Consider the following 72,089-nt stretch of genomic DNA (forward strand, 5'->3'; position numbering starts at 1 on the left):
TTTGTCAGATTTGAATGTTTGAGTCAGCGGTGGACAGTTGACAACATGATGGGGACCACAAGTGGTGCAGGGACATCTAATATTTCCGGACAACCCAGTTTACCCTCGTTTTGAATGTAAAGGATCACGATGCCGTTCTTTGTTTCTATTTTGGTATCATTCTGTTCCAGTTGGGAATTTTCGAGCTCAATTTTGTCCTTGTGTTCTAATGCTGTGGTAATATATAATCAATATTTTTGTTTCTATTTGGAAATACCACGAATCTACTAATCAAGTGACCTCGATAGGTCAGAAATGCCTAGCAAATGTGAAACAACTACGCATGGACATGCTACACTATGACGATCTTAGTTCTGTGATAAGTGATCACTACCTTGCATGCTAATCTATCATATCAACAATAATATTTCATTGATTTTTTTTTAAATTCCTAAACCTAAAGAGAGCTAGAAAAGAATATCGATATGTACCAATATATACCATATGTAACTTATAATAATAAAAAATCGGCAAGGTACCAAATTAGGTTGGTCAGAATTTTACATTTTCATTGCCGGTAACATGATCTTAACAAATAATCATCGTGATTTTTTTTAAAGTTTTGAAATATTCCTATCAAACATGATATTACTAGAGCATAAGTATTTCTCTGCAAAATGGTCGACATTTACCATTACTGACTTTCCTGTAGTAGAGATTGTGAAACTGTTCAACATCATAATGTCGAGTACATCACATACACAGTTATCACAAAGGCACACATAAACAACCAAATATTTTGTTCGGATATTTAATGGCCTTTTTAAGGACCCACAAACAATCAACCAATCAAAGGAAGTACATGTATTTACACATAGCAATCAAGTAATAATTCAATTAAAGCTTATTTACCAGATTCCGATTTCTAGCTTATTAATAATTATTATGTTGGCAATATTTGATACGTCCACAAATAGTGAGATCAAACAATATCGTGTTTTGTCGAAGTCACTGCCGCTGAGCTGGATATCAATCTCTCGCTATCCAATCATTAATATCGCACTACGGTGTATCAACACTTTACTGCTGATAACGGTAAATCGTGCCCGTAACATATCTCAGGTATAGATTAGAAAAAAACCGATTTTATATCTATATAGTTCAGTTAGTAAATTTATCCTAAACCAGTTATTATCGCGCCAACTTCCACACAGAGATGGGAAAACATATCTTAGGATGGAGACTTTTCTACTTGATATGTCTAGGTATGTTGTTCTTCACGTAATGTAGAGTGTACTTAGCTACACTGTAGTGGTAACTATCTAATAAAACAGTTGTAAGAATATTCCTCTTAAATCAGCATTGATATGAATGTACTGGATACAACTTACATTATCAGGATCAATTTTAATGTAAAGACTAAGTTTGTTTTTAACACAACCTGGAATTGAACATTATCGAAAACATTCACGCAAAACCTGAAAAACAACTCATTAAGCCACAGTTTGCTGAAAAGTTAAAGTCAGCTGTTATGGTCGAGACAGCTGACTTTCCTAATTTTGTTTAAAACGCTCAGTCTTCACAATTCATACCAATCGGATGAATCTTATTTGGATATGTTTAAACATGGTTTGAGTCAATCATCGATACAGGAGGAAACATATTCCTAATTGCATTTATTAACTATACATGTGTTTTTAATGCATTTTAAAGTAAAAATATTGATTGAGTTATTTACATGTATTACATAGTTGTTCATTATATTCGGTAAATATTCACTTAAATACGATGTAAGCATAAGCACTTATTTAGAGATTTAGTTTCTTGATGTTAAGCCAAACAAATGTTACGTCAGCGGATCTAAGGTCAAACGTATGAAAATCTATGTCCAAAGTGTTCCGAAATATGTTTAGGAAAAACAGAAAACAGGAAAGGTGCCCATAACATTCTTATTACGTGACAAAGTTACAATGCTTAGCTACAACAGATACTTTATTCTGCAACTAGTATTTTATGTAAATCTTGCGGTACAATATGTTAGAATGACCATAATTTCTATATTATCTGTATTCTTATTATATCTACTGGATGTGTGTACCATCGGGTCTGCACTAGTCGAGTAGACATTTCACCTTTTATACCTGGTCCGTTTTAACACGCACAATTGCACTTTTGAAATGTATCACCATCTCCTTTCATGTAGAGCGCGCTAATTTAAAATCCGTTGAAAGACTTAAAGTAACAATAAAAATAATGATTTGATGAAAAAATAAAACGAAACGAAAACTTTGATGGTGCAAGTATCAAATTCATAGTAAAACATATTCTGTCACATTCTATTTGCTGGACACGTTAGTAGTGCTTGATAATTCTATCTAATCTTTAATTTGACATTGACATTCTCCACTGGCTTCTTTATCTTATTACATCATAGTGACTTAGCACAAAAGATAATGTATCAGTGAGGCAAAACAAGTTTGATAACAGCGCAAAACATCTATTCTGCATGCGTATCATGTAAATTAATACATGAATCAAGGTCGTCAAATATACCTTTTTTGGAAATATAAAGAATGTTATTGTAATCAAACACGTTCGTTAAGATTATCCTTCACCTAACAGCGGAAATATACTCATAAGCTATGTTTAAACAATATAACGTGCTATCACATATCAGGTACATGTAGTATCAACGAAACCTTTCAACAATAAAACATGTTAAAATGCTGGGCTGACCATTCTAAATGACGTGACATTGAGAACGTTTGGGGTGTTCCTTAGTGACGCGTTAGTCGACATCAAAACCAGCCGTCTAACTTGCAGGAGCTACATGTAGCCCAATCGATAACTTATCAATGGGACAATATTATCGTTCACGTTATTCATTGTTCGGCAAAGTAATGTGACGACGCTGCAAAGCTGTTTTCTGTGCAAATGGTGATCCTACACGGTACCAAATATTTGAATGAAGAAATTCGGCTTATCTTGCTTTAACGTCTAGTTAAATAATATCACCACGTATCTCAGTCAAGCTATGACTTTGTATTATGACGTCAAAACTCTTAACAGTGAAAACACTGTAACCTTGTTGATCGATTTGTAATTACATTGCCAAAGTATATTTTTGTTGTAAAATTTAAAAATACATGTATTTGTTATATGTGCGTACATATTACTAAGTCAAATAACAAGTATATATGTTACAAACAGATTCAATCAATCTTTTATTAACAAATTTCTTCTCTTCTACAGGATTCACAATTACAACATTCCATAGTACTGGTGCAAGATCAGTGGCCTCCACAAGACCGACTCATGTCCACGTTCTGTCTAACAGCAGTTGTTCCGATATCAATGTAACACCACTGAGCCAGAGCTGTGACTTCGACAGTGGATTCTGTAGCTTCAGTCATCCTACAGATAACCAAGACTTAGAGTGGAGGATAGCAACTTCGCCATTAACATTGTACTCAGGAGTACATTCTCTTCACGGTACAAGTTAGATTTACACCTATTGTCATTTGAAATATTTGTCAGCTATTTGCATGAAAAACGATTCTTACCAATGCTGTGTGGTAAATAGAAAGTCAATTTACATCCTTAACGAAATGCCGGTTATAAACAAAGAAGAAAAAAAGATCTCTGATATTAACAAAGAAATCATCCCTGAACCCTTACTACATATTGTATTTTGAAAAGAAGATTACGAACTAATTTGTCTCTAATTATAAATTTTTGATATTACAAAGTTCAAGCCTGTGTACTAATTGTTAGTTTTCAAAGTGGAGGGGCGGTCGGTGAGGAAGACGGTTCTGCCCTTGCTGACCTGTCAGTGTTCTAGAATAATAACTCTACCTGTAAGGACAAATATATATATATAATGTCCATATATCACTCATTCTCAACAAATTCAAGAATTAAATTGAACGCATCTTTGTTTATTATTTCTCTTTCGACGATGAACCACTATCCGGAAAAAGGTCGTTTTTATGAAATAAAATGGCGCTATTCGGCTTACCACGACAGGCAGAAAAAGTAACAAAACGCTGTTTAGAAATTTGTTGCGGCGACGACAAATTGCAGTTTGAGAACGTTAAAAAACCTTTTACGCTTTTTTGCAGCCAGAAAGTGAAAAAAGCAAATGGTGCCCTAAATAAATTCCATACGACCGTTATAACGAAGAGTGTAATTTACAAATTTCTTGAAAAAGTCTGTATATGACAATGATATAACCAAATGTTCTTTATATTAAAAGTGCATGTTTATTCATAAATGTTTCAAAGATTGCACAAGAACATACATTCAGATAAATCTTATTAGATATTACATTACCTTTGGACAATGTTTTGAACTATTTGTGGTGCTATTGTAGGAGGATCATATATTTACCCTTACACAATGTTTAAACCTAACGGCGCTAGTTCCTCTATCAACACCACAACAATCAATGGCGGGGCAGTTTGTATCCAGTTCTGGTACGCGATGACTGCATCTACCTCCAATCTGGAAATCCTTGTGGATACCAATGGTCAGGAAACGTCTGTATGGCAACAGACTGGTCGTCATGGAGATGATTGGAGGAAGGCGACAATGGCCGTTTCCAGTCAGGCTCCATTTAAGGTATATATTTATTGCAATATAATATAATATTTACATACAAGTTTGCAAAATCGAATTTTTTCTCTTGATATGCATGCGTTCTTCGCTGTATCTGAGTTACTTGAACGCATATCAAGACTTGTCTCAGCTAGCATGCATATTGCATGAAGTGCGTTAATGACATTATAATATATGCATGCTTTGTGACGTTGTTACATGTATGACATCACAGACCGTCTTTGCAACAATGTTATGTGGTACATCCTGTGTACGTGAATTAATTCATTGTAACTTAAGGATCCCGGTTCAACTCTAGGCAAAACATTGTAGTTAGTTTAACCTAAAAAAACTCCTCTAAGTTTGTTTCGGGTATAAATGTAGCGCAACTCGGTCAGGGTTCAACCGTTGATCGATAAGCTCAGTTGGTTACAACAACAGTTTGATAATCGTGGGGTCTAGGGTTCGAATCTTTGTCAGGCACCTTAGTATAATACATATAGAGCATTGCTGTTGATGATTTTTTATTCAATTTTAATTATTTTTCCTCTCAAAACAGGTACAGTTATCTTTTCAGAAAAGTTAATATCAGCTATTGGATTATTTTGATATACTTGTCGTGTATATTATCTGAGAACTGATATAAAATTCACATCTTTTATTTATTTTTAAATTTGTTAATTATATCATGGCGCTCTTTGTTTTTCTTTTTGTCGTTTTACTTTACTTTCTATTTCCTTTTTTTGCAGATTCGGTTCAAATGTGTAAGAAAAAATCATGACACAAAACTAGGTTTAGACGACATAAAAATATGGAAATTTCCATCGATTACAACGACTAAGCCAACCACTACTCCCACCACGACACCAACCACGGCATCTACCACTAAACCAACCACTACATCAGCAACTACACCTACAACTACACTCGCAACTACACCAACCAAGAAACCAACTACTACACCATCTACAACACCAATTACTACACCCACGACTACACCAACTACTACACCCACCACTACCCCAACCACTACACTAATCACGACACCAACAACTACACAAACAACTGCACTGACCAAGACACAAATCACTACACCAACCACGACACCGACCACTACGCAAACTTCAACACCGACCACTACGCCAACCATGACTGCAACAAGGATACCAACCACTTCACAAACCATTACCCCAAACTATACGTCAACTACTACAAGGACAACACATACGACTTCAACAAAGATAACCACATCAGTGATATCAACAACAGCACAAACAACAACACCTACAAAAGTTTCAAATAAGATATCAACAACAATAACATCATCACTTGCAGAAATAACACCCGATGAAACAACATCAGTGAACCACATCCATAAATTTGTCCAACACACAACAGCTAAGAAAACAAAGAAACCCTCAACGAAGCCAACGACCGAACAAGTGTCAGAAATCGTATCCAAAATAAAAAATAACATAGCATCTTCAACATCATCGGAACAATCGACAACGTCACATAAAACAACAGACCAATTGTTGGAAATATCAACAACATCGGAATTCAATACAACACAATTTATGAATACGGCGTCAATACAGAATTCGTCAATTTCTGTACCTACGTCTAGAATAAAATCATCTATTCCGACTGAAACATCGCCATATCGATCAACTACTTCCGGTCACAGAATACACCATATTACTCATGGTCCTGCGGTGACCATGACTATTCCTGTTGGCAATATTGAGAACAAAGTCGCTCAAAATGACGGGTCGTTCACCAGCAGTCACAAAACTGGGATAATCGTTGGATCCGTTATTGGGAGTTGTGCTGTGGTTCTGGCAGCCTTAATGGTCATAAAGAAAGCCCGGGCAGCGAAAATAAAATGTTATCAACTAGAGAAATCGTATACAAGTGATGAATACATTCCTGGATATCTTAAAATGAAAGGAATGAAAAAGTAACAAGTTTAAAAGTAGTATACAATAAAACTGTTCATGCGTGTACGAAATGAAGAACAAACAAACTGTTGCCTTGAAAAAACGATAACTCACAGATTTTGATGGGTATTTTCAGCATTTTACAGCAAGGATATTTAACGGAAACTAAAAAAGGTTAACAATGAAAATCAGATTAAGTTGTTTTTGTATGAGAATTTACAATGGTGTGTTATGAACATATGAGAATGTACAATGGTGTGTTATAAACATATGAGAATTTACAATGGTGTGTTATTAACACAATAGATATTCAGCAAAATGGACAATCAGAACATTAAAATATAAGCTGATTTTCTGTTGTTTTGAAATTCAATGAAACCTTTGACATGTCACTCTCGTATCAATAATATGTAAAAAGTGTTCGCAATTCCTATATACGGGAACCACTTCCTTGACAGTCATGTAGTTAGGTGATGATACGACATGGCTGTTATGTCAGTAGTTAATGATAAGTACGGTGTATTTGCGTACCGCGGGTGCCATATAGATGATGTGTGATGATAGTGCATCACTAGTATTGACCATGCTAAATTGCTATTTCCTTGACAGCCATGTAGCTATATACCTGATTATAAACCATGGTTGTTATCACAATAATTATTTATAAGTATTAACCAGTATAATTTACACTAAACTTATTCATTGGAAGCTATGTAGACGATTTCTTTGTGATATAGAGCGGATTTATGTTTCCATTGTAAGATAATTCAGCATTTCTATTGTACTGCTATTTGATGTTACATTTTACGGTAATTTAACGTTTCCATCGAAGGACACTTAACGTTTCCATTGTAGGCAAATGAAACGTTTCCATTTTACTCTAATTTAACGTTTCAATTTTACGATTATTTAACGTAAACCTTACCATTTAATGGCTTTTTAGCGTTTTCATTTTATGCAAATCAAACGTTTCCATGTTACTGTAATTAATGTTACCATTGTAAGCAGATGAAACGATTCCATTTTACTCTAATTTAACGTTTCAATTTTACGATTATTTAACTTTAACTTTTCCATTTAGTGGTTATTTAACGTTTTCATTTTATGCAAATCAAACGTTTCAATTTTACTGTAATTAACGTTTCTGCTTTACAACTATTTAACGTTTCATTTAAAGGTGGCTAAACTTATCCATTGTACTGTATTTTAACCTTTCCAATGTTAACTTGCTTTACGTTTGCATTAAGAGGCAATGACACGTTTCCGTTTACTGTAACACACCGTTTCAATTGTAGGGTAGTCATCATTGTAAAGTAAGTCAACATGTCCTTATAGAGTAATTAAAGTTTCCAATGTAGGTAATTTTTTTACGCAAAGTTGTTGCCAATGACACAAATCTAACTCAATGTATTCAATCTGTTGTTTATATCTTCATTGTTGTAGTAGGACTGGTAATGTGGGTGTAGTGTTATTTCTTTCGTATAAACATGACACAAAAGCATATACATGTTCAAAATAAGTACAATGTATGTACTTGTATCATGCTACATGTTACTGCTGTAATTAAGTGCTAAGTATTATTTAGAAAGCCGATATGAAACAATTTATACAATGTCCTAAGTATTCACAGCCTTGCAGAAAATAGAATGAATATTTTTAATGTTTATGCAATCTGAATTATACAACAGCTAACCCTGGCCCATTACTTTAAACGTCACGGTGCCGTTTGACAATTTTAATGATTCATTCTAAAATACAGGTACTTTCAATAATATAATAACAAATATCAGAGTTGAGAATAGTTCGAAATTTATTGAAGTCATATAGCACTAATTCGAAAAGTTATATTAAGATAAAATATCCAACGGTTTTTGTCCAGATTGCAAAACAATCAGGGAGTATATTTGCGATCGTTTGGGGAATACGTTATTTATGCGATGTATGTGAATGTAATTGAAATACACGCCTTCCCATGTGATATGGATGAAGTAAACATGTTTTTAATTTCACTAACCACTTTTGATATTGTTATAAATGTATGTGATGACCATACGACACTGACAACATTATGCTGAATGTTGTCGTTATAACTACATGAAGTTAGAAATATGGCAATCGTCTCCCTGATTCGTATTGCTAATCCTGCTAATCTTTACCGAAATTATGATAAGAGCTATCCTGCCTGCACACATGTAAAAACAAAACGTTAAATACATTTTTTTTTTTTGTATATTTCTTTACTCCGTCATAATCTACATTTTTTAATGTCATGTTCATGTAATCAAACTGTATTTAAACATTCAAACATAGTTCAATGTCGAAATTAACGTAAAACGTACATTGTAACAATAGCTAAACCAGATTGATTTGTTATATACTGAGTACATATTTAAACAATTTCAATAAAATGCATATAATGTTATACGGAAGTAGGCGTGATTTCAAATGCCCTGATAGGATTTAGTTGGCATGTATATTTACAGGTATCATATATACTATTTTGAGATTACGGTACATTGTAGATACTTATGTGTCGTGCAAATTGGATCTAGGCACGAGGACAAATGCACAAATAAAGTCAAATATTGAATTTAAATTTCTGCAAGGGGTAAAATGACAATGAAAATAATAATGGGGCCGTGTGCTGAAACAACTCACATATGTGTCCAAAGTATATTGTATGGAACTAAATGTTATATTCCTGCTTTTTACCAGTATCATTGTTTTAGACTACGAATGTTTGTAATATAGTACTGCGGTTAGGGGTGGCGATATCAGGAGGCAGCGTTAAACTGAACTAGACGTTAAGAGATGAGATTGCTAGACAATTTTAACCAGAGACCACCGTGATCAAATGTAGCCACTTTTCTAAGTAATAAAGATAATTTAACAATCAACAAGAAAATTTAGCTTGCTTTTTATTGTTTATGTCTATACTCGTCAATTTTTTTGTTACTAATTTTAATGATATGCACTGTACTATAATACTTGGGTGTTGGTTCATAAAGAGTAAACTGCTTAGCTTCAGATGCTTGTCTTCGTTTTTATGTCGTCTGCAACGCGGTGCGACATATAAGTATTACTATGTCGTCGTCGGTTACGTCGTCTGAAACAAGGTTTCCTTGAGTTCCCTTTGGTTGATTAAACTAAAACTTCATACAGTGTTTTCTTACTGAAAGAGCTTGCTTGGAATTACTTTTTAGGCCCAAAGGTAAAAAATCATTGTCGCCGTTACTATGAATAGAAAAACTGTTTCCGTGCGCTAACTTGACTTTCTTCAAGTCAATTGAACTCAAACTTCATACAGTGCTCCCTTACTAAAGTGCTATGCTTTGGATTGCTTTTCAGGTTCGAAGGTCAAAGGTCAAGGCCACCGTAACTAAAAATAGAAAATCTGTTTCCGTGCGATAACTTCAGTTTCTTTAGATCGAACGAGCTCAGACTTGATATAGTGCTTTCTTACTAAGGGTGCTTGCTTGGGATTGCATTTCAGGTTCGAAGGTCAAAGGTCAAGGCCACCGTAACTATAAATAGAAAATCTGTTCCCGTGCGATAACTTCAGTTTCTTTAGATCGATCGAGCTCAGACTTGATATAGTGCTTTCTTACTAAAAGTGCTTGCTTGGGATTACTTTCCAGGTCCGAAGGTCATAGGTCAAGGTCAACATTACTATAAATGGAAATACAAGGAATCATCTAGTCAAGTGATCACGAGAGGTCAGAAATAACCAGCCTATTTGAAACTACTGCGCATGTACACACGATATAAAGGTTTTTACGCTTAACCAAATGTTCTCAGTTCTTAGATAAGGACGGAGAAGTGATCACTACCCTGCATATATAATCTATCATATCAACAGTGAAGTCTTAGGGGGAAACATATCATAGAGTACTTTGAGGAAGAAAGAAATGGCATAATAGTAAAGTTGAATTTTGACTATTTGAAGGAACTGTTATCATGAAGCTGGCTTGGACTTTAGTTTTGCTACGTAAGTACAATTTATGATACGTTATTATCCATGTTCACTTTCAGTAATAATAATAACTATTATTTTTTTATTTAAAATCCTAAAGAGAGCTAGAAAAGAATATAAATATGTACCAATACATACCATGTGTAACTTTTAATTTTATGCTTGGTCAGTATCTTACAGTTAGTATTACCAGTAATATGACCTAAAACACATATTCTTAATTTGTTATTTTGTTATAAATGAGGAATGATCGACTATTGCAGACTTTCTTGTCGTAGAAATTAAATTTAAAAAGTGTAAAACATCATAATGTTGAATATTACACATACACTGTTATCACAAAAGCATAAACAACCAAGTATTTAGTTTGGATTTTTAATGTTTATATCTTTAAGGAAGTACAAACAGTCACCCAGGTAACAACAAAAATAACACACACCAATCAAACAATAGTTAAAATGGAAGCTTAGTTACCAGATTCATATTTCGTGGTTGTTGTTAATGATTACGCGCGTTAGCTGTCCCAAAAGGTTTTATGTCGTAAACAGTCAATAAACAACTCTCCATGTGAACCACTGTTTTAGTTTCCAAGTCAGCCAATACACCAGCTAATCAATTTTCAACTGTAATTCAATTCGTTAAGATTCTCACATATCATAGTTTGCAAATAACAAACTTTCAAAATCTTGAAACGCAAAATATGCCATTCTACGAATCAATTGATGTCTATAGATACTCTAACGTAACGCAATAAAATGTGTTACAAAACACCGACATATATTACATGTACTCGATCGATTAGTATTGGCCGATTCTTCTATTGCTTACTCAATGATGTCATGACCACGTGCAGTGGCTAGATTTCCTGAAATTCAAAACCGTAACCACAAACGTAGGTTTTGAAGCCGATTTCCTGTGTTTGCTTAATTACGTGGTGTTTAAAGGGAGCTAACCCGTCTTGACATAACGTTTTTTACTAGGACTGGTGGATAATTCTTTACACTGTTTTGCTCTAAAGAATCTTGAAATTTTGTATATTCTATATTTCCTATCTAATACATATTTTCATGTAAACGATTTATTTTGACAAAAAGAACAATCATCGTGATGTAACCACAGTTATAGAATATATATGTTATTTTAAGGATTGAGAAACATTATGATATTTAGCTTCATGAAATGGGAGCATAGGAAATACAAGAAAAACTTGGTTCAGTGTAAATGTACTAGGTATACATGTACATGTTTCAACTAATGAAATTTCATAAGAGATGTTGAACTTACAACATTGTTCAGTTAATATACACTTTATATATACTGTGATTAACACACTTATGAACGTGTTTGAACTTGAATAAGTCAGTTCTATTCGCTATGACAATCACAATTGTCAATCCTGATGCCTATGACATTTCTTTATCAAACCAGCGCCCTTAACAAAGTGAACATCTGTGTACACGTGGTATCGGGGTTTTAAGCGAGCAATCTTTATATCTTTCATATCGCAAGAAACGTATTAAAAACACTCTCAAGGCCTAAAACTCACCGAAATCAAATACCAGCAGATATGTGCATCCTCAGATAATCTCTCGACCTAATGGTATCTCTTGTAAAGTCGCGATCTGTGTTCACACTTCCTTCTCTGGGAGGCTCGAAAAACTTTATCAGTACGAATTTAGTTTCACGGGATACTATGGAATGTAAATTCACAAAAGGATATAGAAAAGCAATGAATTAAAATGTCTGGTTTACCCTCATTCATAAGTATAAAGTATAAACAAAATTGATATCTGCCACTTATTATTCGCTAGAAAAGATTTCAATTTAAACGCATTTGAATGTATATTTAATGTACAATGCATTTATAATACAATAAAACAAGTTGTTAAAAGTCTCTCTGTATACATGAAGTACTGCTGGGCGAGCCAATTCGAGCGACATCGTGAAAATGTTAAAATAATAAGTTAGAAGTGATATACTGTGATAACTAAGTGATACTTTGTGTGTTGACAATGGTGAATTGTCCATCGTGGTTTTGTGTGTTGACAATGTCTAGGGTGTAGTGTGTTAACATACTTATTTTTAGTTGCAAGTTGGTTGATAATTTCAAAAGGGTACTTTGACTCAATCCCAATTACGGAAGTGACAAACTCTGAGCAAATTTTCGCTTAAGGTCATCGGAGTGTATTGATAAACGGACTTAGGAAGTACATCCCTTGTTGAAAATCCAATGTAGGGAGACAGTATCACAATTTCCGCATATTCTAATGTTTAATATCAAACGGATGAATATTGTATGTTTATTATTGACAGAACAGTGTGTTCTCGCAATATTAAAGTATTTCAAAGCAATCCAGGCATTAATGCAGGTTTTTATTTATCAATGAGTCACATGTGTCCATTTTTCTGTACTTTAAGAAACCGGCTACCTATTTCACTACTGTGAAGTTTTTCAAGAACGATAACTCTAACATGCAATTACTATGTGTATGGGTTTATTATAAAATGTAAATTTTTAATCGTTTATAGATAAAAAAAAATTAATCAGTTTCAGAATTTATCAAATTGATATACATTAATGCAATACTAATCTATGGCAGTTTTTTTTTTTTGACATTATTTTGCAGACAATTGTGTCTTTAATTTTTTTTTCAAAATCCACTCCTTTTTACATAAATTTCCATTTAAAATCCTGAAAATTCCGACAACCTATATTTTTTTGTTGCAATTTTTTTCTTTACTTCAAAGCAATATAACTACAAAATTTGAAGAAATTCTACTGAGAAATGGTGACACAAACCTACATAAATGTCTTACCTTAAAAAGAAAGTTAAATAACATTAGTAAGGATCTTTAAGGAAAGAAATGTTATTGTATCTGCTAGGTCTGAATAAAAGTACATTAATTATACATAACACGACACTTGAATTTTAAAACTGGACAATAGAAACACGTTTTTTATTTCTCAAATGCAAATCATGTTTTTAATATTTCACAGTTTTTGTCCTTGAATGTTGATAATGTGAAATACAGTCAAACCTGCTTGAGCGGTCACCTGAAATGAGCAGCCACCTCCCTAATGTGGTCAGTCTGTGGTCCGTCCGATAGAAAAAAACTATATAATGAACCTGAAATAAGCAGCCACCTGTCTAATGCGGCCAGCGGCCACAAAACTCTGGCCCGAGACGTTATCTCCACCTTCAGCAGTCATTTTGTCCAGAAATTGACATCAAGAAAATCCCAATATATTAACAAGAACACATCCCAATAGAGCAAAGCTAATTACAATGTGTAATTAAAAACCATAGGTAAGGTTTGACACGTTGAATTGACAAGTTGTTTACACAGCGATTTTCAGCTTGCAAATTGGGACAGGTCCTACCGACCCATCAACATTGTTTTACAAACAAAACAATAAATCCCACTTTGTGTACTCAATCAGCTTGTGATTTTTTAAAACAAGTATGATCTTTTGTGGTATCTGTACATACTGTATCCAAAGCTACTCAGGCCTAATATATTATGTGATCAAAAAACTTGCCGCTATATTGCATGCGAAAACAGATCTGCTTCCGGTCTGCCAGTCACTATTTCTATATCAACGAAGCAGACATCATGTCAAAAGGATAAATTTCACAGCGCAGACGCTGAATCAGATTTTTGTTTTGATTAATTCGTCGTGATTTATTTCTATAATATAATAATTTGGTTTTTAATAGCTGTGCGAGATCAGGACATTAGTGTTAGCCTTTCCATAAGGCGCGTGGGTGCTGTGAATAAACCGTTACGCTAAGTTGAAAGCTCAAAGATTCTTGCAAAGTACTAGATCTACTGAGTGATTTATTTATAAATGATGAATTAAGTTAATTATTTGATCCACATAGATCAGAATACATAGCAATGCAGATTTTCATTAAAATCAGATATACATGTAGATTTCATTACTGGTGGTTGTCTGCTAGCGCAAAACGTATGTGGAACACGTGTGTAGCCAAACAAAAATAAATTCATCATTTCAAGAAATTAATCACCAAAACGCCTTTGTATTTCATTGATTATGCAAATTTATATTCAGGTATGAATTCGTACCCCTGTTGATGAAGGGAGAAAAATTCAAAATAACATAGCCGCCTATATTTCCGGTGAAATGTCATTATAACCCGTGGATGTATGGAAACTTGGTTGTGATTTTCGGGTGAGCCTGGTTTTAGCAGCCACCTGTCTTAAGCGGCAAATTTCTGCCGGTCCCTTGGGTGGCCTCTTAATACAGGTGTAATGTGTCCGTGCTTGGTGACACTTCACACTTTATTTTGGTTCTTTTTAATTTTTTGAATGATAATTTAATTTAATTTCTTTTATGTTTTGCAGATATCTTAACATCAGCGTGGCTATTTAGTGATGCAAGATCAGTCGCCTCAGTTCCACCAACTAATGTCCAAGTTCTGTCTAACAGTAGTTGTTCCGATATCAATGTGAAATTACTTAGCCAGAGCTGTGACTTCAACAGTGGTTACTGCAGCTTCAGTCACCCGACGGATTACCATGACTTACGGTGGAGGATAACATCTTCAACATATTACGCAGAAGTACATTCTCTTCATGGTAATTTAACGTGTTATCATAAAAAAGATTTGTCTCAAAATTGGTTATTTATACAAGTTTGATTGCAATAGTATTTGTTGAGCTTATTGATGTTGAGCGATCTATCTTTCAGAGAATTAATAACGATTTCTTTAAATTCTTATCATCAAAAATGTTTTATCTCTGAATGCAATAGAAATAACAAACATTACTTTTTCAAGCTGATATCTCTGTTAATATTTTAAGACCTATCTGATTGTTTTTAAATTATGAAACTTATTCAGAAAAGAACTTTATATTCTTGTCCTTCTGCAGCTATTTATTGCTTCCATGGAAATATATTTACTCTCATTATTCACACTTATACGATCGACTTAATGTGACGGAGTACTATGTAATCGCCGCATAATGTATTACGATATCTCTTGTTTGACGTAGGTGTCTTTTAAATAGGTACATATTGCTTATAATCATATCACTGTAGCATAATTTTTGTATAATTACAGGAGGGTCATATATCTACCCATACATGTTGGGTAGACATGACGGCGCTAGTTCCTCTATCAACACCACAACAATCAATAGCGGGACTGTGTGTATCCAGTTCTGGTACGCCATGTCAGCATCTACCTCCAATCTGGAAGTCCTGCTGGATACCAACGGTCAGGACACATCGCTATGGAAACTGACTGGTCGTTATGGAGATGGTTGGAGGAAGGCGACATTGGCTGTGTTCAGTCAAAGTCCATTTAAGGTAATGATATTACATAGTAGCCAACTGCCTCACCTCCATGTGTTATAGATATCATACATATGACACGATGAAACAACATATTCATCATCATCTGCAGTAGGAACAGAAAAATGATGATATAAACCAAAAATATGGTGGCATATTTCTGCCATCCACTTGCGACTTACGAGTTACGTATGTCCACATAATTATTGAAAGATGTCAACATAATCTGAGAAGATGTCGACATATCTTTTAAATTATGTCGACAGATTATCACATTTGCCGAGATAATTATCTCGTAAGTGGGTAACTCGGCTTTTTATCGTGTTAATGCTCGGGTGTGACATCGACTTGCCACTTACGACTTGCCAATTACGACTTATTTATGTCGACATCCTATTAGATTATTGCCGACTTACCAAAACGAGCCTTGTGCACGAGGACCGCGAAGGGGGGCTGATGGTGACTGAACAGTGGTGACTATACTGGTGAGTAACTTGGTAAAATCAATTTAAATATGGGAAATCAAAGATATGAATATTACAGTAGGTTACTATGATGTACAGAGTTTATCAATCAAAGAGGGATTTTACATAAATAAGTCGTAAGTGGCAAGTCGTAAGTGGCAAGTCGTAAGTCGATGTCACACCCGAGCATTAACACGATAAAAAGCCGAGGTACCCACTTACGAGATAATTATCTCGGCAAAATTATCTCGGCAAATGTGATAATCTGTCGACATAATTTAAAAATTATGTCGACATCTTCTTAGATTATGTCGACATCTTTCAATGATTATGTCGACATACGTAACTCGTAATTCGCAAGTGGATGGCAGAAATATGCCACCATACAAAAAGCTTCTGCTTAAATAAGATCATTAACTATTTCTAGCGGAACGTTGTAATTAAAACAAAATGCGCTTTACAATATTATAAAAGTATTGAAATATCGGAATATGTTGGTTATGAACAGAGCATACTGTTACAAGATAATACATATTTATATATATTATCTTATATTTCCATTTCCTTTGTACAGTCCTCATGTAAATCTACATTAATGTATCAACCAATGATTTTCCTATAATCGAACAACAGCAAGACCCACTTAATGTTTCCAATCGGAACCTGTTCAGGTCTTACTGTCAAACTGTTTAAGGAATCGATCTCAAAATCATGACTTGGCGTGACGTACAATTCAAATTTATTCAGATTCATACAAATGTAGAAAACTCTTCGCCATATGCTTGACACTTCAATATTTTTATATCCATTATTGTGATAATTCATGCTGATGAAAAAATAATACCGCAAAATACATACCAAAAAAGTAGAATTTTAACATTTTCTCACTTGCACTGTGTCGCCGTTCACGGACGAGATAGTAATGAATTCGAACCTGACACGTATTAAGACTCAGAAACAGTCCCTGCTGTTTTCTTCAAAGCAATGTTTAATACTCTTTTGTAATTTCGAACGAGTTCCCCTCAAAAACTGTAGATAAACTTGTTGTTATTGAAACATGCATGTCTTGTTTATCTAGTATTCCCTTTTTGTCATATTCTGGTATCTACGGAGCCTGGAAAGGGACATACAAACATTAACTGAGATTATGTTTAGTAATATGTAATCTCGGGTTATTTATCTTTTTTCCCCCACCATGTCCCATCCTAGGCTTCGTAGTATGTAGATGTATAGACAGTAGAAAAATGAAAACATACATTTATGTTCATGTAACCAACTATATTATTACTATTTTGCAGATTCGATTCAAATCTGTAAGAATCAACGTTCGCACAAAACTGGGATTAGATGATGTAAAGATTTGGAAATTTCCTTTCAATACGACAATATCAGCTAAAACGACGACACGAACGACAACACCGTCGCCATGGACAACACGAACAACAACAACATCGCCATGGACAACACAAACGGCATCATCAACGATAACACAAACGAGTACACCTTTGACAACAACAACACTTTCATGGGCATATTCAACGACAACTATACCAACAACACAGAAAACACCAATGAAAACATTGAAGACAAAACATAGAATTTCACAGATCAAACCATGGGAAATGCTAACAAAAACATCAACAACAAAGCAAACGATTATTCCTGCAACAAAACCTTTTGCAACAGCCATGTCACCATGGCCAGCCTCTACGAAAATGCTAACGACCAATCCAAGATATCCGTGGCTATCATCAACGAAACCACCAACACCAGCAAGGACAATTTCAACGGCGAAACCGTTGACAACTCAAACGATGATTACAACAACTACACGAACCTATCAATGGACTACAGCAACACCACCATGGAGAACATCAACAACACCACCATGGGGAACATCAACGAAAACACCATGGAGAACATCAAGGACAACACCATGGAGAACAACGACACCACCACCATGGAGAACATCAAGGACAACACCATGGAGAACAACGACACCACCACCATGGAGAACATCAAGGACAACACCATGGAGAACAACGACACCACCACCATGGAGAACATCAAGGACAACACCATGGAGAATAGCAACAACACAACCATGGAGAACATCAACGAAAACACCATGGAGAACATCAAGGACAACACCATGGAGAATATCAACAACACAACCATGGAGAACATCAACGAAAACACCATGGAGAACATCAAGGACAACACCATGGAGAACAACGACACCACCACCATGGAGAACATCAAGGACAACACCATGGAGAACAACGACACCACCACCATGGAGAACATCAAGGACAACACCATGGAGAACAACGACACCACCACCATGGAGAACATCAAGGACAACACCATGGAGAACAACGACACCACCACCATGGAGAACATCAAGGACAACACCATGGAGAATAGCAACAACACAACCATGGAGAACATCAACGAAAACACCATGGAGAACATCAAGGACAACACCATGGAGAACAACGACACCACCACCATGGAGAACATCAAGGACAACACCATGGAGAATAGCAACAACACAACCATGGAGAACATCAACGAAAACACCATGGAGAACATCAAGGACAACACCATGGAGAACAACGACACCACCACCATGGAGAACATCAAGGACAACACCATGGAGAACAACGACACCACCACCATGGAGAACATCAAGGACAACACCATGGAGAATATCAACAACACAACCATGGAGAACATGAAAGAAAACCCCATGGAGAATATCAACAACACCACCATGGAGAACATCAACACCACCCCCATGGAGAACATCAACAACACCACCATGGAGAACGCCAACAACACCACCATGGAGAACATCAACAACACAACCATGGGGAACATCAACGAAAACACCATGGAGAACATCAAGGACAACACCATGGAGAACAACGACACCACCACCATGGAGAACATCAAGGACAACACCATGGAGAACAACGACACCACCACCATGGAGAACATCAAGGACAACACCATGGAGAACAACGACACCACCACCATGGAGAACATCAAGGACAACACCATGGAGAATAGCAACAACACAACCATGGAGAACATCAACGAAAACACCATGGAGAACATCAACAACACCACCATGGGGAACATCAACGAAAACACCATGGAGAACATCAAGGACAACACCATGGAGAATATCAACAACACAACCATGGAGAACATCAACGAAAACACCATGGAGAATATCAACAACACCACCATGGAGAACATCAACACCACCACAATGGAGAACATCAACAACACCACCATGGAGAACGTCAACAACACCACCGTGGAGAACATTAACAACACCATCATTGAGAATATCAACAACACCACCATGGAGAACGTCAACAACACCACCATGGAGAACATTAACAACACCATCATTGAGAATATCAACAACACCACCATGGAGAACATCAACACCACCACCATGGGGAACATCAACGAAAACACCATGGAGAATATCAACAAGACCACAATGGGGAACATCAACGAAAACACCATGGAGAATATCAACAAGACCACCGTGGGGAACATCAACGAAAACACCATGGAGAACATCAACGAAAACACCATGGAGAACATCAACGAAAACACCATGGAGAACATCAACGAAAACACCATGGAGAATATCAACAAGACCACCAGGGGGAACATCAACGAAAACACCATGGAGAATATCAACAAGACCGCCATGGGGAACATCAACGAAAACACCATGGAGAAGATCAACACCACCACCATGGAGAACATCAACGAAAACACCATGGAGAATATCAACAAGACCACCAGGGGGAACATCAACGAAAACACCATGGAGAACATCAACGAAAACACCATGGAGAATATCAACAAGACCACCAGGGGGAACATCAACGAAAACACCATGGAGAACATCAACACCACCACCATGGAGAACATCAACACCCCCACCATGGAGAACATCAACAACACCATCATGGGGAACATCCAACGAAAACACCATGGAGAACATCAACAACACCACCATGGAGAACATCAACGACAACACCATGGAGAACATCAACAACACCACCATGGAGAACATCAACAACCCCACCATGGGGAACATCAACGAAAACACCATGGAGAAGATCAACACCACCACCATGGAGAACATCAACGAAAACACCATGGAGAACATCAACGAAAACACCATGGAGAACATCAACGAAAACACCATGGAGAACATCAACAGCACCCCCATGGAGAACGTCAACAACACCACCATGGAGAACATTAACAACACCACCATTGAGAATATCAACAACACCACCATGGAGAACATCAACGAAAACACCATGGAGAATATCAACAAGACCACAATGGGGAACATCAACGAAAACACCATGGAGAATACCAACAAGACCACCATGGAGAACATCAACGAAAACACCATGGAGAATATCAACAAAACCACCATGGAGAACGTCAACAACACCACCATGGAGAACATCAACAACACCATCATGGGGAACATCAACGAAAACACCATGGAGAATATCAACAGAACCACCATGGAGAACGTCAACAACACCACCATGGAGAACATCAACAACACCATCATGGAGAATATCAACAACACCACCATGGAGAACATCAACGAAAACACCATGGAGAACATCAACACCACCACCATGGAGAACATCAACACCACCACCATGGAGATCATCAACACCACCATCATGGAGAACATCATCAAAACCATCATGGAGAATATCAACAACACCACCATGGGGAACATCAACGAAAACCCCATGGAGAACATCAACAACACCATCAACCATGGAGAACATCAACAACACGATCATGGAGAATATCAACAACCCCCCCATGGAGAACATCAACACCACCCCCATGGAGAACATCAACACCACCCCCATGGAGAACATCAACACCACCATCATGGAGAACATCAACAACACCATCAACCATGGAGAACATCAACACCACCCCCATGGAGAACATCAACAACACGATCATGGAGAATATCAACAACCCCCCCATGGAGAACATCAACAACACGATCATGGAGAATATCAACAACCCCCCCATGGAGAACATCAACACCACCCCCATGGAGATCATCAACACCACCATCATGGGGAACATCAACGAAAACTCCATGGAGAACATCAACACCACCCCCATGGAGATCATCAACACCACCATCATGGAGAACATCAACAAAACCATCATGGAGAATATCAACACCTCCACCATGGAGAACATCAACGAAAACGCCATGGAGAACATCAACACCACCATCATGGAGAATATCATCAAAACCATCATGGAGAATTTCAACAACACCACCCTGGGGAACATCAACGAAAACACAATGGAGAACATCAACGAAAACGCCATGGAGAACATCAACACCACCCCCATGGAGAACATCAACACCACAACCATGGAGACCGTCAACACCACCACCATGGAGAAAATCAACAACACCATCATGGAGAACATCAACAACACAACCATCATTGAGAATATCAACAACACCACCATGGAGACCATCAACGAAAACACCATGGAGAACATGAACACCACCACCATGGAGAACGTCAACACAACCCCCATGGAGCACATCAACACCACCACCATGGAGAGCATCAACACCACCATCATGGAGAACGTCAACACCACCACCATGGAGATCGTAAACACCACCACCATGGAGAACGTCAACACAACCCCCATGGAGCACATCAACACCACCACCATGGGGAACACCAACAACAACACCATGGAGAACAACGACACCACCACCATGGAGAACATCAAGGACAACACCATGGAGAACAACGACACCACCACCATGGGGAACATCAACGAAAACACCATGGAGAATATCAACAACACCACCATGGAGAACATCAACACCACCACCATGGAGAACGTCAACACCACCACCATGGAGCACATCAACACCACCACCATGGGGAACACCAACAACAACACCATGGAGAACAACGACACCACCACCATGGAGAACATCAACGAAAACACCATGGAGAACATCAACACCACCACCATGGAGAACGTCAACACCACCACCATGGAGAACATCAACACCACCACCATGGAGAACCACAACACCACCACCATGGAGAACATCAACACCACCACCATGGAGAACATCAACAACTCCACCATGGAAAACATTAACGACAACACCAACCAATCCACAGGCAACACCACCAACACGTGCAACAAAAACAGAAAAAACTCCTTGGAACATATCAAAGGCAATGAAAACAACGACAATACCAATACATATACAGGCAACAACAACGACAACACCAATGACAACAACAGCACTAACAGGGAAAACGACGCTACCAATAACAACACGAATTGACCAATGGCCATCATCAACAACACCACCGTGGAGAGCATCAACGAAACCAACTACAACACCAAGCAATGCAAGGGCAACACCAAAGATAACACCAACAACGAACCAAACTATTATATTCACGACAAAACAAACGTCGAAAACAACAATGCCATGGACAACTTCAACATCATCACCAGCTACAACACACACGGCTAGACCAAAGACAACATTTAGGGATCCATGGACAACATCAACATCACCAACTACAACATGGTCGAAAACACCCATGTTAACACAACCGACAACATTTAAAATAACATCACCGACACCCTCATGGACAACACAAACGACTAATCAACGGAGTACACCAACATCAACAACACCATCGACAGCATCAATGACAACTCCGATGTCAAAACACACAACATCAACAACACCGAAGCCACCGACGACATCTGCCTCTACGTTTGGTCTTAACCCGCAACCTTCTAACTCTGGGTTAGCGGCAACGAACCAGCAAAACGGAGCATCCGCCTCAAAAGCTCATAATACTGATATTATGTTTTTTTATTGGCGTTCTTCGTGGTCGTAAACAATCTATAAAGAGAGTAAGGATGCCTCTTACAGTTTGTTTATAACAGAAAATCATGGATATATCATGAATATAAAATCATAAAATTGAAAAAAGTATACCAAAATACAATTTTACACTGCAACATACATGTAATAAATATCAAAATTTGATCTGAATTTGATAGTCAGATTTCAAAGGCAATTAAAAATCATCAACACTGACAGATTTAACGTATCGCCACCAGTGTGGATGGTATCATGTTTCAGACCGAGAATTGAGTTATTTGCCAGGGGCAGATATAACCGTGCACGTGTGATTTACATTGTATAATAGAGACTCAACTTAAATGATTTGCTATTAATTGAATGATAGTTTTTTTTAACGATTTCGGACAATAAAATGTAAACAGCGAGAGATTAGCAACAATGGGTGGTCGGGTGGTGCAGTGGATAGCGCACTTGCCTTTCACCAAGGCGGCCGGGGTTCGATTCCCCGATCGGACGTGAAAAGGTTGGCGTCACCTGCCCGACCACGAGGGTTTTCTCCGGGTACTCCGGTTTCGTCTCACACTAAGACCCCCAACGCGCTAACATCCGGGCAACAAGAGTGATTAATATAAGTTGAAATAAATTGTTTCATAATTGTTGTAAAATAAATAAATGTCCACAACAGGTAATTGGCGATTTAGTCAATAGAGCGAAATAAATACCAATGAATAATTAATTGTGATATACATATATATGATCACTTTATGGCAGAAGTGGTAGTGTTTTGTTAATAAACCTTAATTGTTGATTAAATATAACTTTTGCGTATACGTTTGTAAGCGGAATAGTATATATATCTATAAACATATACGTGATAAAAATGAAAATTAACTTGTAATGCACTTGTAGCAGTAGTTAAGCAAGGTCCAGTTCTCGATAAGGTACATGTATACATGTATGAGTATATCGCTGGACTGATGACATTTAGATCATTTCTATTGATTACATTACCTATTGATGTATATAACAAATACATGTACATGTCTTAATCCCTGGTGATTTGCAAATAAAAAATTACCACAATACAGTTTTGTGTTATGCAACTAGTATATATGCCTTTTAAAATAAAACTTCCAGAAATCGAACTTCTCGATGTGTCTTACGGCAAAGTCCAAAAGCTTTACCTTATAAAAAACAAGAAATATTTTTTCATTAATCGAACTTGTATGAGTCGAATTTTTTGCTGTTTTGAAATTCAATTTAGGCCGGTTCGTTATGTGAAAACGTTGAAAATCACAGCTACAAGAATAATAAATCAAAGTGAAATATTCAATTGTTCGTGACCATCCAAATTACCCGTGATTATTCTAAGAGTACATGTACGGGCTTCGGAAATTTAAGTGAAAAAAAATGTTGAATTTGATGAGAAATCCACTAGTTCTATTGTTAAAATCAAATGTCTAAGCCAGTGTTTCTTCACATATTTAAAGAATCACATTGTCTTGTTTTTATAGGATCTCGATGTTCAATATTCGTGAGTCAAAGTCCGACGTTCGGATTTTTCACGATGGTCCCGCAAAATTCGAAACACCGAAGTCTGTATGTAGTTAAAGTAAAGTCAGTACCATGCATGGATTTATCATAGTAGCCATGATATTTAACAAATGACCGTTGTATTGATTTTGCATGTCTTTGAGCATCTTCCGAAAACTAAAATTATTCATTGGAAACTGTTTTTCGTCATGACTATAAATTTAGCTAGAAATCATCTCTGTAACAGAAAAACATACCTTATGATACTGTACTTTGATGGAAAAAAGAAAAAAATACGAAATAAACGGAATATAATCAAGAACACGACTACAAACATTCAGCAGTCCTAGAACAAGATTCGAACCCTGAACTTCAGATTGTTTTACTATCGTCCAAAATAAGTAGCGGATGTATCTGTGAAGCTAAAGAATAAGGAGATCGCTGTATATTCGAAAACTAATTGAACAGTGAGATAAGGGTCCCTTAGATGATCGTTTTGATCTGATAGAGTTAATTCTAGCGGTTACCATGGTTACTTGAAGAAGAATTTTCAATATTATTACAAAGTATTTTTGATATAAACCACCAAATAGAATAGCACCAACACATATGGGCCTTATCGATAACTAAAATTGACACAATGAATGTCCAAAAGAACAGAATGACACCGAAACGAAATCTAGCAGAGTTAATTTTCAAAAGTTACAGAAAGACACTCGCTTTGCACGGACCCTCGCTGGAAACTGGAATCAAAACTGGACACTGCTAAGAAATCGGGCCTTTCCTTTACCGCAACTGGTACACTTCGAAATATCTCCCGTCAAACCCAGGACAGTGTGCTAGTCTCGATAATGATATAAGACAGTATTTTTAATCGTAATAGACTTGATACGATAAAGCAATGAACTTGGTATTACTATGTACCGCTTAATGACTTTAATATTAGTGGCAACATTTTTGGTAGACAACTGTAGCTACATACTATCATAAAAATAAACAGAACTAAAATATATTTTTTCAATATCAGACAAAAGGTTTCTCAGCAATATCAATAAATCTGTAGGACCATACATCAATGGAATCTGTTATGCCGTTCAATAAATCTGTATGGCACTAAATTGAAGCTGTTTGGGAGTACATTGAATATGTATGACCATAAATGTAGTCTGTTTGGACAAACATTGAATCTGTATGGCACTTAATTGAATCTGTTTGGCAGTACATTAATTCTGTATGACCCTAAATTGAGTCTGTTTGGCCAAACATTGAATCTGTATGGCCCTATATTGATTCTGTTTGGCCATACATTGAATCTGTATGACCCTCAAATGTCTGAACTTATATTGAATTTGTGTGGTCCCAAATTGAATCTGTTTGGCCAAACATTGAATCTATTAGGCCCTTAATAGAATGTTTGGCCATACATTGACTTTGTGTTACCCGTATTCAATCTGTATCACTCTATTCACATTGCGTTAGAATGACCCAAAATTCAAATATTTGAACTTACTAACATGAAACATGTATAGAAAGACGTATGGTAACTTTCTAACTTTACTTTCCGGGGAGCGAACGAAAAGTTATTCGTTATTTGAGTAACGAATAATTAATTAATAGAGATTGAAATAGGTCTTAACTCCAAACAAGGACCAGGAACATAAAATTTGAACAAGATCTCAATTTTGACAATTTTCGGGTATATGGTCCCAGGGGTCTAGATTTGGCACCCCCTGTATTCTTTTTGAACCCCCATTCTTGTGGTTTGGTTTGGTAAGGTTACTTATTGATACAATTTGGTTCTAACATGTATTTAGGCACAAAAAGGAAGAATTGTTTAGATAATTGAGCCAATATATAACAAGGTCACAGTGACCTACCTGTCAACTATGTGCAATGTACTGCCAAACTCTTTTCGGCCATTTTTAATATTTGCAGCTTTAGTGTTACGCAATACACCAAAATGATGAAGAAACTTAAAAAATAACATGCAGTTTTGTAAAAAAGCGTCCATTTGTGATTATGGTCCCCCACTTTACCCCTCATATTTCGGAATGGTCAACAAGTTGGCCTTTATTTCATGTCATATCATTATTGCATAGTCCCAAGGTGCATTTGTACAAAAAATAAAACTTATCGGTGATAACCACCAAACGGCCCAAATTGGCATCCTTCCTTTGCCGGCCTAGCTTTCAAAAGAGTTCCAATGGTTTACTTTTATAATATAAATATAACTGTTGGCGTATAAGATATCTTATTTGGAGAATGGGGTATCTAGATGTATAACCTTATTGAATGCATGATATTTAACTTGTCAAAATGGAAACCAATTAAACCTAGAATCAAGAAATGCCAAATTAAGTGTATTGGATGTCCGCTTTCTGAATAATTCAATCTCATCAGCGACGCTGATAGCCAGGAAGAGTGTCAAGGTCGTAAAGGGTGTTATTTATATGGATACTGTTGGATTAACAAAAATATGAACGTATTTAATTTTTGTATGAGAAAAAAATCGCTCAATTGTAACATACTTCACGATACAAATCTCATAAAGTATTTCATTTTGTACCTTTACCGGTATATAATTCTGCGCTACCTTACTTGCATGTTAAAACCTTACTCTCTTGTTATTATTACAAGTACTCCTTACGCACACTCAAAAATCACAATTATCTATCTTGATACCTATGACACAGATTTTATCAAACCAGAGCCCTTAAAATTGTCCACAGGATATCAGGGTTATAAGCGAGCCAACATTATTTTTATTATCACGAGAAACATATTGAAAACACTTACTAAGGCCTAAATGTAACCGTAATCAAATATGAGCAGATAGGTGCATCCGTCTCAGATAATCTCTCGACCACGTGGTATCTCTTGTCAAGATGCGACCTGTGCTATTCAGATTTCCTTATCCTAGATTCATAAAGAACGTCATTAAAATCGATTTTAGTTGCACATGATGGTATTGAATGCAAATCCAATTTTTTAATGTAACATTATTTAGTCAAAATGTCAGTATTCCCTTCATTCCTTATTATTAAATCCAATTAAAACTGATACATGTAAATTAAAAGTTATTTAAATGCAAATTAACGAGAAAAGAAGGAAGCCAGGAAAAGATTTGTTTGTATATATGTAGTTAACAACAAAATCACCTGCTAACGGCACAGTCTTAATACATTGCTAGTAAAGTGTCCAAAGTTTTGGTGAATGTGGATCTACCTAAAACCTCAGTACATTTGTATATATGTTATATCGATGTTTAAACTCTTCAACTGTTTAAGGGTGTTAGCAAGACAGATTTTCATTAAAGTGGGGGCCGACATTATTTTTCAAATCAGCTAAAAAAAATAATTTATAACTTTATAAAGGGTTTTATAGCCAGCTTTCTTTTATCTCTAAATGCCGCACTTATTATGAGAATAATGAATTTTTTTTTGTTTCTTTCTTGCGACGTTAGTACCACTACATAGTAAGTCATGCTTGGACCAAACGACTCTCTGTTGCAATTACATAACATATTCTTTTTATTCTACATATGACACAGGGCACTTTGGACTTGGATTTATATATATATATTATTATTTTTATTGACTTTTTGTAAGTATGGTGCTATTTAATTCAATGCAATAATTGTTGTAGGGACAGTTTGGTCATGGATTTTTTTACTTAATTCATAAATAAATAAATCATTATTTTCTTATTTATTTACTTTAAGCCATGCCACTTTGGACATTTTTTTTATTTTAATTTAGTTAATGAATCAATTGTTTTTTTATTGATTGACTTTTAGTAAGTAAGGTGTTATTTAAATTGATGTATTAATTGTTTTCAAGTTGCTTTATATTATCGTTGAGTGTTAGTGATGCAAGATCAGTGACCTCCCCAAGAGCGACTAATGTCCACGTTTTGTCTAACAGCAGTTGTTCTGATATCAATGTAACACTACAGAGCTGTGACTTTGATATTGTAGCTTCAGTCACCCTACGGTGTACAGTGACTTCGGTGGAAGATTACAAGTGAACTGCGAGACTCAACCGTCAATTCTCTTCACGATGGTAATTAAACGTGCTATCTTAAACAAACCCTTTGTTTCAATTTAATTTCAATAACCTTTTAAGAATATTTATTGTCATAAAAGGATCGGGGACTAAATGGTCAAAGTAAACACAACATAGATGTTACGTGATCTCAATATAGCATAAAGCAGAATAAGATTTACTTAGAATTGTCAATGGACCTGCACAATTATTGGATATCAAGTGAGCTATACAGGCACATTTTGCCTCTTGCTAAAGTTTTAAATTGTTGTTTTGTTCACGTTATAATGTCCGTACTTTCAACATGTATATAAATTGTGTTTTTTGGCATAAACTATTTACATTTGTACTTACTTAATAAACTGCAGATCGAATGTTTTTTAAATCTGCTTCATAATGACATTTCATTATGTATTGGTCTGAGTTCAATGGGAAGACTTTTTTATATTAAACATGACTTTGATGAGATTTTAGGCTAATTTATTTTTTAAGTTTGTTGTCAAATCATCATGACTATATGGTTTGTGTGCAAATATTTCATTTTTTTCAATAGAAACGATTTATCTTTCTTACCCAAACAAAAAAGGTCTACGAGATGTACTGTGATACAGTGTTATCGCCTTATCATGTACAAATGAATCTCGCTAAACATTGTAAGACGTTTGTGTGTCTTTCAGAGTTTCAAGTTGATCGCTATAGCCTCTGACCTCAACATCAGCGGTCGGACGGGATGTGGTATTAGTATACATGTGGCTTACACTTCTACTCAAAATTGATAAAGTCAGGACCATAAATATAGAATCGGAACGAAATTTCATTTGTTTTTTTTAATTTACGAGTCATAAGTGACCCAACAAGGTCTAGAACGGATGTAGGTGTCCAACATTTGAAAGTTTCTTCATACAGGAATTACTTCATACATAATTTACTGTCCAGCGTTATTTTGTTGAATTTACAGGAGGATTCTATATCTACCCATACACGACTGGTAGATATGACAGTGGTAGTACATTTCAACACCTCAACAATCAATGGCGGGGCGGTGTGTATACAGCTCTTTTACATCATGACAGCATCTACCTCCAATGTGGAAGTCCTGGGGGATATCAATGGTCAGGACACGTACATATTTTTGCAGTAGCCTCATTTTAAGCGCTTTAGGAACAAGACTACATGAATAACACGTCAAGTCCTTGTATATTGTTCTCTTTCGCATGATGTTTAGGTGCGCCAATTCATCAAGGCGCAGCTATGTTATAATTCGATAATGCGCTTAAATTTGCTAGAATAAGTACGTTTACTGTATAAAGTTGTCAACTGTTTTACCAAACCAAACTTCAAATGGGTGACTTCTTCCCAATCTGTAGGGCTAACAGGTACTTTAGAACAAACCATTTGTAACAAATCTGATCATAAACTATTTCAAGCATACTGTTTCAATTTAAACTATTCACATTTATTGTCGTAGACATGAAGAATGAGCATTATATGTGTAATTATAAAATAGAACTGTGCACCAAAGTGTCATCAAAAAATGTAATTGGAACACAAAATCAATAAAGCTGGGGCAAAATAAGAACACGGAGACCCTGAAAATGATAATTAAACAAGGTTCTTCGGAAAAGTAAGCGTCTTCTGCTTCATCGATAACCCCTGCCACGTAAACTTAGGTCACATCAGAGTTAAGTGACATTCTCATCGGGAAAACCAGGATAGTGACAACAACACAACAAGACACACTCATGAACACAATTTAAAAAGCGAATATATCTATCGAACAACAAATTGGAATGCTTTCCCATGAGATTATAAGACTTGCCCATAAAATCTTAGCATCATCAACATGTATCTTTGGAAACCATGTGTTAGTTTAATGGTACTATGTTTAAGGACGTACAAACAGTCAACCAATCAAAGTAGTTACTGAAATTACACACTGCAATCATGCAACAATTCAATCAAAACTTAGTTACCAGATTCCTATTTCCAGCTTGTTGGTAATTATAATGAAGGTCAGCTATCCCGAAAAAAATATCTTGTCGTAAACATACAATACCCAATGTGAACCAATATTTCTTTCGTCACAAAATCACATGGCAATATTTCATTGGTCAATAAATCAAGAAACCAGCTAAAGATTTCCTAAAATTCAAACATAACCACAAAAGCAGGAAAAACATAGGTTTGCAATGGTTGTCGTGAATCTTGCATGTATCTTCAAAACTCAGTTCATATCTGATCAGTCTGATTGCTTGATACGTGTTTAAAGGGAGCTAAGTCTTCTTAACATACATTTTTCAATTTTTTCTTTGAAGAAACTTGAATTTTGGTATATTTATATACTTCGTTTTGACAAGAAAATAAAATTGTCGTAATGTTTATAAATATACTATATACTTTATTTCTTTTACAACAATTATCAAACAAATTATTCAACTTAGATAAGTTTCTCTTGTTTGCTCGGATGTAGATCGCAGGGGTATTAATGTGGGTGGAAACCGGAAGACTCGGAGAAACCCCACGTAGTAGGGCAGGTGACCCCATACCTGTTTACGTCAGGTCGTTGATTCGAACCCCTGCCGCCTGGTAGGAGGCAAGTGCGCTTTCCACTGCGCAACTCAATGTTGTGATGTTACCACAGTTATAGAATATATATCACTATTAGAAATGAGGTATATAAACATGTTCATGTAAATATGCAACCATGGCTGTGGCTTGATTCCCTAATCGGACGTGAAAAGGTATGGGGTCATCTGTCCGACCACGTGGGTTTTTTCCGAGTATTCTGATTTCCTCCAACTTTAAGGCTCCCGTGTGTCAGCATCCAAGCCGATTAGAGTGACTTATTGAAATAAATGTCTCATATAATTGTTGTTAGATTGAAACAAGTTGACACATAACTAGGATTAGGATTTAGTAATATGATGGCTTCGTATTACTCCCTGCAATATTTGATACGTCCACAAAATATGACATCAAACTATATATTATTTTGTCGAAGTCACTGCCCCCGAGCTGATACAAATGTAATATATCTCTCGATATCCATTCATTAAGCTAGCAATACGTTGGAGAGGTTTGTATATACACTTTACTACCTATATATCAATAACTGATAACGTTAAATCGGGCACATACCATGTTTTCAGTGAATATTAGAAAAAAAATGATATCTATTTAGTTCAGTAAGTAAATTTATCCTAAACCAGTTATTATTGCACCAACTTCCTCTCAGAGATGGGGACATTTATCTTAGGATGGAGACTTTTCTACTTAACATGTCTAGGTAAGATGTTCTACACGTAACGCATATTGTACTTAGCTATACTGTAGTGGTAAATATCTAATCAAACAAATGTAACTTAGCATTGATATGAATGTACACCATACAATTACCAACATCAAAATTAATTTAAATGTAAAGGCTAAGTTTGTTTTGAACCAAACCCGGAATTAATAACTGATTTTGCGAGCTTTCGAAAACGTCTGTTTCCTTTGTCACTCAAAAAGTGTAAATGACCGGTGTCATGACTAAACCGCTGAAAACCAACTCATTAAGCCACAGTTTGCTGCATCAGTACAGTCAGCTGTCATGGTCCAGACAGCAGACTTTACTAATTGTGTTTAAAATACTTAGCCTTTATCACTCTTACCTAACTGATCGACCGCATTCCGATTAATAAAAATCAGTTTTGAAATCTATCATCGATACAGGAGGAAATGGATTCAGAATGGCATTACAATGCATGTGCATCTGATGACACGATATTTCGACTTAAATATAATATGTATAAAATATCTTTCATGTAGAGCCCTGTAACTTAAAAATCCGTTTACAATGAGTGTTAAAGTAACAATAAAAATAAGTATTTGATGAACAAAATAAAACGAAACGAAAACTTTGATAGTGCAAGTATCAAATTCAAAGTAAACATATTCTGTCACATGCTTTTTTTTTGACACGTTGATAATTCTCTCTAATCTTTACCTTGGTACTACATCATACTAGACTTCGCACAGGATAGAATGTATCATTGAGGCAAAACAAGTAAGATAACGGCGCAAACATATAGTATGCATGCACATCGTGTAAACTTAATACATAAATCACATTCGTCAAATATACCAACTCTAAATGATATTATTTTTGGTAATATAAATAATTTAATTGTAATATAACATGTTTGTTAAGGTTACCCTTTACCTTAGATGAGAAATAAACTCATAAGTTTGAATTTTCAATTTTCCAATAATGAATTTTCCCTTTCTTATGAATAATATCCATGTTTCCAAAAACTACGAAATTTTCGCAGTCGATTCGGTATTCAAGAACCTACTCCAAATGTCAAAATTGTGATACATGTAGATGTCGAAGGTTGACAGACAAATTACAACAAAGAATTAAGAGAGATGCAGTTTGATGAAAAAATAAAGGGAAGTTTTATGATCGCATTCATGTTCTGATTGGCATATATTTTTTGTTTTGGGTGAACTGAAAGTCGATGATTTTGATAATGCTCATTGTACCTTGTCGTTTCGTTGTACCCACCGTTGTTTCGCTGTGTGAAAATGACATTACCCTAATTTGGCTAAAATTCAAACGGCAAGTATCGTCAATGAGGCAGGGGACGCCCCCGTAAAAACCTAACAACATTCTCCTGGTACTGTAAAACGTCTCCATATCTATATTATTTTTGTTTATATTTTGATGTTGTTTTATTGATTTTGAGTTCGAATTAAGGTTTGACCGACATTTCGCTATCCTCCTGTTGGTAGAAGAAAAATCAGAAAAAGTGGAATTCATAATCCTAGTAGTACTTTTTAAAAAACAAAAACTCGATGTAGTTTTAGCATTATCATAACGCAAGTTCCTTAATTATCTGATAATCATTGATAATCTGATAAGTACATGTAGATCCTGTTTTTAATGTATATCTTATTTCTGATTATTGAAATGAGTTAATAATTTGCCTATTTATTATTTAATGGTTGGTCTGAATGTCGTTGCTAGATAGGCCGATGCACACACAAGGTAATGAATGCATCTTTCATATAAAACAGTGCATGTTTTTTTTGTTTTTTTTTTAGCTTTTTGGATAGTTGTTTGTGTTTTGGAAAGTCTCAGACATATAAACATAACTTAATGTGATTGGTAAGAGAAGGTTGAAGGCGACAGTTGGTTTATGGTGAAATGGTGAAAACAGCGCTACTAAGTTCGCTGGGATATTTTGCACACGGTGATTGATACATTGGAGTCGGATCAACACCAGTACGATTTATGTATAATGTGATATGGTGTGAGTGTGAAAGTGTGTAGTGTGCATTATGTACCTATAATTGTGTCAGGTTGTGACCCAGACATGGTGTGATCATTATCGAATCGTGTATTTGGATTTAATACAATTTTTTTTTTTATCACACTTACGATAACGTTCTTCTCTAATATTGATTTATAATCTTCATTTATACAACCAAACGTGACCACACGGAAAACGATGGGTTTCGTTATTTCAGGAATGGTTTGATTATTTAACCCATTAAGTCTTACTGCTGTGTCATCTATTTAGCTGGATAGAAAGTGATATTGCCAAGTATAGTGTTAAAGTATGTCTCCAACTTCTCCAGTAAATATAGTTATAATTTGCGTTGAGTTCCACTATTCTACAGTGTAATACCAGTAGCAGAATGGTAGAACTTCATATAATATATACTTGTTGATCATCAGTAAAAAACGTCATCTATAAATACTCATTGTGATGTGTCACTATATATTTCTGCAATTTTCGCACGCTGTTCTTACACGAACAACTACGCTTATATATGTTCTCACTAACTTTATTAACATTTATTTTCTATGAATTCTCTAGAGCTCACACCTACAGTAAGATTTTTTTACCATAATTACACTTCGCTCAAAAGCTAACCGAGGGGATTATGTGATAACATCAGCGTATTTCATTTTTTTTATGTAAAATACAGTATCCATCAGCACCAGAAGTATTAAAACAAACCCGGCTGAAATGAAAAAGAGATGACGATTGTGTTTTGAAAACAAGCAAGAAAGAACAGAGAGACAACAAGAATAAATGGATGGCAAACATAAGAAATCTAGAATATCGCGGATGATACCTGCCCAAATAATCCGAAACCGCTTGAAGGAGGTCCAATTGAAAGCGCGTCACCCTTGTACAGTGTCCCATCTTAGTGAGACGTCATTGTACAAATAGCTCTTATGGTAACTGTGCACACTGTAGTTGGATGGTACGCCAATGGAACACTATTCATTTTACTGATGAATCACACTTCTTTTTGTCACATGATAGCAAGAGGCGTGAAATTTATAGAAGTCGGGACGAATGCTTCCTAAACTGCCGCGTCCTTTGACGTGACCTTGTCGGGGGTTGTAATGTACTAGGCAAGGGTGGTATTTGTGGTGGGATCCGCAACAGTGTTTATGATGTTTGAGAAATTGAACGGGGTATATTATCGAGTAAAAAGTTGAGTCTGGTGGTAATCTCATTTTTATAACGTCATGGCGAATGAGCTATTTTTCAACAAGGTACCGAGCTATCACATATCAATTGTATCAACATTACGTTTCTACAGTTAAACATGTTAAAATGCTGGGCTGACCATTCTTAATTACGTGACATGTCGTTCATTCAGTAGGTTTGGGATGTTGCATGGTGACGCGTTTGGCGACATCAAGAACTACCGTCTAACTAGCAGGAGCTAGTTCAAGCGATAACTGATACATGTAACATTACCGTTCACATTAGTTGTTGTTTTGCAAATTCAATGTACATGTAACGACGCTGCAACGCTGTTTTCTGCACAAATGGTGTTCATTCCTGGTACCAAATATTTTACTTACGTCTAATAAAATAATATAACAGCGGGATTGTTTTCATGATTTATTTAAGGCAAAGATATGAAAAGCCTTTATAATGAACAGATTAATAAAAGTTAAATACATTTGCAACAAGAAGATAAATTTATCTCAAATTAAAATGCGTTTTCTTTCTTTGCTGACTACAATAATGACGTCTCTCAGTCAAATTATGTCTTTTTATTATGACGGCACAACTATTTACGAAGAAAATGCTGCTACCATTTTAATCGATTTTATTTGCACTGCCGAAGTATAAATTTTGTTGTTGTAAACTGTAGTAACATATGTACTTGCTATATGTACGTACATATTACTAAGTTAAATTACTAACATACATGTATATGTTACATGAACAAACAGATTCAATCAATCTGCTATTTAACAAATTTCTTTTCTGCCTGCAGGGTTCACAATTTCAACATTCCACATGACAGAGGCAAAATCAGTGGCCTCCACAGGAGCGACTCATGTCCAAGTTCTGTCTAACAGCAGTTGTTCTGATATCAATGTAACACTACTGAGTCAGAGCTGTGACTTCAACAGTGACTACTGTAGCTTCAGTCATCCGACGGATTACCATGACATGCAGTGGAGGATAACATCTTCAACATCAACATTTTACGCTGGAGTACATTCTCTTCACGGTACTATTCAAATTTACACCTATTGACATTTGAAATATTTGTCTGCCGTATGCATGTGTGTTTCAGTCCTCATATCGGAATCGAAAAGACTGATTTTTTAAATTTGGCATGATGATAATATCAGTAACAATACTATTTGTAATGATAATATACACATACCAATATAGCCTATGCATAATATCCATATATTTCTCATTCTCAACATATTCAAGAATTAAAGTGGACGCATCTTTTTGTTATCATTTCTCTTCCGACAATATACCATCTTTGGGGAAAAAAAGGTCGGTTTGTAAAATAAAATGGCTCTCCACGAAATTTAGGATTTGCTTCGGCGACTATACGCAGTTTAGGAAAGTAAAAAACAACCGCTTTTACTTTTTTTTCGCCGCAAAGAAGCGAAAAAACTAATAACGAAGTGTACAATTAATAGGTAACTACTTATGTTTCTTGAATAAGTATGTATATGTTATGCTCTACAGATTAAGTGCATGTGTATGCATATATGTATCCAGGATTGAACAAGAGCATACTTTAAGATCTTATTGGATACATGTATTACATTACCATTTGATTATTTTTAAACTATTTGTGGTGCTATTGCAGAAGGACGCTATATTTACCCATACACTCTCGGAAAACCAGATGGCGCGACTTCGTCAATCAACACCACAACAATCAATGGCGGGGCTGTGTGTATCCAGTTCTGGTACGCCATGACCCAATCTACATCCAATCTGGAAGTATTGGTGGATACCAATGGTCAGGACACGTCGCTATGGAAACAAACTGGTCGTCTTGGAAAATATTGGATGAATGCGATATTGGCTGTTTCCAGCCAGAGTCCATTTAAGGTAGGCCTATGAAGTTATTGTAATATTATACAAAACTAACCAGTTGGTAAATGTAACGAAAGCATTCTGTCACATACACATGTACTAACATTTCGTTAGTGTTAGGTCACAATCTACTTCTTTTAACAACATATCAAACAAATTATTCCAGTAATTCATTATTTACCAGTATACATATGACAATTTAGACCTAATACTAAACTATTCCTTGAAATTTATTTTGTTACCATATTCTGTTTTATTCTTCAACCACCATTTGCTACTGTAGTCTTTCTCATACTGTCAAAAGACAATCCACTAATACGTTGCTTCAATACATTGCTTAATGTGTAAATGATTCGCCTAATTAGAAACTAAAAATTAACGCTAATTGTTAAAGGAAGGTATTCCCTTTTAATACACACTTAATGCAGAAATATTACACCGTTTCGTTTACTGATTGGATGACATTTTGACATTACAAAACAGGCCAGACGTTGAACCGAGAGCTATTATTTAAAGCTTTGCGTTTGCGCCTGCTAACTAGCGTAGACTACATGAGCTCGTTTTATACGACCCGAGTTCACTCTATTTTATCATTGATAGATATAATGAAATTTAATAGCATTTTTATCCAGGGATCCAGGGGTTTCACTGATTAAAAGAAATCAACTATTTTCTTAAGAACTGCTGTGACTTACATAAATATATATTAGGTAGTTAACATGTAAAGTGTATAACCAAGATCATATCTTAATCCAACTTCTTCTATGATATTTGCGTTTTATTCGCCGTTTTTGAGTTATTTGAGCTCATATTAATATTGTCTCAGTTAACATGCATATTGCATGAATTGCGTTGATGACGTAATACTATATGTATGTTTTGTGACGTTGGTATCACGTCACAGACCGTCTAGATGTTATGTGTTACAAATGAAGTATAGATAATTGATGACAACATTTAATTAATTGATATTTAAAGCTGACAGTACAAGTTAAAATGGCTTTCAATCAAGATTCCGGCTACCGTCGTATCTAAGGAAGCGTCGACATTTTATAATGTAATTGCTTGATAACGAGTATGGGTTTCCCTGGGTAAAAAAGCGCATTACATGTCAAACCGGTTAGCATTAGTTCAATATGTGCGTAAGGTGACACTTCAATAAATAGAACCTTTCACGAGTTTGAACCAACATTTTTTTATCAGATCAGTTAAAGAATGTAGTACATTGTAATGGAAGACATCAAATTTATCATTAATCTCAGAAGTATGCAAACATTAGTAATAGACGACAAATTAAATTATTCAATGCACAATTCCTTTCCCCCTTTCGCCTTCCAAAATACGACACTAAAGAAATACACATACGACTAACGCTGATGCCTATCTTTTACATATCCCACTAGTAACAACATCCTATGTGAATACAATAAATTATTTTCATGAGAACGGTTCCATGATCAAATTTCACATTGTTGACTACACACCGGGGATTGTGCATTTTGCACGTGTTTTGCTAGTAAAGTGTCTACACGATGAAAACTCAGAGTTCATAATGAAGTACACGAGTGTGGGTGCGGTTCTATGCACCCAAGAAATATAATATATACGGGATGTATTAGACTGGCTACCAGCACCATTTTTTTTTTACTCATAGCTTATCTCCCCCTCGTTTAGAACTTAGGAATCAGACATCCAAGTGATAAACATTTTTGAATTAAATATTTTTCTTAATAATTCATTATTCTATTGATGGGGGCCAGTCTAGGGATTTATCGGAGTGTTTTCAGTCATATTTCATTTGTTTTGGATATACAAATTCCTATTATGTCCAAGAGGTAACAAACCAGCTCCGCAGTGTTGCAGTCTTCTTTTTAGTTCGTTTGATTTTAATATTGGTTACCGATCAGGATGACCGGTATATTGAATTGCAAAACGGCCAGTTGTAGAATGATAGCCAGTTTGTCAGGTATTGCACTCTTTTTACCCAGAGAGACCCATACTCGTTACTAAGTAAGGACAAACTGAAATGTCGACACTTTCTTAGAAACGATAGCTGAAAGGGAAAGTCATTTTAAAAATAAACAAAAAAATAAAACTTTGTTTTTCTTGATTGAAAGCTTTTTAACTTGCACTGTCAGCTTTTAGGATTCCTGTCCTACTGAAGGCAAACTACTGTACTTGTATTGACATCAAATACTCTGCTCTTAGTTTGTTTCTAGTATAACTGTAGCGCAACTGGGCAATGTTTCAACCGTTGATTGAATAGCTCAGATGGTTACAACAACAGTTTGATAATCGTGGGTCTAGGGTTCGAAACTTCGTCTGGCCCATTTGTTTATTTCATTTAGAACATTGTTCTTGATTATTTTCTATTCAATCACCATTACCTGTCCTCTCTTAACAGGTACACTTTTCTTAAGATAACAGAAAATAACAAATGTTGATATATAATATTAGCTGTGGAACTCTTTTGATATACTTGTCGTATATATTTCATTTATTTTTCATTTATACCTCCCTCCCTTCCATATACTTTACTTTACTTACAATTTCCTTTTTTGCAGATTCGGTTTAAATGTGTTAGAATAAATTTTAACACAAAACTAGGTTTAGACGACATAAAAGTATGGAAACTTCCATCGACTGCAATCACTAAACCAACTACTACTCCCACCACTACACCTATAACTACACTCACTACTACGCCTACCACTACACCTACAACTACACCTACAGCTACATTCACAACTACTCCCACCACTACACATACAGCTACACCCACCACTACTCCCACCACCACATCATCAACTACACCTACAACTACACCTACAATTACACCTACTACCACACCTACAACTACACCTACAACTACACCAACCACTACACCAACAACTACACCAACAACTACCCCTAAAACCACACCTACAACTACACCCACAACTACACCCACAACTACACCCACAACTACACCTACAACTACACCCATCACTACACCTACAGCTACACCTACAACTACACCTACAACTACACCTACAACTACACCAACCACTACACCAACAACTACACCAACAACTACACCTACAACTACACCTACAACTACACTCACAACTACACCTAAAACCACACCTACAAATACACCTACAACTACACTCACAACTACACCTACAACTACACCTACAACTACACCCACAACTACACCCACTACCACACCATCAACTACACCTACAACTACAACTACACCCACTACCACACATACAACGACACCAACAACTACACCTACAACAACACCAACCACCACACCTACAACTACAGCTACAACTACACAAGCAACTACACCAATAACTACACCTACAACTACACCTGCTTACACCCCTACAACTACACCAACCACTACACCAGCCACCATACCTACAACTACACCAACCAGGACACCAACTAATACACCAACCACGACACCAACAACTATACCCACCACGACACCAACACCTACACCTACAACAACACCAACCACCACACCTACAACTACACCTACAACTACACCCACAACTACACCTACAACAACACCAACCACCACACCTACAACTACAGCTACAACTACACAAACAACTACACCAATAACTACACCTACAACTACACCAACCACTACACCAGCTACCACACCTACAACAACACCAACCACCACACCTACAACTACAGCTACAACTACACAAACAACTACACCAATAACTACACCTACAACTACACCAACCACTACACCAGCTACCACACCTACAACAACACCAACCACCACACCTACAACTACAGCTACAACTACACAAACAACTACACCAATAACTACACCTACAACTACACCAACCACTACACCAGCTACCACACCTACAACAACACCAACCACCACACCTACAACTACAGCTACAACTACACAAACAACTACACCAATAACTACACCTACAACTACATCAACCAATACACCAACCACGACACCAACAACTACTTCAACCACTACACAAACAACGAAACCGACAGCGACAACGACCACGACTCCGACCACTACGGCAACCAGTACGACAACCGCTTCGCTAACCAGTAGACCAACTACTACAGGGACGAAACGTACGACTATACAAAAGCTAACATCATCAGAGATATCAACAACAGCACAAACATCAAACTGGATAATCGTTGGATCCAGCATTGGGGGATGTGCTGTAGTTCTGGCAGCCTTAATGGTCATAATGAAAGTCAAGACGGCGAAAAGAAAAAAAAATCAACTAAGGAAATTGTATATCGGCGATGAGTTTATTTCTGAACATCTTAATATGAAAAGAATGAAAACGTAACGACTACAAAAGTAGGATATGTTGTAAACACATTGAAAGAGAAACAACTGTTGATGAGTGTACGAATTGAAGAACATACTAACCGTTGCATTGAAAAAAACCAGGAATTATAACATTCGTGTCAGTCATGTTCATTAAAATAAAACTGCATTAAAACATTCAAACATATTTCAATGCCGGAACTTAACGTACAATGTATAGTTTAACAGTAGCATCAAACCAATTTTATTTGGCATATACTGAGTACATGTTTAAACAATTGGAATAAAAGACATAAAATGTAATACAAAAGAAGAATTTCAAGTTGACAAATAAGATTAAAAACGCTTTAAGTGTTGTAATAGTATAATCTGCAAGGAATAAAATGGCAATGAAAATAATGATTCATGAGAGAGCATTGTGCTGAAAAAAAGGACAAACTGTATATCAAATCACAAACTGTAGAACAAATCACAAACTGTAGAACAAATTACAAGCTGTAGAACAAATTACAATCTGTATAACAAATCACAAACTGTAGAACAACTTACAAGCTGTAGAACAAATTACAAACTGTATATCAAATCACAAACTGTAGAACAAATCCCAAACTGTAGAACAAATCACAAACTGTAGAACAAATTACAAGCTGTAGAACAAATTACAATCTGTATAACAAATCACAAACTGTAGAACAAATTACAAGCTGTAGAACAAATTACAATCTGTATAACAAATCACAAACTGTAGAACAAATTACAAGCTGTAGAACAAATTACAATCTGTATAACAAATCACAAACTGTAGAACAAATTACAAACTGTATAAAAGATTACAAACTGTATAACAAATTACAAACTGTAGAACAAATCCCAAACTGTAGAACAAATCACAAACTGTAGCAAACTGTATAACAAATCACAAACTGTAGAACAAATTACAAGCTGTAGAACAAATTACAATCTGTATAACAAATCACAAACTGTAGAACAAATTACAAGCTGTAGAACAAATTACAAACTGTATATCAAATCACAAACTGTAGAACAAATCCCAAACTGTAGAACAAATCACAAACTGTAGAACAAATCACAAACTATAGAACAAATTACAAACTGTAGAACAAATCACAAACTGTAGAACAAATCACAAACTGTAGAACAAATCACAGACTGTATAACAAATCACAAACTGTATAAAAGATTCCAAACTGTATAACAAATTACAAACTGTAGAACAAGTCACAAACTGTAGAACAAATCACAAACTGTAGAACAAGTTACAAACTGTAGAACAAATCACAAACTGTAGAACAAATTACAAGCTGTAGAACAAATTACAAACTGTATATCAAATCACAAACTGTAGAACAAAACACAAACTGTAGAACAAATCACAAACTGTAGAACAAATTACAAGCTGTAGAACAAATTACAATCTGTATAACAAATCACAAACTGTAGAACAAATTACAAACTGAATAACAAATCACAAACTGTATAAAAGATTACAAACTGTATATCAAATTACAAACTGTAGAACAAATCACAAACTGTAGAACAAGTTACAAACTGTAGAACAAATCACAAACTGTAGAACAAATCACAAAATGTATAACAAATCACAAACTGTATAAAAGATTACAAACTGTATTACAAATTACAAACTGTAGAACAAATCACAACTCGTAGAACAAATTACAAACTGTAGAACAAATCACAAACTGTATAAAAGATTACAAACTGTATAACAAATTACAAACTGTAGAACAAATCCCAAACTGTAGAACAAATCACAAACTGTAGAACAAATTACAAGCTGTAGAACAAATTACAAACTGTATATCAAATCACAAACTGTAGAACAAATCCCAAACTGTAGAACAAATCACAAACTGTAGAACAACTTACAAGCTGTAGAACAAATTACAAACTGTATAACAAATTACAAACTGTAGCAAACTGTAGAACAAATTACAAACTGTATAACAAATTACAAACTGTAGAACAAATCACAACTTGTAGAACAAATCACAAACTGTAGAACAAATTACAAACTGTATAACAAATCACAAACTGTAGAACAAATCACAAACTGTAGAACAAATTACAAACTGTATAACAAATCACAAACTGTAGAACAAATCACAAACTGTATAACAAATCACAAACTGTATAAAAGATTACAAACTGTATAACAAATTACAAACTGTAGAACAAATCACAAACTGTAGAACAAATTACAAACTGTATAACAAATCACAAACTGTAGAACAAATCACAAACTGTATAACAAATCACAAACTGTATGAAAGATTACAAACTGTATAACAAATTACAAACTGTATAACAAATCACAAACTGTAGAACAAATTACAAACTGTATAACAAATCACAAACTGTATAAAAGATTACAAACTGTATAACAAATTACAAACTGTAGAACAAATCACAAACTGTAGAACAAATTACAAACTGTAGAACAAATCACAAACTGTATAACAAATTACAAACTGTAGAACAAATCACAAACTGTACAACAAATCACAAACTGTATAACAAATCACAAACTGTATAACAAATCACAAACTGTAGAACAAATTACAAACTGTAGAACAAATCACAAACTGTAGAACAAATTACAAACAGTAAAACAAATCACAAACTGTATAAAAAATTACAAACTGTATAACAAATCACAAACTGTATAACAAATCACAAACTGTAGAACAAATTACAAACTGTAGAACAAATCACAAACTGTAGAACAAATTACAAACAGTAAAACAAATCACAAACTGTATAAAAAATTACAAACTGTATAACAAATCACAAACTGTATAACAAATCACAAACTGTATAAAAAATTACAAACTGTAGAACAAATCACAAACTGTACAACAAATCACAAACTGTATAACAAATCACAAACTGTAGAACAAATCACAAACTGTAAAACAAATCACAAACTGTATAAAAAATTACAAACTGTATAACAAATCACAAACTGTAGAACAAATCACAAACTGTAGAACATCACTTGTTATCAGTAAGTCCTGTATGTAATGTATATAAAGGTAAGTTTCAAATATCGCGCAACAAACTTTAATTGTATTTTTTTCGGTAAGTAATGCATGCGCGAACGAGAGATTTACCGGGTGTTTTGACGGACATTACAGTGAGTCGTGCTAGGCTCATATTTGAAGCGCAAACTACAGATTGCGGTAAGTAAAATCATATTCTACGAAGTTTTTTTATGAATCATTAGTACTTTATAAACATATGTGTCATAAGCCTATATGGCTATAATTTGTATTTGCAGCATACTATGATGTCCCGCAATCGCAATTAATGTTATTGTTTAGATTAAGCTGGTGTTATGTAAACAAACACACATGTTCGAAGAGTTGTTTTCAGGCGAGTAGCACTCGATTACACGTGTAGATGTCTGAGATATACAATAGATAAGAGTATATATGCTTAGTTATAATCGATAAACTATAACTACATGTATCAGCATTTTGCATATCGTTGTTATTTTATTATAATATATAGTATTGATAAGAATTATTGTATTATTCAATAATAGCCTTTGCCTGGGGTCGATACCTGGACTTATCGACCCAAGAAAAGATATATTGACCGAGGACGCTGTCCGAGGTTAATATTTTTTTCTCGGGTCGATGAATCCAGGTATTGACCGAAGATAAAGGCTACAATTGTTTTATTATTTTACGAAACACTAATGTAAGCAATCTGAAAAAAAACACAACAAAAAAACTTCGAAAGTTGGACGGTGTATTGTTTGGAGACACGTTATAATTCTATTTTTAGAAACACCCAGTCCTTCAACAAAAATCACGCGCTCCAAGTCAATATCGGTTTTTATCGGTGGACACGTGATGCACTCCTGGCCAATCACTTGTCGAGAATAATATGAAAAAATAATAAGAACGGTTATTGGTTTAATAGTATTTAAATGTAAACGAGGATAATTATATTGTACATTGTGATATAGAAACATTATAAAATAGAAACATTGTAGTATAGAAATCGTCTTTTAGACACATAAAGCTTTGTACTGTACTTATTTATGATAGTAATTAGGATAAATTTTATTATGTATTGTAGTTTAATGAGCTGTGAATCTACTAGCTCCAAATTGATCTTGTGACACGTTGGTCTAATGTCTGTCGAAGGTGATGGCAAAACTCCTGCATATTCTTCATTGATGGGAGGCCAAATACCTACTATACCTGTGTGGTTGGAAAAAGGGTGACGTAATCCATACTTACCCTGCAACTACAGTAAACTTTGGTTTATTGATATCAGCCTAGATATAGACTATCCATTATGCTGGGTCATAGCATTCCATCACTATAAAAACATAAAGATCGGTATGATCTTGGATGCATCAGGATATAGACTATTCATTCTTTCTGCTGGGTCATAGTGAGCCATATATTGGCGACATGACGTTTCACTGCCAATTTGAACTGTTTGAAATGAGATCCATTGACAGGAGTATTGTGTTGGAACGGTGTGGGTATAACTTACAGTTGTATGTGTCAATCAACGAAGGCACATCAGTGGATATTGAAAGTCCTAGCTACAAAGACTGTAAATATTTACAGCTTTCTTTTGGAATTAGTAATAATTTTACCTGTACATTCATTCATTTCATTTGTCAGAAATTGATTAGTGAAAAATAATGTTATTTGGGAGAGAAAGAGGGAGTGATAGTGTTATGAAATGGTGTGAATAAATCGTACATATTGTAGGTTCAGTGTTTGTGTTGTGTATTGAAAAGTCTTGACAACTCCGATCGGTTCTCGTTACAAAGGGGATCAAAAGATATGTTAACAGTGAACGTTAGCCAGATATGTTAACAGTGAACGTTAGCCAGATATATTAACAGTGAACGTTAGCCAGATATGTTAACAGTGACGTTAGCCAGATATGTTAACAGTGAACGTTAGCCAGATATGTTAACGATGAACGTTAGCCAAATATGTTAACAGTGAACGTTAGCCAGATATGGGCCCAACTACGTTGTTTGAGATTATATCTTTTATAAGAGACAAAAATTCTGGGCTTGGTATGCGAATAATGACTTGTCTTTTACCGAAACTAGAGCCACACTACAGTTTAAAGGTACAATATGTTACATGTGTAGTTACAAACATTACCTTCTACAGTAAAATGCCTTCTATCGTTATTTAATTTTATTCGTCAATAGGATATCAAGACAAGTGCCCATTAGTGATAAATAATCGTCAATTGCGCACATATATACCAGAGTTGATTTAAGGTTATTTTATTGGGACATAAACACACTAGAGGGCACGGAAGCAGGACAACATAAAAATGATCTCAAACTTAAAACATATTTATCAACATAAATCTGTCTGCCAGTTCGTCCTTAGAACTGGCAATTAAGTGAATACATTTCTATCTACTTCGTACACTGTCAGTGTGCAAGGGACAATGTAGTTGGAGCTATGCATTTTTGTATTTCGAGAATTTTTCACCCATTTAAGTGAAACAATAACATTGTCTGGACATTTTAAATAAAACTGTCAATGAAACTCTCTACATATGGTTAGTAACTGACGTTATTGTACGCCAGAAGACACAGGTGGGGTATAAGACACCATGTGGCATACATTTGTAGCATTTTCTTCATTTCCATATATTACAGCAGAAATTTCCAGTGTTTTCTACAGTCAAACACAGTATTTACTGTTTATATTATTTTTATATTACAAAATCAACAGTTTTGCTTTTCAGATTAATAACTTTGATTGCGATCTTAAGCTATTGTGACGTTGATTAATTAATAAATTAATGACCTGTTATTAAATCCGTTAATGGTTAGTTATTAAATTTACTTGTTGAAGCCGCTAAAAAGAAAAAAAGGTAAAATCGCCTTTTGTCCTAGTTCAGTCTCCTCTTCAAAGTAATTTACTTCGTTCAGCTGAAATCGGACTGATGTACTCTTATCGTAACGGCTGGGGTTTAAAACAATATGTTAACCGTATACCAAACAGATATAATAAAGCAATATATCTGTATCCAAAGAATTAGACAGCATTCAATACTTATCTTTGTGTACGTTCAGCAGAAGATTTGGTTTGCTGTTGAAAATAGACATCATCTCTCGTAAGGCGTCACCAATCAAATGTATGTTATATGTTTGCTCGTGTAGAAGGTCAGTAAACAACAGTGCTGTCGTCTGGCAAAGCTCCAGAAAGGCCACACTCTTAGTATAAAACATACAACCGCGTCATGTGTTACATGTATCATAATCATATTACGTAACAGTTGAAGTATAAATTTGCATTGAAATTACTCTAGAAGAAAACAATAAGAATGCAATCACATTCACCTGTCACTTTGACGAGTTTAGTGTGACCAGACGGGGAGAGAAACTTTGTCTTCCCTAATACGAGCAGATGACTTCTTTATTGATGTAAAGTGCTACTGGAATGGTACACTATCAACGTTGAAAACGCTATTTACACTGTATTTCTTCCGTATCCCAAATGTTAAGGAACATCCTGGTGTTACAGAACGTATGTGGTGTCTGAATGTTATAAGTTGTCAATGGAAACATCCGTTGTTGTTGTTTTGTTGTTGTTCTGTATTTATCAGGGTGTGCTACTCCTTTTAGGTGAACTAAACCTAACACACGGGTAACCTTTCGTTTTTGTTTATTATCGCTTCTTAAAATTTCACATGTCAACTTCCAAATCAAGATGTAATTATAAAATATAAGGATATCTACATGAACAAATGTACTTTGATAGTTTTAAAGCCACACATCACCTAAGACGAGCATTGAATCAATTAATCTAAAAACTGTTGGCCTTTGGTATTTAGTCAGACTCACAAGAACAGATCAATTTCACACTAATGCAGAAAACGATACCAATGTTGATGTACTGTTACAATTTAGTACCAATGCATTTTTGACTACTTATCTTAAGCTGAGGTAACATACTTTTATTTTATGTTTCTATTTGGAAATATAACGAATCAACTAGTGAAGTGATCACGAGAAGTCAGAAATACCCAGCTTATTTGAAACTACTCCGCATGTACACACGATATGAAGGTTTTTACGCTTAACCGGATGTTCTCAGTTCTGAGATAAGAACGGAGAAGTGAGCACTACCCTGCGTGATAATCTATCATATCAACAGTGACCTCTGAGGGGGAAACATCTCATAGAGTACTTTGAAGAAGAAACAAATGGCATAATAATAAAGTTGAATTTTGACTAATTGAAGGAACTGTTAACATGAAGCTGGCATGGACTTCCGTTTTGCTACGTAAGTACAATTTATGATACATTATTATCAATGTTCACTTTCTGTAATAATTATTAATTTCTTTAATTTCTTTTTTAATTTTTATGTACATGTACCGATATACACCATGTGTAACTTTTTTATTGTAATTCGAAATGGCAATATACCAAATATGATTGGTCAGTATTTTATAGTTAGTATTGCCAGTAACATGAACTAAAACACGTATTCTTAATTTGTGATTGTGTTTTTAAATTTAGAAATATTTCCTGTAAAGCATGAAATGTAAAATGATCGACTATTACTGATATTCCTGTCGTAGAAATTAAGTTTTAAAACTGTTAAACACTATAATTTCGAATATTGCACAGACACAGCTAGTTATCACCAAGGCATAAACAACCAAATATTTAGTATGGATATTAAATGTTTATATTATTAAGGATGTACAAACAGTCACCCAATTAACAGCAATAAGTATACACTGCAATCAAACAATATTTCTATTAAAGCTTAGTTACCAGATCCCGATTTCCAGCTTGTTGTTAATGTAAGCTGCCCCAAAATGTTTTATGTCGTAAACAGTCAATATACATCTGTACATGTGAACTAATGTTTAAGTTTCCGAATCAGTCAATACACCAATTAATCAGTTTTTAACTGAAATTCAATTCGTTAAGTTTCTTTAATATGATAGTTTGCAAATAACAAACTTTCATAATCTTGAAACGCAAAATATGCCATTCTACGAATCAATTGGTGTCTATAGACACTGTAAAGTAACGCAATTACATATGTACATGTATTGGCCGATTCTTCTATTGCTTACTAAATGATGTCCTGACCACATGTGGTGGTACGTTTATTGGCTAGATTTTCTTAAATTCAAAACCGTAACCACAAACGCAGATTTTGAAGCTGATTTCCTATGTTTGCTTAATTACGTGGTGAATAAAGGGAGCTAATCCTTCTTGACATAACGTTTTTATACTTAGACTGGTGGATAATTCTTTACACTGTTTGCTCTAAAGAATCTTGAAATTTTGTACATTCTATATTTCCTATCTAATACATATCTTCATGTATACGATTTATTTTGACAAACATAATAATCGTCGTGATGTAACCACAGTAATATATATTTTATTTTAAAGATTGAGAAACATAAATGTCATTATGATATTTAGCTTCATGAAATGGGGGCATGGGAAATACAAAAAATACTAGGTTCAGTGTAAATGTACTAGGTATACATGTTTCAACTAATAAAATTTCATAAGAGATGTTGAAGTTACAACATTGTTCAGTTAATATACACTTTATATATACTGTGATTAACACACTTATGAACGTGTTTGATTTATGAATGATGTTGAATAAGTCAGTTCTAATCGCTATGACAATCACATCCTGATGCCTATGACATTTCTTTATCAAACCAGCACCCTTAACAAAGTGGAAATCTGTGTACACGTGGTACATAATGTATCAGGATTTTTAAGCGAGCAATCTTTATATCTTTCATTTCGCAAGAAACGTATTGAAAACACTCTCAAAGCCTAAAACTCACCGAAATCAAATACGAGCAGATAGGTGCACCCCAGACAATCTCTTGACAACCTGGTATCTCTTGTGAAGTCGCGATCTGTGTTCAGACTTCCTTCTCTGGGATGCTCGAAAAACTTGTTCAGTACGAATTTAGTTTCACATGATAATATGGAATGTAAATTCACATACAATAAAATGTAATGATATAGAAAAGCAATGAATCAAAATGTTTGGTTTACCCTCATTCATTAGTATTAAGTATAAAACAAAATTTATATCAGCCACTTATTTTTCACTATAAATGATTTCAATTTAAACGCATTTGAATGTATATTTAATGTACAATGTATTTATAATTCAATAAAACATGTTGTTTAAAGGTCTCAGTCTCTCTGTTTACATGTAGTACTGCTGCGCGAGTTAATTCAAGTGACGTCCGAAAAATGTTAAAATACTGAGTTAGAAGTAATATACTGTAATAACTAAGTGATATTTTGTGTGTTGACCATGGTGAATTGTTCATCGTGGTTTTGTGTGTTGACAATCTGGTATATTATATTCCTGACAGGTGACTCTAGGGTGAAGTGTGTTCACATAGGTATGCTGTATTATACTTAACATACTGATTTTTAGTTGCAAGTTTGTTGATCATTTCAAAAGGGTACTTTGACTCAATCCCAATTACGAAAGTGACAAACTCTGAGCAAATCATCGCTTAAAAAGACTGTTAAATAACATTAGTAAGAATCTTTAAGTAAAGAAATGTTATTGTATCTGCTACATCTGAATAAAAGTACATTGATGATACATAACACGACACTTGACGTTTAAAACAGGACAATAGAAACATGTTTTACATTTCTCAAATGCTAATCATGTTTTTAATATTTCAAAGTTTTTGTCCTTGAATGGTGATGATGTGAAATAATGTGTCCCTGCTTGGTGACACTTCACTTTATTTTTGTTCTTTTTAATTTTTATATAATGATTTACTTTGATTTTGTATTATGTTTTGCAGATTTTTTAACATCAGCGTGGCTATTTAGTGATGCGGGATCAGTGGCCTCCACCAGAGCGACTAATGTCCACGTTTTGTCTAACAGCAGTTGTTCTAATATCAATGTAACACTACTGAGCCAGAGCTGTGACTTCGACAGTGGTTACTGTAGCTTCAGTCATCCGATGGGTTACCGTGACATAGAGTGGAGGATAACATCTACAACATTTTACGCTGGAGTACATTCTCCTCACGGTAATTTAACGTATTATCATAACAAAACCTTTGTCTCAAAATTGATTATGAATACAAGTTTGATTGCAATGGTATTTGTTGAGCTCATTTGATGTTGAACGATCTAGATCTCTCTCTCAGAGAATTAATGACGATTTCTTTATGTTTTTATTATCTAACATGTTTAATCTCGCCTGGTCTGGTTTCAACAGAAATTCTTGCAAATATAAAACATTACTTTTTTAAGCTTATATCTTTGCTAATGTTTAAACACCTACATGTATCTGAATTTTTTGAATTGTGAAACTTACACAGAAAAGAATTGTCCTGTTCTTCTGCATACAGTTAATGTTTCCATGAAAAGATCTTTACTTTTATAATCGACACAAATACGATCGTCTTTAAGTAACGTGGTTCAATGAAAACGCCTGATAATGTATATAAATGTATATTCATACACTCTGTATGACAAAGGTGTGACTTTTCAATTTGAATATACATTTGTGGGATCGCACAACGTTACACGATGTGCGGTGTGCGCACGATGTGTGCACGAAGTGTTAACGATAACAAATGGACGACAATTGTTTGCGCACATTTGTGCGGACGATCGAAGAACGTTGTAGTGGCGGACCCAGGGGTGTTGCCTTAGTTGCCCGGGCAACACCCTTTCTTCTGTGTCCAAAAATAATCTGACCTTAGGTTTTTGAAGATTTTCCTCTTTTTATATGGGATTTTCTTCTAATATCAACCATCCTGTGAACTATGATGTTCTATGTCAAGCAGCAGTTTGAATATCTATATATGCCTAAGGGTCCAGTTGCCCAAACAAGGAGTCCACTACTTATACTCTAAACAATAGGGGGTTAATCCTCTTTTGTTTATATATTAGTAGGATCTCCAGTCAGGTCAGTGGTGAAGGCTCAACGGACTGTCTATCAAATATTGGTTGAAACTAATTAAATACGACAATTGTGTTCTTAAGTCAGTTTATGAAGATATGGATGAATGTAATCACAGAAACTGTAATTGGCGTTGTCAAGCTAGAAAATTATTATTGTCTTCTGGTTTTGGTAATGTCTGGTTAACTCATTATGTTGATAATGAAAGGGTATTTTAACATTGTTTCAAGCAGCGTTTGACAGATGTTTTTTTTTCAAACAAGGAATGAATTTGCTGAAAGATCATCTAAATGTTATTTGTATAAATTCCTGATAGATAACTTTACGTTACAATTTTATCTAACAAAGTCTATTCCAGATGCGTATTTTAAACTTATTGCGAAATTACGACTTTCATCGCATCAGTTATATGTAGAAGAAGGTCGGTATCATAATATTCCGAGGGCAAATAGGTTATGTCGTTATTGTAATCAAAACCAGGTAGAGGACGAGTTCCATTTTGTTCTGATTTGTCCACTCTGTGTTGATATTCGTAAAAAGTTCATTAAAAAGTATTACTGGAGCCTCCCATCTTCATATAAACTTGTCCAGCGGGTATCTGTACGTAACAGAAAAGAGCTGTGTAATCTAGGAAAGTATATGCAATCAAGTTGGTTAGAACGGTCTAGATTCCAACCTTAGGTTATTGTGTTTTTTCTCACACTGACTGATAACATTTGAGTACTTGTTTATTTCCAGGTTAACACATATTATTTTGTCCATCCCCTGATCACTACACCAATGTATACAAATTGTATGCCTGTTTTTTTGTTTTTCTAATTAACATACTCTTTATTGAGCGCCGGTTGTTATTATGCGTAGAACATGTTGTCACCTCATCTGTTTTCCGATAGCCACAGTACACTTAGTTGAGGTAATTTTACAAGAGCTGTCCATCTTCCGATTAATTATTTATCTTGTACTTTAAAATAATTTAAAGAATTATACTATCCATTTATAGGTACTATATATATATATATATGCGATGTACAAGATTATGCTTCATTCATGATGTTATAATTATTTGGTATTTCATATTACTGATGTATCAATTATACGTTGCTGTGTGTGCTTATGAGCCGTAAGGCTTCGAGTTGAATAAACATTACAATACAATACAATACCTAATCGTATTGTTCTAATGTCACGGTGTGGTGATCACCCTGTCCGTTGAGAGAGGATAAAACCATCTGTTGGAATTAGGTATATATGTTAATTGTTATTTCAAAGGTAGAGTCCATTTCATGATAGCTAAACCTGTATTTTCACCTGTGGTTTTATGTACACATGATCACCAGGAGCAATCTGATTAAAATCATATGTTAAAGGCTTCGTTAATCAGATTGCACCAGGAGTGTTTTATTATACCTGTTAAAAAATGTAAACTTCAAAAATTACAAAGCCAAAAAAGCATTCACCTTAGCAATCTAATTATATCTTCACATCGCTCCCGTTTTACGTTTTAAGTTTAGTATTACATCTTCAGAACAAAAAAGTCGTGCCAGAAAGTAGTATACATGTACAACCTACATGACAATTATAATTTGTTAGTTTTTTTGAGTGTTTTTCTGAGTTTAAAAAATAGGCAAAACCCAAAATTAATTCCTGGTNCCCCCCCACCCCCTGCGTTGTGCGATAACAATCGTGGTTGGTGTAAATTGAGGAATGACTTGAATAACAATATTTACGGTCGGTGTTTAAACATATAAACTTGATTGTTTAGTATGTTTCTATATTCTATCTTCATCTATAAGCTTATCTTTCTGTCTATACTTTCTTAAATTTAGAAATTGTGTTTTCGGTGTATTTTAAAAGACCTTAATCGACACATGTAAAATTACAACACAGTCTCGGCAACACAGGTAAACATAGCCACTTTGTACCTGGACCGTAGTTTTCCCCCGCCCGGGGCACTTACGTAACTCGCCAAGGTGTGAAAACCAGGCGATGGGAGCTATAGATGAGACCGAATGCAAATAACAAATGCTCAACGTCTAGTTGTGTTTTCATAACGGTCATGTCAGGCACAGGCCAGGTAAAACTCCGGTCACTCATCAAATTGTTATTTACCTGTTCTGTTACCTAGCTAGGAGCAAAATCCATTCTTGACAGTCTAACGGTCACTGTATACTGTGTTACACGCATTGTAAAATTGTACGTAACCTTCATTATTGTGATGAAAAATGACAGTAATTTATACAGTGTACATTATTGCATACGAGCTTCCGGTTTTTTTCATTCCGTAATATTGATCAACAAATTGTACCAAATCGCACAGTTGTGCTGGGAGAACGATGGTTAAATCGCCCAGTTGTGCGCACCATGTGTGGACGATGTGCGGACGGTGTGTGAACGATGTACGCACGGTGTGCGCACGGTAGTTTTGGTGCGTTGTGCGGTCACACAACTGTATTGCATATAAACATATAACTGTAGCACACTATTTGTATAATTACAGGAGGGTCCTATATTTACCCATACACTGTCGGTAAACATGACGGCGCTAGTTCCTCTATCAACACCACAACAATCAATGGCGGGGCTGTGTGTATCCAGTTCTGGTACGCCATGACACAATCTGCCTCCAATCTGGAAGTCTTGGTGGTTAACAACGGTCAGGAAATGTCGCTATGGAAACAGACTGGTCGTTATGGAAATGATTGGAGGAAGGCGACATTGGCTGTTTCCAGTCATGTTCCATTTAAGGTAATGATATTATATAGCAGCCAACTGCCTCACCTTCATGTGTTATAGATATCATACATATGACACGATGGAACAACGTCTTTATCATCATCTGCAGTGGGAACAGAAAATGGTACTATAAACCAAACCACTTTTAACAAATCAGATCATCAAATATTTCTATATCTTTGCAACAAAAAAAATCGCGCTTTACAATGTAATTTACATTTCCTTTGTACAGTCCACAGGTAGACCTAAATTAATGTATCAACCAATGATTTTTCTTATAATCGAACAACAGCAGGAATCACTGAAAGTTTCGAATCGGAAACTGTTCGGGTCTTACCGTCAAACTGTTTGAGGAATCGATCTCAATATCATGGCCTGACGTGACGTAAAATTTAAATTTACACGGCAAAACGTAAATTAAAAATCCGTGTCAGATTAAGACAGGTGTATTGGCTTCCTTATTATTGTTACCCTAGAAACCGTCAGATTTTTACAAATGTAGAAAACTCTTCGTCAAATGAGGATATATCGAAGTATCTGTTATTTTACCAGAGGGACATACATACTTGACACTTGCCGAGTCAATATCTTAATTCCATTATCTTAAGAATGCATACTGATAAAAAAAGCAATCACAAATTACATATAAAAAAGTAGGATTTTGAAATATCTCCACTTGCACTGTGTCGCCGCTCATGGAGAAGAAAGTAATACACTCGAACCTGACACGTATTAAGACTCAGACTCAGTACCAGTAACTAATGTATTCTTCTTATAACTCAAAGCAATTTTTAATACGCTTTTGTAATTTCGAACGAGTTTGCCCCGTAGACCGCAGATACGCCTGTTGTTATTGAAACATGCATGTTTTATTTATGTAGTATTTCCTTTTGTGTTGCATTCTGGTATCAAAGGACATTACATCGTTAACTGATATTATGGTTTAATAATACATGATCACCGTTTATTTCTTTTTCTTTTCACATTGTCCAATTCCAAGCTCCGTAGTATGTAGATGTTTACACAGTAGAAAAAGATAATACATACAGTTATGTACATGTAACCATGTATATTATGTATATTTTTCAGATTCGATTCAAATCTGTCAGAATCAACTTTGACTCAAAACTTGGCTTAGATGATGTAAAGATTTGGAAATTTCCAAACACTACGACACTATCAATGACGTCTGAAACGACGACACAAACGACCAAAACGTTGCCATTGACAACACCAATATCATCAACAACAACACAAACAAGTAAACCTTCGACAACAACGCCAACGACAACAACACCCACTACAACACCACCAACGACAACAACACCAACGACAACCACACCAACGCCAACAACACCAACGACAACAACAACAACGACAACAACAACAACGACAACAACACCAACGAAAACCACACCAACGAATACAACACCAACGACGACAACACCACCGACAACCACACCAACATCGCCACCACCAACGACGACAACACCAACGTCGACAACACCAACGCCAACCACACCAACGACGACAACACTAACGACAACCACACCAACGTCAACAACACCAACGACAACCACACAAACGACAACAACACCAACGACAACGACACCAACGACAACAACGCCAACGACAACCACACCAACGACCACAACCCCAACGACAACCACACCAACCACAACAACACCAACGACAACCACACCACCGACAACCACACCAACGACAACAACTCCAACGACAACCACACCAACGAACACAACTCCAACGACAACCACAGCAACGACAACAACACCAACGACACCGACAACAACGACAACAACGACAACGAAAACAACGACAACGTTAACAACACCACCGACAACAACACCAACGACAACCAAACCAACGACAACAACACCAACGAAAACAACACTAACACCACACCAACGACGACAACACCATCGACTACAACACCAACGACAACCACACCCACGACGACAACACCAACGACAACCACACAAACGACAACAACACCAACGACAACAAAACCAACGATAACCACACCAACGACAACCACACCGACGACAACAACACCAACGACAACCGCACCAACTACAACCACACCAACGACAACAACTCCAACGACTACAACACCAAGGACAACCACACCAACGACAACAACCCCAACGACAACCACCCCAACGACAACAACACCAACGATAACCACACCAACGACAACCACACAAACGACAACAACACCAACGACAACACCCCCAACGACAACCACTCCAACGACAACCACTCCAACGACAACCACTCCAACGACAACCACTCCAACGACAACCACTCCAACGACAACCACACCAACGAAAACCACACCAACGACGTCAACACCAACGACGACCACACCAACGACAACCACACCGACGACAACAACACCAACGACAACCGCACCAACTACAACCACACCAACGACGACAACTCCAACGACAACCACACCAACGACCACAACACCAACGAAAACCACACCAACGTCGACCACACCAACGACGACAACACCCTCGACGACAACACCAACGACAACCATACCAACGACGACAACACCAACGACAACAAGACCAACGACAACCACACCAACGAAAACCACACCAACGAAGACAACACCAACGACAAACACACCAACGACAACCACACCAACTCCAACAACACCAACGACAACACCACCAACGACAACCCCACCAACGACACCAACACCAACGACAACCACACCACCGACAACAACACCAACGACAACGACACCAACAACAACAACACCAACGACAACGACAACAACGACAACAACAACAACGACAACCACACCAACGACAACGACACCAACAACAACAACACCAACGACAACAACCCCAACGACAACCACACCAACCACAACAACACCAACGACAACAACACAAACGACAACGACAACAACGACAACAACGACAAAGACAACAACGCCAACGTTAACAACACCAACGACACCAACACCACCGACAACAACACCAACGACAACGACACCAACAACAACAACACCAACAACAACAACACCAACAACAACAACACCAACGACAACCCCCCCAACGACAACCACACCAACGACCACAACACCAACGAAAACCACACCAACGACAACCACACCAAGGACAACCACACCAACGACAACAAAACCAACGACAACCACACCAACGAAAACCACACCAACGACAACTACACCAACGACAACAACACCAACAACGACAACACCAACGACAACCACACCAACAACGACAACACCAACGACAACCACACCCACGACAACAACACCAACGACAACAGTACTAACGACAACCACACCAACGTCGACAACACTAACGACGACAACACCAACGACAACCGCACCAACTACAACCACACCAACGACAACAACTCCAACGACTACAACACCAAGGACAACCACACCAACGACAACAACCCCAACGACAACCACCCCAACGTCGACCCCACCAACGTCGACAACACCAACGACAACCACACCCACGACGACCACACCAACGACGACCACACCAACGACAACCACACCGACGACAACAACACCAACGACAACCTCACCAACGACGACAACGCCAACGACAACCACACCAACGACAGCAACACCAACGACAACCACACCAGCGACAACAACACCAACGACAACACCCCCAACGACAACCACTCCAACGACAACCACACCAACGAACACAACTCCAACGACAACCACAGCAACGACAACAACACAAACGACAACGACAACAACGACAACGCTAACAACACCAACGACAACAACACTAACGACAACCACACCAACGACGTCAACACCAACGACTACAACACCAACGACAACCACACCCACGACGACAACACCAACGACAACATCACCAACGACAACAACACCAACGAAAACAACACTAACACCACACCAACGACGACAACACAAACGACAACCACACCAACGACAACGACACCAACGACAACAACGACAACGACAACACCGACAACGTTAACAACACCAACGACAACAACACCCACTACAACACCACCAACGACAACAACCCCAACGACAACCACACCAACGACAATAACACCAACGACAACAACACTAACGACAACCACACCAACGACGTCAACACCAACGACGACCACACCAACGACAACCACACCGACGACAACAACACCAACGACAACCTCACCAACGACGACAACGCCAACGACAACAACACCCACTACAACACCACCAACGACAACAACCCCAACGACAACGACAACAACAACAACAACTACAACGACAACCACACCAACGACAATAACACCAACGACAACAACACTAACGACAACCACACCAACGACAACGACACCAACGACAACAACGACAACGACAACAACGACAACAACGACAACGACAACAACGACAACGTTAACAACACCAACGACAACAACACCAACGACAACGACACCAACAACAACAACACCAACGAAAACAACACTAACGACAACAACACCAACGACAACGCAAATGACAACGCAAACGATCACTCAAACGATGAAACCAACAACTTCTACGTCGATCAAACCTCAACATCCAAACTCCGGTTTTTCGGCTATAAACCAGCAAAACGAAATATCCTCTGGAAAGGTTCATAACACTGATATCCTCATGTTTTATTTGCATTCGTCATGGTCGTAGAGAATCAATGGAGATCTCGCGAGAATACCTTTATGTCCTTTAGTATAACATTACAAGAAATATTCTTGAGAACTGTATACGTACAATGTATGACTCCTGATCAGGCAAAAGTATGCAGGCTTTCCCAGCAAAACATATGTTATCAATCCGACAATCATCGAATTGAATTTTAATGATCACTTATAAAACGCTGAAGCCGACTCTAAAATTCGATGTTGACAATACTTACTGTAAATATGTACACTCGTCTTTTATTCACCTAGTTGATTTTCTATAAACTTGCCGACAGTCGTTTTTTTTAACGTTTTCGACAATCACATGTAATTTGAGAACGAATTACAGCAATGAGTTATGTACATTTCCGATGACGTTCTGTCTGTAAAACTATTGATAGTGAGTTATTATAAGTATTAATTTAACCCGTATCAATGATCATTTTATCTTTGTTACCTTTGTTATATTTCTTTTTCAAACTTATGAATATGGGTACAATTATAAGAATGCAATGTAACCTGTACTTTAATGAACACCTGTAGGTGTAATTTGATTTTTGATTTTTGAAAAGTTTTATTTGCGACAAAATGTTGTTTTCTGATGATTATGTAGATTATTTGTAATCAAATATACTACATTTTGTAAATAGTATATCCTCATCAACGACGATTTGCTAATAAAACAATTATATGTACCACAGTACACTATTGTAGTTTTCCTTTACTTTTTGTTTTTTCTTGTATTACAATATTTGTAGATATATAACAAGTGAATTATGATTGTCTAAAACGTTTGACACTGTAAAGTAGCCTTTATATTTAACAAATGATCGTTGTAATGCTTTTATATTTTCTCAAGTTGATACTATTTCTGATATAAGTAAGTACTTACAGTTATCATATAATAATAGGCAACAGTATTACGCAGTTAGCACTAACAATAACATTGTTATTTCCCGTATTCGAGGAGAAGGCGTTGATGAGATGATATTACGAGTGTCTTCTTGCACAAAACATTGACAATAACTATGATTGAACTAAACATATATAGACTAGCGACAACACCAACGGACATAATGAACATGTCGGTATAAGTATCTGTAAGCAAAAACAAAGGTACACGTAATGCCAACACTATGTAAGCAACTATCATGGACCCTTCAAAACTGGAGTCCGAACTACACTAGCCCAAGCTGAAGGGTAAGTGTTTCCTGTGTCACACGTGGCTCCATCCAAAATGTCCCCCGTAAAATCTGGGACAGTGTATATTATTCTACAACTTTTTACAGGTGTGTCTCCCTTTTAAGGGGAGATTGTATCAATCTTTTCCGGCTTGAAAGGAAGACATTCCTGTGAAAGAGCCGAGGGTTAGACAACTAAACAAACATCACCCGAGGGTTGGAGATTACTCTGTCACACCCTCCGGGAAGGGGATGATAATTTTTATCCCATACCGACAGTAGTGAAAACAAAAACAAATGTGGGGCATGGGTATCGTCATCCACTTTTGATGACGTCACAATTACAGGTGACGCATTTAATGACGTCACAATTGAACACGTGCTAATCGGCACGAGGTTATCTTCCCCTAGGGGGTGATAAGCTGATCTTTCCCGGCTAAAACGAGAGACACACCTGTGAAGGGTGGGAGAACAGCTTGTCGTCCTCTCGGGGGAGCCTCGTGCGGAATGGCGCGGTCTAAGTCAAAACAATAGTATGACGACATGTCAATAATGCATTGGCGTCACGTCAATAGTAGCAGATCAAGGATGCTGGAAAACATGCAACCAACACTTATACTTCATGCAATCACCGCTAGTCGTGTGTGAGTGAAACAGGATGGGAGAAAACAAGCATCCCCTACCAATAAAGGAGTACGGCAAAGCCTCATGTACGTTAGACAATCAAGAATATCACCACTCCGGTTAAATATGTATCTGTCATACCCCAAAGGTAGAGGAAGATTATATTAGTCACCACACCGATCTAAGACAGTGCCATGATGTCTCTAATTGTGTTATATATGACTTAATTTAGCTAGGGAAGCTTATGCATGAACTCAGTCTAAAGCAAAGCTTGCCATCTCCAAATATGTTAGTGATAAGAGATGAACATGTGTTTGAAAAAAGTAAAATAGCAAACCAGTTCAATGAATATTTTACTGAGATTGCTGGTAAACTGACGTCTCAACTTGAACATGTTACGGCCTCTTTCCAGAAGTTGAAAGAGTATATATGTGATAAACTGAATGATAATATCAACTTTGTCATTCCCAATGTGTCTCATGATTTTGTAATTCAGTTTTTTGAAAGGTTTGGACGAACATAAAGCTACTGGTGTTGGTGATGTTAGTGCTAAGCTGTTGAAAATGGTTCATGCTGAAATAGCACTTACCTATATTAAAAACCTAAGTATCCGGTCTGGTAAATTTCAAACTCAGTGGAAGATGGCAAGAGTTACCCCCCCCCCCCCCCTTCATAAAAGTGGTAGTACTGCTGATGTTAGCAACTACAGGCCAATATCGGTTTTGCCAGTACAGTCTAAAATTATTGAAAAACATGTGCACAGTACTTTTTACAAATACCTAACTGCTAATGATCTTATAGTATCATCGCAATCAGATTTCCGTGAAAGTCACTCATGTGAAACTGCACTTTTTAATTTTGTCAACTCATGGGCAAAGAACATAGATGATGGTCTTAATTAATACAGAAGTCATACTTTTAGATTTTAAAAGGGCGTTTGATTTGGTAGACCATGATGTTTTACTTAGAAAAATGGCTCTGTACGGAATCGAACAGAATTCATTGTCATGGTTTAAATCTTATCTAGACAACAGGACTCAAGTAGTATCTCTTGCAGGTCATATGTCAGAAGTCCGTACAATTACACATGGTGTGCCTCAAAGATTAATTCTTGGTCCCCCTATGTTTTTAATTTTTATAAATGACTTGCCCCTACATGTTGTATCTGACACTAATATGTATGCAGACGACTCTACCTTATCTGCTGTTGATAAGTCGTTAGATAACATCAACAGTATATTCCAATCTGATTTAGACAATGTTAGTGAATGGTGTATCGAAAATAAAATGATGATAAATGTCAAGAAAACAAAATGTATGTCCATTGCCTCAAAACAAAAGCAAAAAAGAACCTGTTTAATTTAGAAATATTTATGTGCAATTACCCCTTGAACAAGTTTGCAGTGTTACATCTATTTTATCTAGAATAAGGCAAATGTTACGGTTATTGAGACGTATAAGCCCATATTTACCTACGGAAGAAAAGCTAAAAAGAAACAATTCTTGCGTTTTCCCACATTTTATGTATTGCAGTACGGTATGGTCAGAGTGTACCGCAAATTTAATGGGCAAGCTGCTTAAGACTCAGAAGCAAGCAGCTAGACTAATTTTAAATGTACCATTTGACACACCTTCAAGGCAAATGTTTGAACTTCTTAGATGGATGCCGATTGACAATATTATAAATACAGAAGGTTGTGCATGCTATATAAATGTCATCATCAGGTAGTGCCTGAATATTTATCAAATAATGTGTCTCTAGCTAGTGCGAGATGGTCACTGTAGGAATACAAGATTTGTTATTGAAAATAATCTTAAAGTACCAAAACATAGAACTGTTTTTTATTCCAGACACTTTCTTATTTACAGTATTAACGACTGGAATGTTTTACCCAGTGACCTAAAGAAAATAGACTAGTTTACCACTTTCAAACGAAAACTTATTAACTATTGTATAGCAATGTCTTAGATTTTAATTTGTTTCTCCATGTAACCAAAACTTGTCACTTTCTAAATAGACTTCTTATCTAAATTATATCAATATTTTAGATTATGCTATGTAAGCGTATTTGATGAAATACCTTTGCATGAAACTTTATGTATTCTGTCATACTCTTAACTAAGATAACTGTGATATAACCTTGGATATGTCGATTGCATCAATATATATGTAACTTTTAACTGGCACATGCATTTTGCTAGCAAGATTATCATGTTTATTTATAAATATGTTATTTTATCAAACACATGTATTTTACTAACAAGAGGACCATGTGGAAGATTAGCCTTTGGCTAAACATGTATTTTATCCTCAATAAATAAAGTTTATTATAATTATTATGTCTTAATGATCTTCAGTAGATAAATCTGGCTACGTAATATATGAATTAACGGCGAATGCATTGAACCATAATAAAAACCAGACGGACACAGTGTTGGGGTGGCTGATACATGCATGTTACAAACTAAATATAACTATATAAAATATATATTTATATATAACTCATGTATAAACATAGCTATTGAATGTAAGGTGTACGAATAGTGAAAGACCACCTGCGAGTGGACACTTTATTGTTCGGGGGGCTGATTCCAGGGCTCCTCAACTCTGGCAGCCTTCANTTTTATTAAAAAAAAAAAAAAAAAAAAAATGTCTTAATGATCTTCAGTAGATAAATCTGGCTACGTAATATATGAATTAACGGCGAATGCATTAAACCATAATAAAAACCATAATCATCAACAGAAATTGTATTAGATTGTAAAATCTTAAATCATATTTGATTTACCTTAAATTCAATCCTTTTGGCCCTACATTGAACCTCCGTGTTTTAACAATAATGTGAATGGCCTTAAAATGACTCTGTATAACCGTACTTATAGAGAATCTGTATTTACCTAAACTGAATATCTATGATCCTTCATTTTATTTGTACAAGACTACATTGAACACGTATATCCTAACTTGTAAAACAGTTTTTCCATTCACATATTTCTCTGATCTGTAAAACAATCCTTGCAGGTTTTTCTTACAAAAAGCAATAGTTCTTTTATATCAAGCATCTGTAACCATATTTAAATGTTAGATTTCTAGATAGAATGCTGTCAATATTGAAAGAACTTTAAGTGATATCACCAATTAAAACTATGTATCATAGCAAGATAAAGTAAGGCTTGTTGGAAATTTATCCTCTTAATAATTCATTTTTGAAAGTATTTCTGATCTTGTTTTATAAATTGATAGGACATTTGAAATGTACATGAGCTTTTTTATGTTTAAACTACACGGGTAGGTATGATTTGTTAGATACTGGTAAAGCAAAGGGTTTTAAATGGGGATTACTCTACAGTGTCACACAAATCACATGTGAACTTTGTTAACAAGACAAATACGTAAATATTAACAGTCTGGCAATGGCATTAACTCAATAACCATTCTTCCCAAAACCAGAGATCATCTCATAACCTGACCAAAATGAAAATAAAAGCTATTCCTTAAATAACAGCAACTTTTAAGAAAAAAAGGTATGACCGTGTCTTCCCAAAGAGTGACCCTGACGCAACCTTGCATTAACCAAAGCAAACAAAAGAACTCCTTCGTCAATCGACTACATAGGAACCCCGTCACCACTACATAAACTATTGGTGATAAAAGTGTTCCCGTCTTCCCCATACCTTTCATCTGTCCTTATTCCCCAAACATACGGGACCCTTTAGTAGATTATCGGCAATTTCCGAACCGATTCTATCATCAATGTTTTAGAGTGAGCACGAGCTAACACAGTTATTCTCCAAATCACAAAGCTATATTGTATTGTTTATAATTTATTACACTATTGATATCGATTTTTCGATTGTTTACATGATCATCTTAATTTGTCTTTATAACCAGTTATGATGTTGCTTATTTATCGACAATACTCGCCTTTGTTTCTGAATTTGAAATATTTTAGAAATTCGGTCGACTGACGTTCCGGTTGGTTTATCGCAATTGCGTTACAGTGCATCTATAAATATATTCTATTGTTTGTGGCCATGCGGAGATAATTATAAATTGTACCATATGTAGATAGTGATTATCAAAACCATGTGTTATTATGCTAGTAATAATATTCCAGAATTTTATAAAAGAAATATCCTAGGTAAATCAAGCGTAAGAGACATTTCTAGAAATAAAATCAGAAAAAAAATTGTTTACATGAAATTATTTAAGAATGCTAACACCCAAACCATATTTCAAGCCAACATGATCAAACTAACCATACATTATGAAGGTAATCCCTTGTTGTAAACGTCATCAATGTGTCAACTACAAAAGTCACGTGACTAGAAAACCCGTGATACCCCGCATAAACATTAGAATTCCTACTCTCCCATTGATGAGGAATGTAAGGTCAGGAGAGGTTAGACCTACCCTGTAACACATCACAAGCCACACACACACATATACTACATGTCTTATCTACGGGCCTTTGTTCTTAGATTAGGACATCACAGGATTAACTCTGATTTACGTTACACCACGATATATCCACCACGTTATGACGTATACTGTAATCGTGGTGTAACCACAAATACTCATTCTACTGTGTGATTTCTAACAACTGTTTTGTATATTGTAAGACTAACTTTTTGGACTTCAAAATGTCATACATATTTCTACAGAAGTTTGTTTGGGTGTCCGTCCTCTGGCGTAAGTACCTGTATTTCCTTTTATGTCATAAAACATGCATTGTTACTTTTTATCTTACATGTAAACTACTACTTCTACTTCATCGAAACCCTCTGTAATGTTTCTATTATCATTTACTCCGTATAGTAAAAATATATATTTACAGTTTTGTAGCTATAAAACATAACATATTTGTCTAGTACGCGGTTTATTTCTTCGAAATTACACGATTTCCAGGACATTATCAGGTTTTCGTAAAATGGTAACCATCAGTCATCCAAGTTTGTTTTGAACACAAACAGGAAACTGTTTCTGTTTAAACGACATTTAGCATTAATATAACTATACCCATTTTCAACTTCAGGAATAATTTCAGTATACATCTTTTGTGGTCTTTTTAATAGTTTACTATCTTGAAAATAATTGTAAACTGTCATCATTTATTGTATTATAAGACCTTATGACGATTTTCTTGTCTCCTTTTTAAACATTGTGTAAACATTAGAACAAGCAAAACATGTGTGGACCTTTATCTATGTTCTGACATGTTTTGTTACCGTAAAGTAACGTTACGATACCCGGAATAGCGGTTATGGAGACAGACATGGCTATGTACACCCCCTTTATCTCGCCAGTATAATCCCTATCCCATCTTACTTTAGTCCCGTTACGTCAACTTGACCGTCTTTGCCAGCCTATCTCAGCAGTTTTATCCCTGTACAATTTGTATTGCGGGTTTATGAAATGACTATATCCATATGGTTATTAGGCCTTTTTAGAATTCAAAATTGACACTTGCGTCAAGTCAAAAATATGAGAATCTAAACTGTTCGGAACATATGTTGTTGCCATATCTTATTGATATTTTTATTAACGACATTTCGTATTCCTTTCATACTGTTGTTAATAGAATGTGTAACACATACAATGTAGGTTGCAAAAAACGCTCATCTTTTCGTAGCGCCAAGGTTTCCTCCGATTTATCATTATTATTATTATTATTTGTCGGAACTTCATGATGTCTCAATATTGATTTGATAATTCTCTAGTTAAGATATTGTCTTTCCGTACCGACAATGAACTCGTATTTGGTCGTACACTTTGTATATATGTTGACGAATTGATATCAGAGAGCCGGACTTATTTACAGTGTAAATGTGATATTTTAGTGTGAAATAGCAATAAAGGCAGCAAGACGTCCATGAATGTGAGCAATAAAATGCATGATGCTCAATGTCGAGTGCATGTAATCAGATATATTACTTGCAAATAGGCGGTGGAAGTAATCTCCTTTTCGTTTATTTGCTAAGAAATTACTTTCATATCCAAATCACTGATAAACATATTATGGGTCGTTGTTACGTTTTAATGTCAATGAATCAACAAGTAGATGTAATATTAAGTAGACATCAACAGCAAAATAGGTTTCAAATTAGACGGACGGTCATCTGACATCGTTGTTGAGAATTTAAGATAGTCATTATAGACGAAAACGCTGCCAGGAAACATGATGCTTTGTTCAATTTCGAGCACTCCGTACCTTCAAATATGAATAGTTTTCAGTGCCTGAACGAATCAGGGAAATTGTCACATAGATGAGGTAAATTGTTACCACCTGATTATATCACCCGAAACTCGGGTGTGGTGCATAGTGTTAATTTTTTGGAAAGTTCCGTATAAGGAAAAAATAATCAGCGGAACTCGAGCGCGAGATGTAAACACGATGCTCTGCTTCCTTATGATGTAATCATTATAATCCAATGAGACACATTTTTATGTAAATATGGTATAAAAATATTATTTTTTGGTGACGTTTTATCGGTTCAGCAAACTGCTACATAAGAATCGTCCTTTTAACTGTGTGAGTCAGCCATCTGGTGAATTTTAAACACCCAACGATAAATTAATACCAGTGGAATGACGGGGCGGAACGCTGACCCGTGATCGTCTGCGTTAGAGATTAGAATTCCCATTCGTCCTTTATCACGAGAGAAGACAGAGACGCTGTTTCAAAGACACTCCTTCAGAACTGAAGATGCGCACATACAGTATCATAGATACGGAGATAGCAGCTACCCTTCCCTGATAACCTACCCGACATTAGTGACCTACTCTCGACAAGAGGAGGTACATAAGTAGGGATTGCTATCGGCGCTATCTCTTATACCGTCATATTAAGTAGATAGATATGGAGCTAAATATAGCGCCCACCCACCCTGTACCACCATGGCATTACACGTACCTCTTGCATCATGTCCTTCCCACTTTACTTGGTTTCTGAAGTTTCGAAAGTGTCAACAAAATAATGTCCTAGACAAATGAAAATAAGTTTTGAAAAATCACAATTTTTCGTGGGACTGGACAAAAAAAAGATAAAAAAAAATGGAAAAAAAAGAACAAAAAACAGAACAAAAAAGACACGTCAAGTAGATAAAAAAGCGTTTAAGTGAGTTTTTGTTTGTTAAAATTAGACTTCCTTTAGATTGTTTTGGACGACGTGGTGAGGTTATTGAATTCATGTTTCATAACGTTGAAGCTCACCTTGTTTGGAACTTCTTTCTACCACAATCTTAAAGGCAATTTTATTCACTATGATTTAGACCAAGCATGATACTTTTTTAAGGTGGAAAGTGTGCTAAATAACATACAAAAAACACACAACTATATTAACTTAACTTTACTTTACTTTACTTTAAACGTTTTGAAATTTATTTATTTTCATCAAAAAATATGAAAGATCACGAATCAAAAGGACACCAGCTGGCTTCAATGCTCCGTTTCCCTAGTCCAGGATTTTACAGGAACAAAGTTAGGCAATGTGTTATTCGACCGGATGACTAAAACTAATGATCTGCGAGTCGTAAAACAAGCCGGACAATTGGGTAGACAGTCACGATTGCTAGTGAATACGTTACTTGCCCTCCTTTAGTTATTGTGAAACAAGTATCATAAGTAAAACATAAGTTGAAATGCACCAGATGGAATAGTCTGGCTTCACCCCTTTGCATTTAATTTGGACATCTTGTCTCTATTGACAACAGACGTTCACTAACTGATGCGCCATTTTGTCCCACCTACATGTACATGTATACCGTGGATCTCAATGGAACGATATTCACATGCTACATATATCTTTAAACTCCTTGGGAAACATGTTTATAGAGAAAAACTGGCAACCGTAGTGTCAACAGCAATAGTATTGATAAACTTATTATTAATAACACGATATTATTTTGTCCAAAGTTTTACTTATGAAAATGTAATCAATTTATACACTTATTTTGTTCTTGATGATTCTATAATAACAATGCATTTTAACCAATTGTAACCAAATATACATTTTGTTTGGTCTCTTTACAGTATACAGAACATATGCAGAGTAAGTTTAGTTGTCACCAAGATCATATCGAGAAAAACGAAATACTAACCGTTGCAAAAAGCTTTGCATCCTTCTCCAATATGTTTATGTGTTGTAGAGTCACTTGTATGGTACGACCTATTTCGCGCTGTAAGTCCCAATTACACGTATAAGCTGGAGAGTATAAGTGAGCCAATTGTCTCCTTTGTATTTTGTGTTTCTAAGGCACCTATAAATAACTGGTACCGTTTTGGGTTTTGAATGTGCTCTATTTTTATATTATTTATCTGTAAAAGGTTTATGTGAATTTGAATAATTTTCAAAAATGGATTTTTGCTTTCAGAAACATTTTACTGCCTCGAATCTTCAAATTACTTAAAGTCTCGTGTGAAAGATGTCGAACCGTTGTCCACTGATGTCTGCGGTGTTTCGACAGAGCACACAATTCTCGCGCAAGGCTGTGATTTTGAGACCTCCCTGTGTGGATACGAGTCAGGAGGAGGTCCAGGTGGTGACCAAGTTACATGGAAAAGGCGTCGAGCAGAAAAAGGTACGCTGTTTCACTGTAACCCGACATAACAGGTTCTTGATAATGAAATAAGGATGAAACGTGATTTAATTTGTTCTTAGACAACATAAACTTATTTATTTTTTTGTAAAACTCGAAAAGTCGTCAGTTTGAACTTTTCAGCCAGGATGTCCTCAGATCTGTTACACGTATCTATATACGCAAATATTTGTTCTGGTTCAATAATGGATATATAACTTTAAATTGTTACGTTGCACATTTAGAACATCATTGCTTGCCTCTTCTTTACTTTTCAAGTCATTTTTTGTTTAAGAAAAAGAAGATAAATGTGACAATCAATTTGCATTATGTTTTATATAGCTGTGTGACATGTGGTTAAAATACAGTCATTATGTCTAGTTGACATGTAGTTGACATATGAATCCCTCCAAATGTAGTGTTGAGGACTACACAGACCGTGTTAAGATTTTAGGATTATCAGCGAGCATCAATAGAAAACCACATTCAACTTAACTTTAGATCAGTTTAAGTCGACCCGAAAGTTCTAAAGTTAGAATTTTATTTTATTTAATTTTAATTGTGTTTTAGCCAATTCTTCTGTTGAATTTACCCCAGTTGGTATTCCTAACTATAAAAATATCTATATGGATAAAACGTCTAACAGGAAATTGAAAAAAGATATGCTAAAAAAGATATGTGTTTAGAAATGATAACATAAAAGACTTGTTCACATAATGTGTTTTATTTAAACTTAAAAATCAAATTTATTTAAGTTCTTAGATAGGAAAATCTTGCAAATTACATTTGGAATAAAGCAAATGTAGCAAAACAAATAAAATTCTCTCGCTCGACAAGCAATTACGAATGAATTTCAAGACCCGGCGTTACGGCTACATTTTGATATTAGGAAGCACATTCATGACAGAGTAAACACTCTTGATCGCCATTAGAGAAATAACATAACATTAACAAAATGTGCAGACACATCAGAAATGTCGACAATATCACTCTATGTTTTATTGAACGTTTTATTTGTGTTGGTTTAAGCATGTACACAAGTGCATTTGAAATGTGTTTGCACTCCCGATGCCATTGACTTTTAGATTAAAGAACATGTTGTTCCATCATGTCCAATTTAATGAAGTATCGAAAGCCGGAGATTGCGTGAGACAGTAAACTGCAAAGCTATTAAGCCTGTGTACTTTTCCGTCATAGGTTTTCATATAGAACCGGATTACGTGTCGCCGTCTCATGGTATGACTGGTACCCTGAGAAGTCCGACCATCAGCCCAGGGGTTGTGTGTATACAGTTCTCCTACCTCGCGGGCCAGAGTACTGCCGATCTGGAGGTTCTCGCTCTCACTAATACCACAACGAGGTTATGGTTTTCCAAAGGGAAACAACTCCACCTTAACAAATGGACTACTATTATGGTATCACTCAGCAGCATACGACCATTTAAGGCTAGTTTCAACTGTAATTCAATTGTCAATGACAAAATTTCAGTCGATACTGAAATATAACATACATGTTGATTTGTTGTCTTGTTCTGAAAAAGGTCCAGGGCCCGTACTCAGATTATGTGCTCAAGCACAAGCTAAGTCTTGTTTCAGGGATAAATTAATAAACTCATTTAGGTCAATAAGTTGTAAGGGTTGTGGGGAGACTTAAAGCCGTATACCATTTTTAATATTTAAATCGGACATTTTACTGTGATTTAGAGGAATCACAAGAAAGTTGGGGTCAAACTTTATGCTTAAGCATGATAATGGTTTCCTAAAAACGG

The 72,089-nt window shown here is 35.9% G+C and overlaps 6 protein-coding genes across 6 annotated transcripts in view; all 6 read left to right on the top strand.

Moving 5' to 3' along the window:
- The first annotated feature begins 4,526 nt into the window (after nt 1-4,526).
- Nucleotides 4,527-6,728, top strand: LOC110447254 (cell wall protein DAN4-like). Its single transcript, XM_021492827.1, has 2 exons — nt 4,527-4,599; nt 5,325-6,728. The coding sequence occupies exons 1-2, from the start codon at nt 4,570-4,572 to the stop codon at nt 6,537-6,539; spliced, it is 1,245 nt and encodes a 414-aa protein (XP_021348502.1). The 5' UTR covers nt 4,527-4,569; the 3' UTR covers nt 6,540-6,728.
- Nucleotides 6,729-10,334: 3,606 nt separating this feature from the next.
- Nucleotides 10,335-18,353, top strand: LOC110447221 (mucin-2-like; the record flags this gene model as incomplete). The annotated part of the gene is made up of 4 exons (XM_021492760.1): nt 10,335-10,503; nt 14,857-15,090; nt 15,576-15,823; nt 17,571-18,353. Coding segments are annotated over exons 1-4 (1,296 nt in total), but the record flags the coding sequence as incomplete, so codon positions are not given.
- A 23-nt stretch (nt 18,354-18,376) lies between these two features.
- Nucleotides 18,377-20,575, top strand: LOC110447223 (putative uncharacterized protein DDB_G0286901). The gene has a single exon (XM_021492761.1). The coding sequence runs from the start codon at nt 18,377-18,379 to the stop codon at nt 20,573-20,575; it is 2,199 nt and encodes a 732-aa protein (XP_021348436.1).
- Nucleotides 20,576-21,877: 1,302 nt separating this feature from the next.
- LOC110447224 (putative uncharacterized protein DDB_G0286901) lies at nt 21,878-22,699 on the top strand. The gene has a single exon (XM_021492762.1). It carries the CDS (start codon nt 21,878-21,880, stop codon nt 22,697-22,699), a length of 822 nt encoding a protein of 273 aa, XP_021348437.1.
- Nucleotides 22,700-36,290: 13,591 nt separating this feature from the next.
- Nucleotides 36,291-59,946, top strand: LOC110447225 (mucin-2-like). The gene is made up of 8 exons (XM_021492763.1): nt 36,291-36,351; nt 36,955-37,202; nt 39,752-41,390; nt 51,385-51,618; nt 54,997-55,244; nt 56,322-57,062; nt 57,152-59,136; nt 59,370-59,946. The coding sequence occupies exons 1-8, from the start codon at nt 36,291-36,293 to the stop codon at nt 59,944-59,946; spliced, it is 5,733 nt and encodes a 1,910-aa protein (XP_021348438.1).
- A 10,222-nt stretch (nt 59,947-70,168) lies between these two features.
- LOC110447226 (mucin-2-like) overlaps nt 70,169-72,089 on the top strand; it is an 8,880-nt gene continuing 6,959 nt past the window's right edge. The window contains exon 1 of the mRNA XM_021492765.1: nt 70,169-70,324. Within this exon, the coding sequence (XP_021348440.1) occupies nt 70,169-70,324 (156 nt within the window). The remainder of the gene's footprint in view (nt 70,325-72,089) is intronic.

Source organism: Mizuhopecten yessoensis, unplaced genomic scaffold (genome assembly GCF_002113885.1).
Source record: "Mizuhopecten yessoensis strain PY_sf001 unplaced genomic scaffold, ASM211388v2 scaffold3235, whole genome shotgun sequence".
Classification (NCBI taxonomy): domain Eukaryota; kingdom Metazoa; phylum Mollusca; class Bivalvia; order Pectinida; family Pectinidae; genus Mizuhopecten; species Mizuhopecten yessoensis.

Excerpts from the sequence above, each read along its gene's own strand:
- LOC110447254 (XM_021492827.1), top strand. The coding sequence starts at position 4,570 with ATGGCCGTTTCCAGTCAGGCTCCATTTAAG. Across the intron at positions 4,600-5,324 it reads CCAGTCAGGCTCCATTTAAG|ATTCGGTTCAAATGTGTAAG; the intron begins GTATATATTTAT and ends CTTTTTTTGCAG.
- LOC110447225 (XM_021492763.1), top strand. The coding sequence starts at position 36,291 with ATGCAGTGGAGGATAACATCTTCAACATCAACATTTTACGCTGGAGTA. Across the intron at positions 41,391-51,384 it reads TGGATCCAGCATTGGGGGAT|ATTTTTTAACATCAGCGTGG; the intron begins GTGCTGTAGTTC and ends TATGTTTTGCAG. Across the intron at positions 57,063-57,151 it reads CGACAACAACGACAACGAAA|ACACCAACGACGACAACACC; the intron begins ACAACGACAACG and ends AACACTAACACC.
- LOC110447224 (XM_021492762.1), top strand. The coding sequence starts at position 21,878 with ATGAACACCACCACCATGGAGAACGTCAACACAACCCCCATGGAGCAC.
- LOC110447223 (XM_021492761.1), top strand. The coding sequence starts at position 18,377 with ATGGAGAACATCAACGAAAACACCATGGAGAACATCAAGGACAACACC.